Genomic DNA, 60747 nt, shown 5'->3' with positions numbered 1-60747 from the left:
AAAGAGCCTTAAAAGGTGATCAAGACTTTACAACCCAAATTAAAGCAGGATTTAGGATCAGAATCAGCATGTAGAAATAGCCAAGAGATGTTCATGGGGTGCATACCTTTCAAATACAGTATGTCCATCAACCTGGAAGAAATTCTACCTGATTAATCATTAAACTTACAGTGGGACACACCTAGTTCGAAGTTTCAACCATCTTTCAACTTTTATTTATCTATAAATACTTGTTTCTGATGTTATATGTAGGTTGTGAATAGGAGACATGTCAGAGGTAAAAAAATAAATTAAAAAAAAAAGGGTGAAAAACCTGCGATTAAACCGAAACTGGAGCCACAGTAGCTGCTGATAACTCTCCTCGTAAAGCTTTGCGATAACAAACTTTTTAGTTTCATTCATTTTTTTGTCAGAGTAAATCTTTGGTTATCTTAACTGTAGGTCAGACAGAACACCCTTGAAGATATCCCGTTCGTGGTTCGAGTTGGACAGGGAAAAAGAATCTGAAAGTTTGCGACTTTTCTGGCCACCAGAGGGCAGAAAAACACACTTTGACTAAACTTTTTACAAGTTCAGGCGACGCCAGAGCAGGACCAAAAGGCTGACATAAACACACACGCACACACTCTGTTTCAAAAAGAAAATATCCAACTAAAATGGTCCAGTTTGAAGCCTCTAACTGCAAATCACAGATTTACACTACGACAAATAAATACTTTACAATCTGAAGTATTATATACTTTCAGTAACTGAAGAAAAAGACGGCACAACAAAAGAAAACAGGAATGGATTGTGGAGTCGAGTTTGTTTTGTTTAAGCTATCTTTATTTCACATTTATTTGTACACAATAAATACAGTTAAACATCCACTGGTGTGTAAATCTGATACTCTGCAGCCTCTGCAGAGCGGATGGTGTAAAATGGGAATTTTGTCACTGAATTTTAGATTCGGACTCAATGTGTATTCAGGACCAGTAGCAGGTTAAGAACAACTTCTCTAATGGAAAAGAGACTTTTTTTCTTTTTTCTTTTAATACAACAGGGTAAATGCAAACTTCAAAAATAAGTTTGATGTCATTCAGATCTCAAGGAGATCAACGAGAACACAGCAACGTGGCTGACAGATATCTCTTTTCCTCTGAACAAATTCAACTATGCTTTTTATAGGCTTTTAATCCTAATTCTAAAAACAACAAAAAAAGAGGAAAAAAGGGTGTGCTATCTTCTTTTTTTTTTCATTTTTTTTTTTTCAAACAAGATATCCATCTCCAAGCTCTCTGTAAACTATCCGTGTTTCAAAAAACGGTACGATCAAACAGATCAGAATCTCAAAGACACTATGATGGCTATTTAAGGCTAAATAACACAAGAGCCGATAAAAGACAAGTTTTCATACCAATACAGCTGGTAAACAAACTTCAAACATCAACAATACTGGAAGGGAATAAGAAGAGATCAAAAAGTGCTTCACTATGACAGTATATATTTTTTTAAAAATGGACAGCTAGCAGCTCAGGATGGTTTCCTCCTTAAACATTAAGGTGTGTTTAAACTGCACATGACTTCAGTGTAAACCGCCACCGAACCAAAACTCTCACCAGCCACCTATACGGGCATCATTAATGTCATAAAAACTTCTAAAAATCTGCATGTTACATGAGAAAAACATCAAAAAGTTAGACGCTGTGTGTACGCACTACGTTTCTCCCTTAAACTTTACTTTTTAATAGCATTTGGATAAAAAAGAAAAAACTAACACGAGAAGGGTTTAAAAAAAAACAAAACACGAAGAGTAAACAATAAAAGATCCATTATTCCGATATTTTTTTTTACTGACAAAACAATCACAACTAGAATTGCCACTTTTCCCTTGTTTGTGTAACCGCGTCCAGTTACGTGTGTCGGCGGGGAGGACCAGCCTCACCTGTGCTGGCGTTTTTTTGATCAAGCGTGGAGACGACCAGACTTTTGGTTCGTGTCGGAGCAGCGCGTCGACGACGTGCTGCCGGGTGGAGCCCTGTTGCATAGAACTGATCTGAAAATGTGACGGCTCGCAGCGAGACCGCTGTGATTCATCCGTGTGATTAATAGCGATCCTTAAAAAAAAAAAAAATCAACGTGGATTGAAACGGGGGAAAACTGCCGCGATCGTGAAGTCCGTTAAATGATTAATTGGTACAGCTGTTAGAAATGATAAAGAGGGGGCAGTTAAAGGAACACTTTAATATTTTGGGGGGGAAAAAAGACGTGAATATGAAGCCGGGAGGTGATTAGGTGATCCACCAACGAAAGGTCGCTCCCTCTGATGTACACAAAACAAATGTAAACATGAGCATCGGCGGCTTCGCACCGATTAAATGTTAAAAAGATGACTTCGGGTTGCGTGGGGAGGGACATTTGCTAACCGCGCTCGACTCTTTGCGTCATTCAACGTCATATATGCATGTAATGTACGCAGTACACACTTCTCCACTGTAGAGGAGGATACATTCTGAGGTGCTTTAGGAAACGTCATCTGCAGGTTCGGACCTGAAACAGTGATTCTGAGCTCACTGGCATGTCTTATTGGTGAGGGAGGACTCAACGTCGTGGACCTGAGCACAGCTAAACGCGCCAATGGTTCTCGGAGCATCTCGACTGTTTAGTCTGCACATTTTTGGCTCTGATGACTACATGACGGAATTCCTTAATGCCTCATACGCCGTTGGGAATGTTGTAACTTCCGTCTTTCACTTTCTCGGCACTTTTCCCTACAGATCCTTTGGTAGCGAGTGAGCTCCATTCATTAAAGTGAAATTAACTGTTATGCTGTGACGCGTGGAGGTCAAATGCTGAATAAAAGTGGAGAATCAATGTGCCGAGTTAGTTTGTATTGACGCCCAGGGTTTTGAGTCTAACCACGCGAAATCCCACTGAAGCTACAACAATGCTGGATATGAAAAGCTGAACTGAACAGCGACCCGATTTGATTTGTCCACATCTTTAAATCCTTTCTGGATAATGTTGAAACTACCACTTCATTTTGCAATGCAGATAATGTTCTCCTGGACAGGCGTGGATTGTACGTCTTATTTGTAGTGAGTTCGAGTGCTGATTTATTTTTTTTTTCCCTTTGCTCAGATGCTGGTGATGAGAGGCGACCCAGCAGGGGAACCTCTGTCACCGGGTGGTTTGGTGTATTAGAGCCTCTGTTGGAGCAGTTCACACATACGAAATAGGAACACAGAAGTCAGAGTTTCCTTCATTTCAGACTCTTCTGGGTTGGCTCCGATGAAACCATGTTTTTGTAAAAGAAAAAAAAGAATTAAAACCTTCCATCTCTGGCGAATAAGACCCACAGGATCCGCATCTCCACCAGAGGACTGATGAAACTCCTGTGATTACACTGCAGTGGAATGATTTTGCAAATATTTCAACAGTTTGATATGCTGTCATGACAAAGTTTCTTCCTCTTTTTACAGCTTTTCACTGCACTCCATGCTAAACGAATCACCTCCGGCCAGTCAAAGTGGATTAAAGAGCGAATTTCCCAAAAATATCAAACCGCTGTGTTGATAGAATCCTTGTTACAGGATCATAATGTGTTCATAATGTCAGGTTATACCTTCTTTTTTTTTTTATGAAGACCTTTCTAGTCCATTTTCAGCAGTTTTGAGTGAATCAATAAAAATGATTCACATCCTGACAGAACTGTTCATATCTCTAACAGGGGACGCATTTTTGATGAGGGAGAGTTCGAGGTGAGAAATCAGAAATGTGAACAAGAAATGAAACGAGAAAGGCACAATATATCTCCACAACACACTGACCCTATGAGGTCTGAGTGTAGGTCCTCTCCTGCCTCCAGGCGTCCTCGGGGGGGGGGGTTTAAGTTTCCACGAGTTTCCTTTGGGAGTGCATCTTCAAGTCTCAGCTGGTTTGAGCCACGGCGCTACCTTCACACCAGCGTTATCTCCACCTCCTCCCTCCGCTTCACCTGTCCACGAGGATGCTGCTTTGGGGGTGGAGGAGCAGCCCGGACCTGCAAACATCCAGCAATCCATGGCTTCATAAAAATAAAAAAAAAATCAAACTGAAAAGTCTCAAAATCAAGCAAATGTTGCCCAAATACAAAGTGAGCTGGTTTGCTCACACTTCAGTCCAGACAGAGATAACTAAACCGTTTAAGGACTGATTCTTTTCTTCTCTTCTCTGCGGCCATCATCGGGTCAAATTTTTATCGGTACGTTACTCACAGGTCGGATGGTGCCAGGGCCGCTCTCTGGGTATTTGGGAGGTTGGGGTGATCCTTGTGCTGGACCTGAGAGGGACACAGAACATAGATTTCCAATCACTTTTCATACAAATTTAAAAAAGTTGTTACTTCTGCCACCTCGCTGCAGACAAACCAGCGCAGCTTACTCTTGTGTGGAGTAGGCGGCGGCCTGTGGTGTCCGTTGTGGTAGGAGGGCGGTCGGCCGATGGGAGAAGATGTGGAGCTGCAGGGACTCGATACGGGTGAGGACGCGGTGGGCGTCTGAAGGGGGCTGCTGTGGAGAGGCCCCGGCTGGAAGGGACTACAGGGGGAGCGAGTGCAGTGGGCCAAAGTGGAGGGAGAAGCCTTGAACACAAACGGCAACAGAGACGCAGCTTAAGGAACTCAGGAAATACAAAATCCTTCAGCCTTCAGTGTCTCTTTAGATTTTAAACACGACCCTTATCACACACTAAAATGCATCCGTTAGAAAACTTGTAGAAATGTAGATGAATTGAGCAGAAGCCTCATTTTCTATTCTCTTTACTGGACGCTCTGTGTGGTTGAGCTATTATCTATCAGATCGGGTATGTTTTTTGACCCTGTAAATAGGACAAGGACGCATGCATTCGGATATTTTGAGATGGGATACAGGCCTTCATATGTGGAAATTTATCAGATACGAATCGGATATGTGACAATGCGACCACCGTGTAAACAGGCAGATCGGATATTCTTACACATTGCGTTCCACACGTCAATAAATATGCGACGATTTAGATTTTTTGTCGCACGTGGTAAGCTAGTGAATGCGAGCACAGGATGCAATAATGGCCCTTTTCCTCCTTCTCTGCCTTAAAATCTTTTAAAAAAACTTGTCATTTACATCAACCCGCATAAACACGCCGTCAAGTGCCATAATAACTAAGCCAAACCTATTGGCGGCAGTGTAGGGAAAGGAATAAAGCCATGCAAGCCAATCAAAATCCTCAGAATCGAGGACTTTCCTCATGTGAAGGAGGAGAAAACGCGAGCAAATATCACAACAAAACTGAAGGCAATAAGAGGGAAATATAGACAGCCAGTGGATACTGGACGCAGGAGCGGCCACGGAAGAGTGGTGCTCCTCTATTTTGAACTGTGCGAGCAGGTTTGGGGTGGCAAATGCAATAAGGCCAGAATCGTTTGCACAAACGTAAAAATGAGTAGAACTTTAACATCATCCATGATAATCCTGATCAGTAGCCAAACAAACTGTAAACATAAGGCGCTCGCATGACGTTAAGCATTTTCTGGCGCATAATGTGACGTTTAAGAACCTAAAACGCCGTTTCTCCCAGTTGACACGGCGTTATCAGAAATCTCCACTTTGGCCGGAGGTTTTAGGAATAATCGTTTTCTGTGATAAAAACAGGGTTTTGGTGTAAATGAGAGGCCAACCTGACTCAGAGCGTACTTCAGAACCTTTTTTTCTGTATGTTGTGTCGCTGCTTCAAACTAGAGCGCCTGAAAACAGAGAAGTCACTCGATGTAACTTCTGTCAGTTATGTGGATACATCGCCAGCTAATAAATGTGGACAACATGTAGTCGCGTTAAAAGAAGACTGAAAAGGAGAAAAATGCACGGAATACTTGTAATCAATAATCAATCATTCGAATCGAAGCGGAATGTCAGAACTTCTACATATTCATGTCATAAAAAACACTTTATTTCTTATTCTTGATGTCTAAGCATAAGAGCATCAGCACACCTGTGCACTGCCGAGTCTTTGTCCTTCTCCGTTCTCGCCGACACCAGTGAGATCCTCCACCAGAACGGCAGGAAAGACACCAACGACGCCATTAAACTCGCCCTCCCAGAAACCGTCATCCTCGTGGGTCTCTCTGCTGAGGATGCGGATGATTGCACCTTCTGGAAATGACAGCTCATCCTCGGTTTGTCCTGCGTAGTCGTACAAGGCCTTTGCAAATGACACTGCAATAAAGAGGAGAAAAGAAAAAAAAAGAAAGTTGAAGAACTAAAACAAAACGACACAAAAATACTGGCTTACTCTAACGGAGGCGTCCCTCACCGCTGGAGTCTCCGTTAACGGAGCCGGTTGGGAGGTCAGTCTCGGGTTCGGTGGAGTTATTGGAGGAATGGGATCGGGCGTCCAGCGCAGCCAGAGACTGCAACATACTCAGTAGGCTGTTAGAGGAAGGCAGCTGCAGGTATTTCTCAGGGACGTAGCCCACCTGTCCACTGCGGTTTCTGGCCTGGAGATGAAGAAAATAAGAACAGAAGCTGACGACTGGCGGCGACATCCTGACAGGAAATGGTAGATGTTGAGGAAGTATTCAAAGTCATGGCTGCACGACCCTCCATCGCTACAAAGATCTCTTAATTTAATCATGCCAAGAAGCAGACAAATCAGTCCGAGATATTACAAGCATCTTCGCATAAATATGTCCACAGCATACGCTGACATGTTCTACTGTAACAAGTGCAGCAGCTGGTGTTAACAGACGAGGAACTGCAGCCCCAGTGTTGTTGTCGGTGTTAAGTCTGAACGTGTGAAAAGCATTTGCTCCAATAAAAAAATTAAAATCTGTTGAGGTTACACATTTCCATGGACTGAGGGTGTTTTTATTTGTGCCTTGGAATGCAACCACTGTGAAACAATCAGGGATCGCTTAGATCATTGCTTTCTTGCCCCTGACTGGAGCTCTCCCTCCTCATTCATTCTGCGGTTCGCCGTTTTTCAGCTGCACAAGTCTACTTAAATTTTTTAAAGTTTTAAAAGACGTCTATGAATATCTATATTAGCCATGTTCATACTGCAAGGCCAAAAGCTGGTAAAGGAGTTTGTGCCAGTGCCAATATAATTTCCACTGCCACTAAAGGGGATTAAGCGGTACTCTGTTGGGGTTTCCTCTGGGCTCGTGGCCACAGCTTTTGGTCTGGCGAACACCCGTGGGCCAGGCAGGGCTTCTCTGGTATGAGGTAGTATTTGCCTTTTGGCTAAGATGGGGAAACCCGGTGCCTCAGTACGAGAAAGTTCAGCACCTATTAATTTCTAAACCTCTTCAACAAACTTTCTGTCATTGCTTTCAGAGGTCTTCAGGAATAGTTCTCCAGGCTTCTTGAAGCTTTTCTTTGGATGTTGGCTGCCTTTTTGTTCCGTTCAATTATGACTGATAAGAGTTCAATTGTGCGTTTATTCTATCCAGATTGGCTTTAATGCATTGGCGATGTTTCTGGGATCATCATCATGTTAAAAATTGAAGCTCCTGCCAATCAAATACTTTCCTGGTGATATTGCTTGTTGCACTGATAATTCCATCAATTTCAAGGAGATTCCCAACACCAATGAGTCTTCGCTGCGTTTTACAGATGGTTGCAGACACCCTCTCCTGATGGGCTCCTTTGTCATTTGGCATACCTCAGCCTTTTCTACCCATTTCCCTTCCTTAAGAATGGTTTCTTGACAGCCAGCCTTCCGTGGAGAACATTTCTGATGAGGCCAGGTCAGGTACAAGAACTTGGACAGAAAAAAAAAGGTGAAAATGGCGCCAACGTCCAAAGTAACAGTTTAAAAGATCTTCAGAAAGCCTGAGGAACTATTGCTCCAGACCACTTTAAAAAGGTTACAAGAAAGCCTGAATCATTGGAAGCAAATTATAGACTTGAAGGGTGGCTCAAGACTTTTGCATCATTCAGTATGGAAGATTTGAAGTTAATATGATGACAGGCCGTCATGATGATGTGATGATTGGTCGTGTTGTTCTAAGCCTTGTAAACTACAGTCCATAACAACACTGTTACATGTGGCGAACAATTCAAAAGCACAGCTCAGCTGAGAGAAAAGGTGGAGTACTTTGACCCAGTCCTCCATGTCTCCATCATCGATGACCTCCAGGATCTCCTGCTCCTCAATGGTCAGTTCATCTGGCTGAGAGGCCTGCAAACAAGATTATTATGAAATTACTTTAAATGACACTTACGTCAAACAAGCACAGAGAAAGAAGAGAAAAAGTCCAACTGATTATACACTCGTCCAATGTCCAACTCGTCACCTATCGCTGTTCTATCAGTAGCTGCTTTGTTTAAAGGGATAGTTTGCCTCTTTTGACATGAAGCTGTATGACATCCCATATTAGCAACATCATTTCTGAACATCTTCTTACCCCCTGCTGCGTCCTGTGAGCAGAGTTCCGGCCTCGTTTTGGTGTTGATGAAGGTAGTCCGGCTAGTTGGCTGGGGTTTAAAAAATAAAGCGTTTTGCTTCTCATAACAATATGCGTACAAAAGAGTAATACATTTGCATCACAAAATCATTCTCCAGGAAAAAGTCAGACCTCACATCCCTTGGCGCTATTTTTGCCTCCCTTGACATCAATGCGTCCAATGTAAACTGTGCAGACCGAAGAGCAGACCGAGCAGTAAACACCATAACAGGTACGGCTGTCGCTAGGTGGCTGAACGCATTGATATCAAGGGAGGCAAAAATAGTGCCAAGCGAAGTGAGGTCTGACTTTTTCCATCGAGAACGATTTTGTGATGCAAATGTATTACTCTTTTGAACGCATATTGTTTTGAGAAGCAAAGCGCTTTATTTTTTAAGCCCCAGCCAACTAGCCGGACTAGCTTCGTGGACCCCAAAACTCAGCTGGAACTCCGCTCACAGGAAGCAGCAGGGGGTAAGTCAATGTTCATAAATGATGTTGCTAATATGGGATGTCATACAGCTTCATGTCAAAAGAGGTGAAATATCCCTTTAAATGAGCAGCCTGCTGTTACCTTGTAGGAGTACAGCACTTTGCAGGTGAGTGGGTAGTTTTTCAAGGTGCTTGAGGGGCTGGAGCTGCTGTCGTCCAACACTTCACCGCTGTCCTCCATCTCCTCTTCATCCTCTCGCTCCAAATCTGCCGTTCCCTACAGAAATATGACAAACCATTACACTTCATCTGTCTTACATTTATTATCTTGTGACTTAACAAAGGCTGCCGCAGACAGTAGGTGCGTTTCTTACAGAAAGTGAAGGATCATGAGTATTGAGGTTGTTCCAGCGTTCATTCTCCAGCTCCTCCATCACCTGGTTCATGGCACTCTTCAGCCACGTTTCAACTGCGACTCCTGCCAGCTTGAGCAGGTCAATGCGAGCCTCTGCTTTCACTTTGACTGTCTGCCATCCAAAAACAGAGATAAGAAACTGGATGTTATGCGTATCCTGCATTGGCACCAGCAACAGCCAATCACACCTCTTTATGGAGCAGAAACACTCAGTGGGGTCACATGGCACTGAAAGGATCGGATAATTGGCTAAATTACAATAAGACTGAGTTATTAAGTTCATGTAGACACCTTAATCAGACAAGGATTTGGATCGGATTGGATTACTCGCGATGGGATTAAGACCCCCGAGATAACTCGGTTGAAAGTCAAATTAAACGTGTTTGCAGACGGTAAAGCACGTGGTGAATTAGACTTTGCGTTCTGCGCATGCTCGAGATTTTTTTCCCGGGGTCGTGAACCGGAAGTCGGAAGAGACGATATTCCTGTTGTTGCCACCGTCAGAAAAAAACGAACAACGCGATGGAGAATGCTCCGTTGTGCATCGCGTTTGTGCAACAAGCAGCTCATCACAGACCAAATGTAGAGGGACGTAGCTTCATCTGGCTCTTCTTTCGCCATTTTCTTGAATGCCTGAGTTTGCTGTTGTTGTTGGTGGTGAAGAGATCAACCGGAAGTGGCTCTATTAGCAATAGTTGAAATGGGTACAGCGCCACCTATCGTACACGCTTTGTGCCAATGATTCGATTCATTCACCGCCATATATCTAAGGATGATTACCTTTGCTCAAATAAGGAGCATAACAAACTATAGCTATACAGTGGAAACCGCTTATAGTGATCACGTTGGTCCAGAGCCAATTTGAACACTATAAGCAGTTGATTACTAGAACAGAATTTGTATTACAGGTATTTCACTTATTTTTTTATGCAGAATATCATCTAAATGCCATTTGTATCGTTTTTCAATGAGAAAAATTAAATGCAACGGATAGCTTCAGCATTTACTGAATTTTATTATCATGCAAGTTTAATTACAGTACTACGCAGTCCGCCGTCGTTTTCTTTCTCCGTCGTTAGCATTCATGACTGTCTCTCGTCGCTTAATTAGACTACACAAGGTAGCCTGAGGAAGGCCAAGCTTCGCCGCGGCATCTCGTTGGCTCGTTTTTGGTCATTTGTCATACGCCTCGAGGAGACTACGTTTTTCATTCAGAGAAAATGACTTCCTTTTTCCAGCCATGATTCGCGCGCTTGCTGCCCGGTGTCAACTCGTTACGTTAGCTAGCGAGGCAGAAGCAGACGTCCAGAAAGGAATCAAGGGAGTAAAAAATAAAATAGCTACACGTAGTTTTAAAATTATTTTTGCACATGTTTACATTCATAAAATGGCCAAAAATGAACACTATAAGCGGATTTCTTGATCACTATAAACGAGTTATTTAAACAGCATTTGTATATAAATGATTCTGTCCCAAGCCTTTTGATCTATATAAGCGGTTGATTACTATATTCGTGACCACTATAAGCGGTTTCTACTGTAATCGAATTAATCTCATCATGTAGACCCGCTGACTGTGTAATCAGGTTCTGCGGAACAGCTGCTTACTACCCGCTCAACATTGTTGTTCTTGGAAGGTTTGGATGCTGTCCTGCAGGGTTTTGGCAATGGTGTTGAGGTCTAAAAGTCTAATAGGGTTCGACTCAGCCAGACTTTGTGTGAATTGGCTTTATGATTCTGCACATTGGAACTGGTAGATTTAACTCGAGTGTAAATATGTCTGATAGAATTTTAGAATGAGGGATATGTTGAAAACACTGTCATTTTTGCCAAATTAAGGTGACATTTATATCACTGATTGAAAGTTATCTTCGATAAACAACGAAAGCTTGGACCCTGCAAAGAGGCAATTATCTGAAAAATGTTTGGAAAACTAACTAGGCTGAAATATTCTTTAATAGTGTGAATTTAGTGTTCGTCTTTTACTGCAAAGGTACTTCTAACCAGCAGGTGGAGTACTGGAGCCACTTTCAGTAAGCCCCGGCTGGTTGTGTTTTAGTGTAAAAGGTGGACTTTAGACATTACCTCTGCCCTCCGAAGACTCTGCCTGGCCACCTCCATCTTGGTCTCCAGCTCACTGTTGTTCTGCTCCTCCGGTGTTCCGTACTCCTCCATGACCTGAAACCCAATCGCAAACAGCATTAACTTTCATCCCGAATGTATAGAAAAGGCCACGGGGAGTGAATGAGACATTTTTCATTGCTTAGTCATTTTTGTCTTCCGCAGAGTGGCACAACAGGGGGAACTTCATGACATCCAGGTTTATCATTATTATCAAACTGTCATACCTTGCGCCACGGTAAAAGGTCAAATTCCAGGTTAGCGGAAAAAATTCTCACACGTCAGACCTCACTTCCTATTTGGACGTGTACCTCAGATCCAGAAATATATAAATTCACTGGGCGTTCAATATCATCACCACGTGTCCACTGTGAATAAATACCAATTAAGTACCTAAAGATTTGACATTTTCATCAGTTTCAAAGTCACCCAGTGACACTCTATGAATCCATAGAGATAGGAAGCACCAATTCTGAATCTGGCACACATTTAATGGTGCCAATTTGCCAAAAGGCGACGAAGCCGACTAACATGGCAACGGTTTAATCAATAATTGTAAAATGAAATATTTCTAACTTGTTTTTTGTTTTTTTTTTAACTATCAATGTTTTCTTGACACTTAAGCCCAGAATGCCCCATCAATGTGAAAACTGGAAACATGATTGAAGCTGATGATTTCTTTTTCGTTATTCTTTGATAAATGTAAATTCGGGGTCTATGGCGTAGTGGGTAGAGCAGGCAGCCGATGTACAAGAGGCTACAGTCCTCGCTGCAGCTGGCCCCGGCCCTTTGCTGCGTGTTGTTCCCCCTCTCTCTGCCCCCTGCTTCCTGTCTCTCTACACTGTCCAATCTAATAAAAGGCAAAAAAAGACCCCAAAAATAATTAAAAACATAAATAAATCCCTTGTCATCTCTTGGTATTGGGTCGCATCGCAGGGTTAGTCTTTTTCTATGGGCTGAGATCTCATTTGGGTGAAATGTGGTCATCTTTTATTCCACTTCCACTGTTGACCGTCCTGCTCGGGGTACTTTCAGTTTCTAAAATGACGTAAAAAGGTTGGTAGCAACGTCTGTATGGAGATAACGTGCCCTTAATCGCTGATATTGTTTGCTCAAGTTAACTTGGCTCGACCTTTACTTAACCCGGCAAGCTGCTTTCGACATTGCAGATGGAAAAGATAGTGTCTAATAAATAACTTTAACTATGGTCCGACAACTTCCTCACACAATCAGAGGAAATTGTGACAAGTTATATTTTATTCCTCACTCACCATAAATGTCCTGATTGACCTGTACAATCTCGGCAGAGTTAGATTAAGTGTTTAACCATCATCAATATCATGCCTTTATTACAGCTCTGTGTGCTTTTAAGGGGACATCTTAACTTATCTTGTTGATATTGTGACATTTTTATAGAAACTACGAATGAGAAAGTTTATTTTGGCCAACTCTGGTGCGTTAAAAACATATCAGCTACAATCCTGATTTGTTGTGTGAGTCGGACCTCCTCGGCCCTGCAGATAGCAGCATGTGTGTTCGTCAGTTTGACCTGGTTCTCACCCTCTGTGTGTGTATGATGCTCTTGTACTCTCGGGCCACTCGGCTTGCCCACTTCCTCGCCTCCTTATCCAGACTGTGCTCCTCCGCCGTTCCACTCTCTTTCTGCAGCTGCATCACCTTCAAAAGGAAAAAAAAAACCACAGCAGATGATAAACGAGGGAGACGGTGTCGTTTTATTGGACATTGAAAGTAGTCCAAGTTTACATTTTGGTTTGCGTGTTTGGTTCAACCTCATTTGAGGAGTGATTTTCATTGCCACATTCGCATTCTTACCAAACATCACCCATTTAACTGCTCCAAACCGTGTCCGGGCTTACCGACAGCGGTTTCTCTGGGTGAAAAACAAACTGAACCAAACCAAGCTTTGTACACGATGACAACAATGTGGATGCCATCATCCTCTGCCACGGCCAGAAAAATGACTCCACAGACACGATCTAACACAGATGTGCAGACTGAACGACAAATTGTAAACCTCGAATAAGAATATTTTCTCCAGAGTCAGAATGTGTTAAGTTACCTGCTCCTCCTGTGTAGGCTGAATGAGGAGTTGAACATTTCATGCTTTATTTTAAGCCGAGACAGTTATCGGATGTCATTTCTGACTGTTTGAGGTGTGGCTTTCTCCTTTAAGGTTAAAATAAATGCCTAAAATGTGACTTAAGGTTTTAACATGAAATCAGAACTACGTGTGTTTGTGTGTGTATGGAGGAAACAGGCTCTGGGGTGGTGGGGGGCTGGGATCATTGCACTCTGATGAGGCCCACTCACAATGCCTCCTTTTCACAGATGGGCTGTTCACAGGGCCCAGCCTACCACCTGCCCCTCCCTTCCAGTTCTGCTCAATTCCTTTCCGGATCCCTCTGTCTGGTGCAAGTGGTATGGGAGGGAGGGAGGGCGTGAGGGAGGGAGGATCTCCACCACTAATGTTTCCTTTAGGAACAGGCTGCTGCTTGTTTGACTTCCAATCAAAACAACGCCAGCATTTGCACTTTGAACAAATTGTCCAGTGTTGTCCGGAGGAGCAGAGGGGCAGTGCAGGGGAGAGAAGGACCAGCAATGATGGCCGACTGACGAGTGAGGATAGCGCTCCCTTACATTACATCCATGCACCAAAGCCTTCATAAATCATTGGAAAATTTTCATCTTAAAAAGGCTAGTCGTAAAACATTTCTGGACCTAGGTTTGACATTTATGATGGTTTAAAAAAAGGACAAAATAATCTAATAAAAGTCCAGTTGGGTAATACAAACAACTAAAATAGATTCAAGGCAACAAGGACACACTGAGATCCATGAACAGGTGTGTAAAGGTGCAGCGCAGACCAGAATGCACCAGAATCATTTCTCAGTTGGATTTCCAAAGCTTTATAAGCTCTCGGATACGTATCTGTAGACAAATTTCTACCTTTTTAGGAGCTACTGGAAGAGTAGAATTTTTACATGTCACCAGAAGGAATTTCAGTCCCAAACCAGCTCAGAAACACAATACTGGAAACAAAGTTTAACATATCTATCCGCAATTTTTGAAAGTGCATGAGATGGAAAACTGCCAACTGACCGTGTGAAGGGAGAGATGATTTAGCAACTTTAGAAAGTCATCGGCCGTGCTGTAACCACCGTGAAGCAAACAGCAGTTTCTTCATTCATTAAACTCGTTCTATTTTATTTGCAGCGTGTCCAATGATGCTGAACTGAGCAACTTTTGTGCTGGACAACTGCACCATAAACACCATAAAGATGTTATGCTCTATCTATACGACCCACACCCAATGAATCAAACTTTATTAAAATCTACTAAATCATAATGCAGGGCAACATGTTGGTGCAGTGGTTCCTGGTTCCAATCTCAGCTGGGGCCTTTCCGTGTTGAGTTTGCATGTTCTTCCCGTGGAAGCGCAGGTTCTGTCAGAGCACTCTGGCTTCCTCCCACCATCCGAGACGTGCATGTTAGGTTCATTTGTCATTTTAAATGGACTGTAAGAGCGACTGAAGTGTGCATGATTGCTCGTCTTGTTTGTCTCCGTGTGGCCCTGTGACTGGCGGCCTGTGTGGGTGTAACCCGCCTCTCACCCGATCACAGCTGGGATAGGCTCCGGCCCCCCGAGCGACCCGAATCAGATAAAGTGGGTATAGAAAATGGATGGATGGAGATTATAATGCTAGGTTCACCGACGGGTCAGAGTGTCTGTGCTGCATTTTGCCATTCAATTATAAAGATGGGAGAAAAAAAAAAGATAAGGCACTGTTGTCATTACAAATAAAGATTAAAGGAAGAAAAATAAGCAAATAGAGCCAAGATAACACAATGGGATGAAGGGAGGAAGAAAAGATAACGTGTAAGCGCAAGTATTTTTAATCTATGGAACTAATCAAATATAGCCCGTGTGAAACAATGGCATTAGACAGTATTTTTGGAATATGCGTAGTTTCCCTACTGTAAATGCACGTCAGCTTACTGTAAGTGTAATCGGGTACTGAAACTGTTTTCTTCTCCAAAGCCCTTACAAATTCGAGGAAAAGTGCTTAGAAAATACATTTTCAACAGTTTGAACATATTCAAAGATTCCTGCCCTGCTGATACAAGGCCAGTTGACATGCAGGAGGCGGCAAATACGGGTCAAATCTGAGCTGACGACAGCTGCTAGCCTCCACGAAACAATGACCTAGATTTGGCCCAGCAGTCATGTTTCATTTCCACACTTCAGAGAACATGTGCAGCCAGAGTTGGCAGAGGTCAGAGGTTTGATAGCTGTCGTTGACGTCAGTGGTGTCACATGCAAAATATAAACAGCGCGGACAAGAGATATAAAACCAGCGCAACACCGAGCAGCAGCTCTGATAATCAGTGGTAATGCATGGAGCATTGATAACTGATCATTCTCCATTTATTGTGGGCCAGGATGAGAACCATAGCATTAATAAATACTGTAACAAAATCTGTTTAAAAGACTTAAACAGTCTTCCTTGTCAACCACTCCATCACTAACAGTCACTGATAGGCTAAATGCTCATGGTTCAACATTCATTCTAAAACAAATTCTGAGAAACTGGGACCGTAAAGCACTGCTCAGACATTCAATAATAAACAAACGGAAAAATAAAAAGTCTGGATTTACCGTATCAGAGTCGCTGGGCTGGTACAAGAAGTCCGGAGCTTGCTGAAACACAGAGTTCTTCTGTACAAACACCTGTTGGTGAAACTCCTGCAGAACCTGCAGATTTTTTTTTAAATGCAAAAGGCATATTTAGGTTCAGGCAAAAGATTAACATCGCTTAACAAAACCTGATATACATTATAAAGCATTTCTATGACACATCTGTGTGTCGACAAGCATGAAAGAAAAAAAGTACATTATACCCACACTACCCAAAAAAAAACAAACCTCAAACATAAAACTGGTGGTGACACATGCAAATCTAAGAAATGAAATGGTTCGGGTCAGCAACTGTCAACTGGCTGGCTTAGGAGTTTCAGTTAATACACATAACATGGCTTTTATACTTGTGTGTAATATTTTCACTTTTAAGCAGTTGATGGAAATGATTTCTTATCAAGCTCTTCGTCCAAACTCCAAACTGATCAAATCAAAAAGCAACTCATGTTGTGTTAGTCCATGGTTGTTTATGAGATTTTTCTAATATCAGAGTTTCCCCATCCTGTCCATAAACTCCTGGGGTAACAGGAAAGAGATGTTTATCATGAGTGTTCCAGCAGCTGCAGTCAGAGGTGGACAGAGCAGGCTGTGTATTTCTAACACACCCAGCTTACCGCCATAGCCACACGAAGGCTAAAGAACTGAAGAGTGCAAAAAAAAAAAAAAAAAAAAAAAAGGAACAGGATATTTGATCAAATCAAGTGTACACAGACACAACACTGTATCACACCAATTCATTTAAGGAAACAGTTTTCATTCATTGCTGTTAAAGCTCATCTTATTACAAATGAGCTGTTACTTTGTTGTTAATAAAACAGAATATTGAGGACTATTCTTAAACCACAGATCGCAAAATACAAAGAACAAACTTCCCTCTTTAATGATTTGCTTTGAGCAGAAACTAAATGCCTCTCTTGGTTCCAGAGAGACAAGACGATTCGAACAAACCAGAGTGGAGGCCAGCAGCAGCCCCAGGAGCGTGTAACCGAGCAGCGCTGGGTAACTAGAAGCGTTTCAATTAATCAGTAGTGGCTGAGGTAGCGGAGATCAGCTCACGTACAAAGAGTGAGATCCGAAGGTTTAAAAATGTTGAAAACGGATCGATACCGGTCAATTTTGAGCGAAAAACTCGTTGCCGTATTCTGCTGACCTCAGACACTCCGTGTCAAGATGGCAAACAATAAACCTCTGCCCTGAAGGATCAGTCGTGCTGATCACTCTCGAAGTAAACAAAGGAAAATGCCACAAATAAAATTCAAACGACTAATATTACAACTACGGGCGCTCGAAGGAGTTTCATAATGGTCCTGTGTATGTTCTTAACTAATCTGATCTCTGGAAGTCATCACACTGCAACTCGTAGCCTTCACTTGTTTGTGATAAACAAAGATTCTTTTTTTTCAAACTTTTGGCGATTGTATCGAGCCGTTTTACAGCTCATTAATAAACATGAAGTTACTGTCCGGGTCATGCTAGGGTCTGTGGAGTCAATGAGGTTCATGGTTTTTATAATGGCATTTAAAAAGGTGACAGTTTAGAGAATAAATAGACATTCTGCTTTGTACTTCTGCTGCTGGGCCAAACAAAAGTGACTCAAGTAGTTCCAGAGGAAGTACACACTACCTTCTTTATTCCAATGTACACATTTTAATATCAATTCTCATCCAACCAATCTAATTTGCAATAACAAAACAAAGTGCCTCTTGTGAATTTTGATAAGGGACGCTTTTCCAGAATTTGTGCTTACTTAGCTTGTAGCTCCAGACCAAATGTATTACAAGCTTTAGTTCGAGCATACAGTCAACTTTCAGACTGAGCTCAGTATTTCCGGTAAAGAATAAAGACCTGCCTGTGGCGGATACGCACACGTGTTTGAAGTACAAGATGTTTTTACAAGATGGGTTTTAAGACTCACCCCGTTTGAGCTGTTCAGAAGCTGGTTGAAGGTGTTGTGGACAGCCTGGTACGTTTCCAGCTCAGTCTGACAAAGTGATACCAGGTAATCTTTTACCTGTTCGTATATTCTGCCATCTAAAATCTGCAGACATGGGTAGAAGAGGGATTTTAGTCTTACAGCGCATTCACCTTCTTCCAACCAGCGCTCGCTGAGGTGTGCGGCCTCACCTTGATGCAGTCCATAAGGTCCGTGTTGTAGTAGCGCTGCTGGTGAGCGTTGGCGGCTGCTAGTGTGAGAAGGTAATCGTTTCGCGCGTGGGTGGCTTTGGAGTTGCACTCGCTTCTCTTGGCTTTCAGCTGGAATGAAAAGGTCACACAGCTCACTGACTGCAGCTCTGAAATGTGGAGCGTGGGGTCTCACACTGCAAATTATTTGGTTCTTACCAAGAAAAAAAACCTTACATTTAGAAGTGCTAGATATTTTTTCTTGTTTTAAGAATTAATTTCTTATTTTAAGTCTTCAACTTAACAGTATAATCTTATATCAAGCAAAACTTTACTTTTTTGTCTCAAACAGGCAGGAAATCATAAAATGAGACAATTAACACTTAAAATAAGATGTATTACATTTCTCCTCCAAAGTCTCATCAAAATAAATCTTGTTTTAAGATTCAATAACAAACTCAACATGCTTGATTCAAGAGTCACACAGATGTTTGTTCACAAAACTGCCTTTGTTAAATCTGGAAACAAGACTCCTACAATCTTAATTTAAGAAATCTTGCCAAGTCAAATTATCTTGCTGCATGGGCAGATTTTTTCACTTGTTTTGAGTACCTTTTCCCTTAGTTTTAGTGTTTTTTATCTTGTTTGAAGACCCCTATTTTTTGCAGTGCATGTGAGGATCATACCTTCACGCTGGCCCTCTGAAGACTGGACCTCGACTGGAAGAGGCTGAGCTTGGACCTGAAAAAAACAAATTCACAACACATTTGGTTGAATTTATTTGTAACATTTTTTTTTAATCTTAAATTTAATCAAGTAAGTCGTCTTCTTGAAAAATATGTCTCTTAGGTTTTTAAGTCATGCAAAACATTATAGATATACAACATTATAAAGTTTAAACATTAAAAATGACAAGGAGGCAAACTGACGCCAGCAGAAAGTCCACCACTGAATGTCCGAGTCACATATGTTAAAAACCAGAGCCACGGTACCACTGGGTACTGATCTGGAGCCTGTTAAAGCCTATCCAAAAATGTTCTCGAATCAGCTTCATGTCATATATCTGAAAGCCAGAGTATCCATCTGTGGGTGCGTGCACTCACATACGGGCCAAAAAGACGCAGCATTAGAATTCAAGCGGGTGCCAGTCCAGCTTAATCCTTTCTGACAGCAATTGTTCACTAAGTTGTGCTTCGGCTCCTCACAGGCTCTCTCTTGATGTGGAGAAGAATCTCTGCAATGTGGTGAGTCAAAGCGCCAGCGGTTCATGTCGTGCCAGGACCGAGCGTCGAGGAGCAACTTCCTTGAGTCTGCCAACAAGTCTGAGGGTATGTTGTTTTCACTGATCATCCGTTACCAAAAAAATGTTTGGCCTGTTCGTACCTTGCTTGAAAATGTAGCCGTCTTGGTCAACACCAAAGAGGGGGAGCTTCTCTCAGACTCATTCGCTGTGATGAGTCCAGTCCCATATCAGAGGGAAGTGACATCGTTTGTACTCAGTTTATGCCCCCCCCCCCCCCGAAGTGAATCAATAACCGCAGGCTCTGGACTCAGGTGCTGTATCATCGACAGCAGAAAATAAGTAGTTGGTCATCCAGTGTTCTGCACTTTTCCTTGGAAAGGGTTCCTCTTTACTCGCTGCTGACACCAGTGAAAGACAGCAGAGGACGCTGGCTTGAGGCCGACTTTGTGCTCCATTAGCTTTCACTGCGTTTCGTTTGTCAGAGCTCAGAAGGACGTCACACCAGAGTTGACCGCATTCCGTACAAGTTGTCCAGGTGAGCCAATACAAGTTGGTGCAAGTAATATGTTAAGCCTCATTCTAATACTGCAGGAACTGAGGTCTGTTTTATCCACGTCAATCCCAGCCAGGACAGAGCTCAGGCCTTATAAAACTAGATGTAATGCAAAAGAAATGATGGGAGTTGCATTTCTTGTTGTTGTATTTTCTTGGATTACACTTTGTGTATCCCACTAGACCAGAGATACTCAATGCGCGGCTCCTTAAGCTTTAATTGGTGGCTCGCACTCGCATAGTAGCTTATAACAATATGGTAACAATACATTTTTTCAAATACCATACAGCGAATACTGCACAGTATTAAGTATTTTTATTAAGTATTAATTAAGGCTTAATGGTGTTTACTAAAGGGGGCACACTGTTAAACCTGGCAACGCAGCCTGCATAAACCACCGTCAAACTTGACCGCAGAGCACGCTAGCTCCTTTAGCCAGCGCGAGATGCAGGCACAATGGATCGGTTTTTAATTAAAAAGGGCAAAAAGCAGCACAAAAACCAAACGAAAATCAGCATGAAGACGCCAGAGAGGGGACGGGCAGGCAAACGTCGGGTGTACCGCGAGATGCAGGCACAATGGATCGTTTTTCAATTAAAAAAAGCAAAAACCAGCACAAAAACCTTGCTCATCTTACTGTGATTACAACAACAAACTACAAATACAACATGAAGAAAGTCAAGGACATGCATGCCAGCTTTAATTGAAAATGTATTGGCTGTGTTTTCTTTTTTTGTGGGATGTTTTATACAGAGAAATGCATATTTGCAAAAGGGCACTTAGTATGTCGTTGTAAAAGTGGCTCTTCCCTTGATTTTGCTCTGCCAATGTGGCTCTTTTGAAAAAAATTGTGAGTATCACTGCACTAGACACATAGGAGAAAGCTACAAGTGTTAGGTCGAACATAAAGTTTGGTTTCACAGCTGATAACATAGTTGTGTGTCTTATTCTTATCTGTGAATGTTTCCCGTCGGGCTTCATCATTTCTTGGGATTTGCATGGCTCCGAATCGGCTTTGAAATGTGTGGGTGTACATTTTCATGTCTCTTTGGCTTTTTGGACAGATGAAGACCTCCAGTCGAAAGTCTGCTTTATGTGCACGTACTTTCACTCTTGAAAATAGATTTTTGGTGTGCAGGTTGTACTCAGAATACTCTGGCTGCTGTTGTCAGTTAGCTACAGCAGCTGAAAGGGTTTGTTCAAAGGTAGAGAGCTTTATGGTACATGTCAACAGATCAATAAACATGTGGCGCAAACACTAAATATAAAACGAAAGCCTCAGGCTCCTTTTTCCACAGACAATTCCAATAAAGTTTAATCAAAGAGGAATGATTTGAGCTCAGTGATGGCAAAGGGTGCACTGCTTAATGCAATTCTAAATCTGAAGTTTCTCTGCTGGCTTTCATAATTCATTTGAATTCATTTTGAAAATCTTCAAACAGCAATATGTACTGAAATGTTCATTTAATGTGCATTACACCTCCGATCTAATGTTGTTCCATTTACATACAATGTATTGATGGACTTATTCGGAGGAAGCAGTCGAGGCCTAGCTGATTTTGACGGAGCGCATTTTTGTTTCAGGCTGTAAAACTTTGGATAACACGACTTTAACCATAGAAAGATGGGAGAGTAATTTGGATCATACTTGGCATCGAGCTCGGCCTTCTCCCGGACAGCCTGCGCCATCGTCTCAGCCTCCTGATACTTCTTCCTGCTCTTGGTCAGCTCCTTCACTGAATCTTGCAGCTCAGCCTGGACCACCGTCAGCTGCTCAATAGACTGAGGATGATTGAAGTTGGAGAAAAGCAAGACTCAACTTTACATTTTATGCAAATGATTATTCCTGCCGTGCGTCATCTGAGAAAAATGCAAATGTCTCTAAAACCGCATCTAAAAAAAAAAAACATGGGTCGAGTAGCAACATGATGGTATGCGTTATGTACAGAAACTATGATGGCATCTCCGAAAGGCAGGCAGTAAACAAGAGCGGCATTGTAGGCTGCAGGCAGTGGAGCATGGCCAACAGAAACCATAGAGCAGTGCTGCTTATGTTTCTGAGCAATGAAGTTGAACCTGCACAAACACAAATATGTCCAAATGACACGCGAAGCTGACAGCACTTCAAATGATAAGAGCATTAAGAGCAGCTGCTGCGACTTCTGCCCTCAACTAGCAGATTATTCACAGCACGGTTTAGCTGCACTGTGCTTGTTAAAGCTCCAACTGGACAGTGACACTAAAGACAAAGAACATGCACGTACACTGTATCTGCCTCTACTTGCCATAACAGTTACTTTACCTTTTACCATTACGCTCCATTTAAAGGAGAATTCCGGCCATTTTACAAACATATCCCATCTGTTGGAGACCCAGGGACGTTTGCCAAAGGGAAAAACGCGAGAAATTTTCATGCCCGCTGTGCAAAGTTGTCCAATTGCGCTGATTTCCATGAAAGCGGGCTCTATCGGGCAAGCTTTTAACCTTTCCTGAGGCTCTTAACGTGTATCAAAATACTTTTTACCGAATTGACCGTGGTGTCAGTAGCAATACAATTCAACCCAGGGGCAAACCATACCATTAGCTAGCACAGACATGATACATTTTGATATTTCATAAACAAAACAGCGCACCTTGCTGCATCTTGTGCCAACAACTCTTCATCAGTGTATTCTGGTTCAAAAAGATAACCCCGACCATCATACTCGTCAAACTCTTCCACTCCAACATCAGAATCTGACGAACTATCCATCTCTAAATTGCTAACAATAAAATCCAGAGGGTTCTCATCTCCCGCAGCTGAATAATGGGCGAAGGTGCGCTCCTTTCAGCAGTCATGTGACACGTCATGACATCACGGCGAAAATGGGTGTTGAAACGAGTCAGCTGTTCGATAGGAAACAATAACAAACATGGCAATGTGTAGTTCGGTTCCCGAGGGACGTTTTTGGTGGACAAAAAGACAATTTTTGAATACTATAGTGTATGACTTCGGCGATCAATTTGTGCGCACGCCTGTGGAACACGGAAGCTGAGAGAGGTAGGTGCGCTGTTTTTGAAATCTCAAAATGTATCATGTCTGTGCTAGCTAATGGTATGGTTAGCCCCTGGGTTGAATTGTATTGCTACTGAAACCACGGCCAATTCGGTCAAAAGTATTTTGATACACGTTAAGAGCCTCAGGAAAGGTTAAACGCTTGCCCGAAAGAGCCCGCTTTCATGGAAATCAGCGCAATTGGACAACTTTGCGCAGCGGGCATGAAAATTTCTCGCGCTTTTCCCTTTGGCCAACTTTCCTGGGTCTCCAACAGATGGGATATGTTTGTAAAATGGCCGGAATTCTCCTTTAAGTCAGCATTGGTTATTTCGAAGCTGCTGACTTCCACAGTGACCACAAATCCATGAAAACGTCCGAGCTGCATTTAGCTGTGACTTTTAGCATAATTTACACCATTTAACCTTCCATCTCCACCATTTTACAGTTGGAGCTTGTGGTCGCAGCCAGAAGATAACATTCATTTCTGCTCATTCAAAGCCCATCCCAGTTGTAAGGATTAAACTGTACTTCTCTGGGGTTTTGTTGAGACAGTCTAGAAAATAAAGCAGCACTACATCTTGAGAATGACTTCTTGTTAACAAGTAGTACATGATGAGGTCACTACCTAGCTTGTTCAGTTCCTCCCATAAAAACAGACTGTAAATAAGAACTGCATCATGAATTTGTGGGTGTGTGCAAGCTGTGTGACCTTCTGTGTTAAAACAGTAAAAGCCACTTTGTTCCTGTTGCTGTGGGAGAAACAGGAAGGCGGCTGAGCTGTGTAATCTGTAACTTCTTCTTGCATCATTAAGGATGAGGTGTGCCTCGCTGACCTCTTACAACATCATCAGATGTATGCAAGACTACAAATGTGTATGAGAAGCACATGGATCCAATGTTCAACTCCAGCCAATAAACGCATCTCTGATTCGGATGTGAATGTCCTTCAGGGACACTTGGGAACTCGGTTTTGCCTTAGATGCAAGAGCTGTATCAGCGAATGGCCATAAAACTAAATCAATTTACATATTAAGTTGATGAGCGTTCAAAATAAGAAATGACACAATTCCAGTCCAAAAGTGTACATGTCACATTCACAGTAGAATGAAACGCTGTGGTTTCCTCAGTGGTGATGTGAACACATTTCTAAATACAGAAGTGACTGAAACCTGCGCAGGACTGCGGCGTTGGTCCGTATTACCTTCCTGAGCTGCTGCTCCTTCTGCAGTCGGGCCGTCTTGGCCGGATCTGCAACCTGGACTTTGTAGTTCTCACAGGCGCTGATTCTGAACTGAGCGGCCTGAACGGTGCCCTCCAAATACGCCCTCCATACACAGTACATGTTCCTGCAACAAGCAAACACAAACACACGGGCTGTGAAAGTGAAACGTTTCCTCTCTCATGGATGGTAACTGATTCGCTTTGAAGCTGTGGCTGCACAATTAAACTAAAAGATTATGATCTCCACTTATGTACATAAAGCTTTCATTTATGTCCCAGGAGGGGACAATTGAGGTTTTCCAAAAAACTTAAAAGCTGTACAATAAAACTTTTTTTTCCCCCTCAGTCTCTGAAGAAACATAATCTTCTGCTTTTATTCAAAATCATGGTCTTTGCCAAAGTTTTATATAATAAAAAAAAAAGGAGAAAATGCCAACCACACATGTACACCACATCAAGCTTAAAAAGGTAAAAGCATAAACATGTTGCATCAGTTCTGAAGTAGATGTGTCCAGTCTGCTGGGAGAAACTCCTGTGCTTCACCAATTCACCACCACGTTTCTTTTGTCTTTTATTTTACCTTTTTCTTTTAGAATCATCATCTATTATTCAGAAACATCCTACATGAGGTAAAATGCTTTCTAGTCAGAAATGAAGAAGCATTCTGGATGTTTTTTTTTTTGTTTTATTATCAACTAAATGAGTTACCTTTGTTTAGCACTTACACATGCTTGAATCTAAGGTGTCAAAAATAAAAAACAGTGAAAATGATCTATTATAATTGGCATCTGCAGGTGCTTCTTTCAAAATTTTGTGATGTTCCGTTTGGTGTTTTGAAAAGGAATAATTGACAAAGATTTGGCTCGGATCCCACCAGTGGCTGCTAGCATGAAGCAAATAAGAAAAGGTGGAAAATGAGGTACCATAAGAAGGATGAGAAGACCAGGCAAGGGTGAGAAGATTTATGGTAAAGCCAAACAACCCGTGATAGTTTGTTATTAGGGGTTATAATTTCATATTTCAGAAACCCCCCCCCACTACAGACATCTGCCTACATCAGACATCTTTGTTGAATCGATAGCTTCAACAATTCATCGTGACGTGAAAATCCTTAAATGCCGATGTCTGTGATGAGCAAATACATTCAACAATCCTCAGTCCTACACTTGAGAGTTGCCAGTTTAGTATTGTTCAACTAAAAATCATTAGCAAAGCAATTTTTTTTTTAAAGCCGTCAGTGGGTCAGAATCATGTTGTCTAGATTGCATGAGTGAAACATTTGCAGAAATGCCCCTTATTTGAGTAGGGGGATCATCTCATCTGCTCATTTGCCTTTAATGTTCACACAGGACAGAGGTTTGCATGTCACTGGATCGGACATAAATAAAGCAGCTTCTGTCAGTAACTTCGGTATGTTGGGACACTGCCAGGACTGTCTCCCAGTGATTCAGAGAATAAAACATGTTCCAAACTCACAGGGCAACATTTTCCAGAGTGTTCTGAAGACTAATAGAAGAGCATACAGATAAGATAACAGATCCATCTAGCATGCTGCGCGTCCTTGACCAGTAGCTGTGATTATTTATACTATCTCCATAAAGCCAACATGGACTACATTTAAAATGTAACTGTTGACAAATGTTTTTTCCTGAGAAAACTCTGATCTAAGCTGAGCAGGAAAAATGTGCATCTGTACTTGAAGCTGTGCAAGACGAAACATGACCAGAAACAGTCGGCTGAGAACAGCTGAGAACTTTACCTATGATCTTCTTCCTCTGTCACACTCTCTGGCCATTCCCTCTTCAGATACTGATTTGCCAACTTCTGTAGAGCCTGAAAAAGAAAAACCGAGAGACAAATGTGGGGATGAGCTCCCACCGGTTCACATTTCATATGACATTAGGCTGTGGCCCTAAGTGACCCGTTGTACAAGCCAACAGGCAGCATGAGCATCAACACATTAAGAACAAACAGGACTGTCAGAAAAACTCCACCAAGACTGTGTTAATCAAAGGCCAGCCATTCAACATAGCAATATGAGTCAGGGAACACCAATTCAATTTCCACACTATTTTAAAAAAGTATTTTCTGGTTACTCTGTGTAAGGATTTCAGTATGGCTCAACACTGCATGCCCTTGTTCACCTGTTAAGCACGGCTTCATTTGGAATGGATTTGAAATGAGCTTATTTTTAGAAGAAAAAAAAAAAAACTATAATTTATTTACACCACATTCAGCCCTGGAGATATATCAGGTTCTTCCACCTCAGCCAACAGCGTGTTTAATCGTCGAGGAGCCAAAATGGCAGAACAGAGAAAGAGCAGCAGAAGAAATGTGCGTGGTGGTATGTAAGAGAAATGTACTTCTGTTGCAAGTGAAGGAAAGAAGGTGTGAGCAGCCAATACCCAAAATAACTGGGTTAAAACTACAATTGTCCAATAGGGGGAATACAATAATAGGAGTATTGTATAGCTGTATTTAAAAAAAAAAAGGAAAGAAAGAATAAGAGTATGTCAACTAATTTTCTTCCTGCTTCTTAAAAATAAAAAAATAAAATTTGCCCATTGGGTAAATTCCGTTTACGCAATGCTTCTCTAAATAAATAAATAAAAATAAAAAACGTGTTTGCTCAAGTCAGGGAGAAAGGCAGGTAGTTAGTCGAGTAGCCATTTTGTCAGTGATCCGCTCTCTGCTGGTGCACCGATCGGCTCCGGCCGCTCACAGTAGAAGTCCGTAACATAACACCTCTCACACACATCACAACAGCACCAGTCATGGGATGGAATATATTAGGCAGCATCTGAACACTCGGTTTTTTATGTTCACACATGGGCGCAGGAAAATGTGAAAGGTTTCAATCTGAGAGACTTTGTCAAAGAAAAAAAATTTGAATGAAAACATGACTAGCAAATATCTCCAAAAAGGGCAGGCCTTGGGCGTAGCTCCTCATATGCACTATTTGGTGCCTACCAACAGATGTACAAGTGCAGAAGCATTGAGGCGTTCGTGTATTGATGGGGGTCGTGGGTATCCAAGGCTCACTGATGCATGTGGTGATTAAAGGTTGGCAAGTGTGGTCAAATCGCACAGACGGCTACAGTACCACAGACTGCAGTAAAGCTTTGATTCAGACACTGACAATGGTGATGGGGTTGCAGAGCTGGAGGCCGGTCAGAAAAGCCTATACTGAGCTCTGCCCACTGCCAAGTATGCCTATAACTGTCATGTGAGCATCAGAAATAGAAGATGTTGGCCTGGTCGTTTTCCATTTTACAACAAAAAAATGAATGGCTGGATGTGTATGTGCCTGAGGAAGAGATGCACGATACGAAGAAGGCGAGCTGTTACTGTACTCTGCCAGTCTGCAAAGACTGCTTAAGAATGGTTTGAGCAAGTGCTGAGTTGCCCTCACAATTACCAAAACAATTAAGCCATTGATATACACTCTTTTTGCCAGGACGAAACTTCTACAGCTGATTGGGGTGGGACGATATGCTTTGGTCACGATTCGATGATAATTGCGATTCTACAAGTATTGCGATTCGATATAACCAGTAATTGCAATTTTCTTTTCCTCCTTAAAAAAAACAAACAAGTTGAATCATACACTTCTAGAATGAATGTCGTTCCCATAAACGCTGCACATCAGTCTGTGTCAGTCAGTCCAGCAGCTGACATTTATTTCAACACAGACAAAAAGAGGCATTTTTTAAAGTTTACAGTTACAAAAGTAATTCAAATGTCCACGCAGCACAAATGTGGGCTAGTTTTAACATAACTTAATGTAATGAATTGATTAAGTTTTCTGGACACGGATATGATGTAATATAATCGATTCTGGGGAGGAAAATCAATTTTTAAAATCATCCCATTAAAAATCGCGATATGTACATGAATCGATTTTTTCGCCCACCCCTACAGCTGATGCATTTGAAGGTATTCTCTGCATCTGTTTGCACAGGAGCAGTGATGATGGGTTAAGTCCAGAAAGACAAATGCAGCTGAAAAAACCGGCAACTGCCCAAGATACTCACTGAATTATAAGAACTTTAAATCTATATTCCATTTAAATTAATAATTCTTTGAGAATCTGACTTCAACTGCAGTTAAAAGTTGCTGGTGTCAGAGGATTCACCTTACTGAATGATAAGGGCGCAGAGGAACGAGAGATGGGTTTAATTTAAAGCTTCATGGAAGATGGAAGGGGGGGGGGCAAGGTTTCCATTTCATGTCACCACTTAGTGTTGAGCAAGATTAAACCTTTTGTTTTTGCGTTTGGCCCTAAAACGTGCTCTTCAAGGAAATGAGTCCATCTTTCCTTCCTCTGTCCGAAGCAAAAAAGACAGCCCCTGTTATGTGGTCCTGAGGCAGGCTAAGCGGGGGTTCTGAACCTGCTGGTCTTGGTGATCTTTGTGCCAAACCTTCTAAGTTGCTACAGACACGGTCATTGTGGGCTTAAATAGAGAAAGAATCAGCAACTGAACTGGCCAAGTAGACACGCCTGAATAGTGTGATGGGAACAAGGGCAGGGAGGAGGGACGTGAGGACTGCAGAGGAAGAGCCACACAGAGGAGGACTTTTTATTGACACCATGTGATATGAATAGCAATCAAGCTGAAGGCCACAGCAGTCTGCAGGTGTAAAAGACCCGGGAAAAGATGCATCAAGAGAAGGAATCTGAAAAGGGGGTGTAACTAAAGCAAGCAAAGTGTTCCAGAGACCCTCTGACACACTTTGATTCAGCCACTTCATCCTCCGGTCTAATAAGGAACACAATTAAGACAGGGTCATTCTTTTCAGGACTACAACTCGTCAATATTTTCATTATCAATTAATTCGGGAATTCTTTTCTCCATTAATACATATATTGTATTGGTCTTAAAAATGTCAAGAAACTTCGAGAAAACACACTCAAGGTGCTCAAGGGGACATCTTAACAAACATCTGTTCTTTAAATGTTTTTGTTTAAAGTGAAACGTGCCTCAAACAATAATCCAAACATATGCTGTTTCATTTTCTGACAACTAACTGGATGAAATCTTTAATTTTTACACTGTTATTACAGCACTGACACCATGTCCCATTCCCCAACAAAGTAAACAGGCTGCCCATGATAATGACACGAGAAATAATAAATACGAAGGCTTCAACAGACAGTTTTCCCCATAATTCATTAGTTAAAAGTTTTTCCGTCTAAAATATTAGAAGGAAGTAAAAACTAAAGTTTCTCAAATGTTTAAAAGATACCTAATGAAACATCCTCACATGCTCCTGAGAGTTTTCAGCAGAGCTTTGAAAGATAGTATCTGAAGATTCACTGGAACAAATCATTTTACTTTGGGATTTAGAGGGGTTTGATATTTCCTGAACAGACCTTTTCAAAAGACCACATTTCAACCAACTTCTGTAGAAATTTCAGGATATTCATCACACATGTGAAAACAACATCAGACTACATATCCACATTCTGTATCCAACACATGTACAGGGATACAGAAGCTAGCCAGCAGGCAGATCTTGACCCTCTGCTAAATACTGACATGCCAAACATCCTCTCTGTCATCGCTGTGTATTCAGCCGGTACATTACAAAGTCTCAGACCTCACCTTAGTGCGCTTATAGACTGATGACAATGCTGACGATTCCTACAACAAACACACACTCACACATTTGAAATAGTCTGAATCTAGCTAAAAAAATGTGTGTACATCACCAAAACTCACTCAATAGTTTACTGATTTCTGAATTACAGATTTCCCTAGGTTCTAAAGTTTATTATACTTGTTCTACTTCTCTTTTGTTGTTCTGGGATTGTACGTCTCTTATGCAAAGTGACAAGGTAACGTGGATCCAGCAAAGTAACATAAATAAATAATGTGCCAACGGAGACCGCAGTAGTCAAAACAACACAGTTTTCCTCTTATAGTTTCTCTTATTTGCAACCTGGACTAAAAAAAAAAAGCTGCCCTCTACTAATAAAATGTTAAAGAACACACATGACATTTTATTCAAAATAATCCAATTTGATCACATATTTTCCTAAAGACCGCAACTGTATTCTCACCATGTCTTTCCTGATCGCTTTAACAGTTTTTAAGGTTTGCAAAACAAGAAAGAGCTCACAGGTGTTGCCAATTATAATAACATCATATTATTACATTTTAATTTGTGTAGTTGATCAATGACCCGAGATCTCACAAAAGTACGACACAAAACAGCTAGGGTTTTAAGAAAATATATCGATTTTCCAATTTGAATTGATTTCCATTGAAACAATCCAATATCAGTTCTTAAAATCCTTCAATCGACAAAGTCAAAGTCACTCCTGGGAGTCCTGCTGCATGTTTACTTTGAACAGCTGATGGCAGATGGCTCTGTTAGCATTCCTGATGTTTAACTGTGCAGCCATTTAACTGGACCTCTGTTCCTGTCCGACATGCATATGACATTAAGTATGTCCGACGCAGACGTGTCATGTGGCGACACGGCCTCTTTCAGCCGGTTGGTTTCTTCAGGTTGACCCATTTACACAACAAGCCAAAACACCCGACACCGTGGCAGGCAGCAAATCAGTACCATGTCAGTACCAGTGTCTTCTGTTATTACTGGGTCAAAGGTCGGGGACGGGAACTGTAGAGCATACACTAGAGTGCCACAGCCCTTTGAGTCTAGCTGAGGATATACATAGCAGAGTCATTCGATTCCCAGCTGCATTATCCGGGTGTGTTAGTGTGGCTATGAGGGATGGATTTGATATTTTTGTTCTGACTGACATGTTAACACGTAGGGCACCTTCTTCGGCTTGTTGTACATTTTAATTCATGTATTCAGGGGCTTAACCTTGTAACCCACAGTTGCAGATATGCAACAAGCTTTTTATTTATTTACATTATATTTTTATTTACATTACATTATTTGATTTTTTAAATTTACATACATTATTTACATTCATGTGTAATATCTTTTTAAATTACATTTTATGTGCCGACAGTCAGGGCGCCAAAAAGGGGGGTAAAAGGAGAAGGATTCTAGGGGCCCATGATTAAGAGGGGCCCAGAGAGGCCCTAATAAAATTAGAATACTTACAAAAAATAATATGACACTAAGTTATTAACTAACTTATAATCACAAATATATTTTATTTACAATTTACTGGTAACCATAACTTTCTTTGTTTTGGAAACATTACGTTTATGTTTTGTATTTTTCAGGTAGCCTAATTGAGAGTTTAGAATCAGAGTATCAGTGTTGCACCAAATAAATGAATTCCATTGGATTCCTTGTGCTCAGTGTTACCCACCTCAACTGTCATGTTTTTCTTTTTTCACAAATATGGGAACGATAGTCAGAAATACCATTAAAATGCATAGTTTTATGTAAAATAGCATCACAAATTTTCGCCGACCTCCTGGCCGGCTGTTTGGGGGCCCAGTAAAAATTATTTTCATGGGGCCCAAAATCCCTAGCGGCGCCCCTGCCGACAGTTGTCACAGCAATAATTTTCTTGGGTCAGTGAATTACACTCTGCTTTGCGGTGGTCTGTTCTAGTTCGTTCTGGTCTCGTTTGGTGTGGTCTGCTTTGTCCACCTTTCACTTATACCTTTTTTGCCAAACGATCTGCAGAGAATGACTTGGTATTGTGAACAAAATTAATCAGGAAAGCCCACAGTTGCAAATATGCAACATTGCCTAAAATGATCAAAAATAGCCCAAAAATTTCAAAAATATTGGTTTATTCCCACCCAAAAAGATGCAAGAAGAGCCAAAAGGATTTTTTTCAATGATTATTCATATGCTTGGGTGCTACAAAGTTAATGTGTATTCTTTTTGTGGAGTAGTCCAAAAACACATAACCAAGGTTACGAGCTCTGTCACTCTTACTCTCGGTGTGGTTTATAAAACACATCAACCCTGCCTGGCATGTGCGTGTCATTCTGCGCGCTCTTCACGATAAACTTCCAGAGCACCAGAAGCACATAAGCAAACGGACATGTAACGTTGCTCTTTACAGCAAACATGCCGGACTCTTTACAGTGCTGGAGGACATTCCTCACAGGGGTGCAAAACCAGAGCAGAGCCAACCGGGATGCAGGGGGATTTTCAGGCACTCAAATAATGTCTCCAGGAAGCTGCGGGCAAAAACAACACAGCGAGGAGGAAACGGGGCACTGGATCACTGGTGGATGCTGTTCCTCCCTCTGTTGTGGTGTTCTTTCTGTGCTTGCTTTTCATTCATGAACCATCTTTCGCATGAAAACTTTTTTTTTTTTTTTTTGGGCCACAACCTCAATCCCAACCCCACTGTCATATGGTATCTTTGGAGGACTGTATAGTAAAAAAAAATAAATACAGCTATTCTTAGCAAGACAAATGACAAGGCTGTGCAGAAAAGATGTTACCAAGCATCAGTAGTGGTGTAAAAAAAAAAAAAAAAAAAAAAACACGACAAAAGAGGGAAGATTTACTTACCTGGGCGTAGTCCCTTTCAACGGCTGCTCTCTTTTGGCTGAAAGTCCTGAGAAGGAAAAGAGGGAATGTGAGTGACAACATAGCAAAAGGATGGGACAAAAATTTGAAAGGAAAGGAGAAGATATAATTTTTTTTTAAAAATAAGAGACGGTTGAAGCCGACTGCTGCTTTTTTAGTTTGCGATGCATGTCACTCAAACCCGACTGATGCCGTGTATACAGATTTTATCATTGAGATTGATCGATAAAATGGTGTACTTTTTCCACTTAGTGTGTGGTGTGATCTCCAGCCATCTGCATGTACAGTTTATATGTCAGAACATACTTATTGCTAATTAAAAGAGAGGACTGTTACCGTTTGTTCTGAGCTTTATATGACACGGCACATGAAGGCTCAGCCAGAGATCCTCGACACTCTTTTCTACACAAAACCTGAGGCCAATCCAGTTAGTATATGTAATGAAATTCCCTGCAGGCACTCTTGACATATGTTTTCAAGAATGGAGTGGACATAGGGTCACGGGATGTTTGAATATAACAATTAGAGTCACCAGACCACTTTTTTAAAAATACTTAAATAAGGGTGAGATTTAAAGATGTCAGTCAATGGCTTGAAAGAAAGTTTTCCAGATTTCATTTCATCAAACTATTTCCATTTTGTTCTTACTATTTACTTTATAACTAACTCTCTTTTACTGCTGTATTATTAATTAACTCATACAAACTAAGTCTACAGAGATGTTGGCTGCTGGTGCTGCATTCATACACACGACCGATCAATATGCATTTAGGTCACTGCTGGTTATTCTGCTGGAGGGGTACTTACTTAGAAAACTAACTTCTGGGAACTAAAATCCCCTCCTGTTCCCCACGTCACAAATTATTATTATTTAAAAACAAACAAACAAAAAAAAACTGTAGCTGTTGATCAATTCAAGCCGACTGAATTTTTTCTCATTCCATTCTTTGTGAAATAAAACTGTATGTTCCCTAAACATTGAAGCATTCTTTTAAAGGTCAACTGCTTTGGCCTTGGTTTGGTTTCCTGCTGCCATTTCCACACATCGGAGCCAGTTTTATTCTGTAACTCATCTTTTTTTGCTTTAAAGCATTTCTAAACTTATTATTCGTATGCCTTCATTTCCTCTTCCAACACCACATCTTCTGCTCAGCTGGCTTCTTCTCCCTCTGATGCTCATTGTGGCTGTTTCTAATGACACAGTCGGGCAAAATGAAATCTTCACTGAACTGTCTGTGTCAGATTTGCTCAGGCTGCTTCAGTTTTATTTCCTTTTCTATGATCATTTTCCGTGAGATGCTCGTGGAAATCTTGGATTCCACTCGTGCAAAAGTTTCAGTGCAAATGTTTTCAACAGATGAACGTTCTCATCTGGTTTCATAAATACCCTAACGGATCAAAAATGTGCTGAGAAATGCGACATGTGACTTCACTTCAATCCTGGCTTTTAACCATTTCAGGTTCATTTGTAATAACAAGATAATGACAAGTCAACTGAGGTTTAAGCCAAAGTCTAAGAAAAGAAGAGAGGTCAGTGCCCTGGGAAAAATGTCTCTGTGGCAAAATCCTCATTAAGTCATTAAACATGTCAAGACTTGGCTGCCATGCTCCACCCTGACTCTAAACAATCTGGCGTACTTCCTGGGAGCTTCCCCCTCTTCCTTTTCTCGGCATTTCCAGACCTCCCACTCTTCCACCGACCCCCACTCTCACTTCCTGTCATTTTCCCAAACAGAGCTTTTGCTGAGCACTCAATGTAATTTCCAGTTTGCTGAATCATTTCTTGTCCCTGGTAAGAAAGGCCAGGTCGAGTTTAGCATTGTTTCTGGTGGACTGAAGTTACCGAGCGTCCCACACTGAACAATTGAAGGCAGTCAGAACATCTGGCAGCTCTCTATGACCTTAACTTCCAGCTGTTTGGAGGTCCAGAGCTCCGTCACCGACCACAGACAGGAAGTGGGGAGCCAGTAGGCTGTCAACTCAATCCAACACCGAGGTTTAAAACACAACCACAGCCTTTAGCTTTTAAACCTTTAAAGTTCCTACACACAGGAATACAGACCTAAAGCCGCTTGCGTGTCGCTGTGGACTGTGTTTACTTGGCCTGATCCTTAAATTTCAAAGTTATCATCTGCTTTGAGTTTCATACTTAAGAGGTAAATAGCTGAGCTTTAAATAGTGGAGAATGTCTGTCAGACAATGAAGAAGAAGTGTTTACTTCTCTACAACTATAAGAAATAACATGCTGCGTCGTGTCGTAGGTGGAAAGCACTGCTGGGTTTTAAATTAGATGTCAGAAACGGGTCTAAACTTGTAATTAACCATTATGGGATGTTTCAAAGTTACCGAGCGTTGAAAAATCAGAAAACCATTTGCTTTCACATGAACATATTCACCACAGTTGATGCTCACTCTGGATGTAGTGTTGTCAAACTAAGAGTTCAGATGTAACACCAGCTGGGACAAAAAGTGCCATCTTTGTTGGCTGTAATCTTAAAGGGACAATTTGGATATTTCGTTATCTGTGTTTTCGTTGGGGGTCTAAAGTAGAGGGTAGATCAGGCTAATTAGTCCTCTGACTTATGTTTGAGGGGCAGGTCTAAACCACAGTACAGAGACGAGGGCACTGCGTCTACAGAAAAAAAGAAGAAGAGGCAAGTGAGCAATGTGGCGCTTTCCTACGCAGGGTCGTGCTGACATGTGGCAGTTGTTATTTGTGCTTTGATACGTGGCCGCTGGGAAACAACCCTAAAGTCACACCTGCAATTTGCTGCTTCGCTGTTATGGTCACCACTGCGTCTCCACATTCATCATGGAACCTGCTGGCAACTGCAGCATTCAGCGGTGGTCTCTCCCCAAGCTACTGAAACAGGCATCTGATGTTGTGTGTTCAAACAATATTGATGGCTTAAAGGGGAACTGCGGTATTTTCAACATTAAGCCTCTTTTCTGAGTCGTCTGCAATGTTTTAGAACCCCCCTCACCGCTTTTTTGATGTTTACTGCTGTCTCCGGTATTTGCCTAATTTTGATTCTTCTCAACCTGCTTCAGAATGGCAAGTCATGTGCATGTCCCTAAAAGGTCCGTAAAAGCACCATAAACGTCCGTTTTCAAAATCATCAACTCACCGGAGTGGTTACTGGTGTGCACTGGTAATCCATATCAAATTTCGTTGCGAAAAGTTGCTTCTGTCGTGTTTTATTTGGCAGCTCGTTCATGCTCGCACTATTTTCTTAACCACCTCACAGCCGTGGATAAACTTCCGCTCAGCAGTTGAATCTGACTTTTCGTTTCGGTGAAGGAGTAATATCAACGAACATCCAGTCTTCAATAGAACTCAATGGGATTTACAAAATGTCAAATAAAACACGACAAAAGCAACTTTTCGCAACGAAATTTGATATGGATTACCAGTGCACACCAGTAACCACTCCGGTGAGTTGATGATTTTGAAAACGGACGTTTATTGTGCTTTTACGGACCTTTTTGGACATGCACATTACTTGCCATTCTGAAGCAGGTTGAGATGAATCAAAATTAGGCAAATACCGGAGACAGCAGTAAACATCAAAAAAGCGGTGAGGGGGGTTCTAAAACATTGCAGACGACTCAGAAAAGAGGCTTAATGTTGAAAATACCGCAGTTCCCCTTTAAGCTAACACTTCTACAAGCTGGTGTGGAGATAACTTCCTGAAGTCTTTCTGCCACAAAAGCCCCAACAGCCCTCTGCCTATGCACGAGTGAAAGAAAAAAAGACGTTTAAAAACATCTGAACTATTTTAGGACTGCATGAAAGGCTATAAACTGTCAATACCAATACAAATCTGCTTTATAATCAGCCTCAACATAGATGGGAGCAGACATGTCTGTACCATTCTTCTTCTGCTTCCATTTGCGCCTCGTGACGAGGCTTCAGCCCGATATCTGCAGGCCCGCCATGACAGCGCATCATCAGACAACACAAACTAATCGAATAGGTCCGTTTTCCTTCACAGCTCAGACAAAATGAGTGTTGGAATCAAGACAGTCGTGTAAAACTGTGGCAGGTTTTCACTCAACCATTCACATCAGAATTCACACAATTAAACACAACACAGCTAATACGGCAAATATGTTATCATCATTACTAATGAGAGGCCGTTTAACCTCTTAGAGCTTCAACTTGATCTTTCAGAACTTCTTCGTTGCACAAGCGGCAAAAGAAAACAAGAGCCTGACAGCGGAGGCATTATTTGACTTATAACATAACAACATTATGAGGTTTGTTTTCAGAGAAAAAGCTTATTCTATGGTGATTCCTAAGAGCCACTTTTAGAATGCTTCTGTAAAAAGTCACCTTGGCAAACATCAGTTGCACCTCATAGGCAGTTTAACCTCAGTTTGCTCACCTCAGGTCTTCCAGCAGGTCACATTCTGTCTGGTGCTTGATCTGTAATTGGCTCATCTGCTCGGCATGAGTGTGTTTCAGCTCCTGGGTGACCCGGACCTGAAAGGAAACAAAACAGGGCCGGTAAGTGTCAGCTGACCTATCGACTTGACGAGGGGGCACAAAAAGTGTGATGCCGCATGTTTTGTTCCCAAAGGAATGTGTCGATTCCGGCGAGGTGAAAATGAGATCCATCATTACAAAACAGCAGCTGTGGCCAGGTGACGATTGGGACCTGTGGCTTTTTAATTGGCCCTAAACTGCAGTGGTCACATCTCATTACAGAACATTTTCAGTACACATCATACACGACATGTTGTTTGGTCCATTATGATCCAAGGCTTCATTTTAAAAAGCCTTCTGGAACCTGAGGGTTTTCCGGAAAACGCTTGAATGTCTATTAAACTACAAACACGAGAGAGAAAAACGACTTCTTTTTAAACTGTTTTTACAATTTTAGAGTTAAAGTAAAGAAATAAAAATTATGAAAACAAATATTGGCCCTGGAAAGTCAAATATTTGGAAAATCAATCAGTGGGGAAAAAATAAATAATGCGATAACAACAGAGTGATACATAAGAGGTTTTGCTATTTAGTTTAAGGCGAGACACTACAGGTGAATAGGGTAATATTTTAAAATAATAGATATCACCATGAAACTTCTTCAGTTGATTACTTATACAAGTATGAAGAGAAAATGTATTACAAGTTTTAGAAATTTGTATGTTTAATTATGCAAATTAGGCATGATCTCATCAAATATGCACACATTTGCATATATTTCCGGAAGCTAGATCTGAACATATGATAAAGCCAGGTGAAAAATTCTTTGTTCATTTTGTTTACACACAAAATGAAAAGAAAATTACAGAGGGATTTCAGGATATCTGCTTTAATTTCCTAGGAAATCAAAATATACTGTTGTTAGCCTAAAAAACATTGATTTTCGCCATATTTTCTTTTATTATCATGTCACATAAATCAGGCCAGGAATGATTTATCAACAAATCCTTCTGTAAATATCTTCAGAATACTGCTAAGTGTATAACTGGAAAGTTTGGTGTTAGTAGGTGCTCCATAGGCTGAGATATTGATACTGGAAAAATTAAAAAAAAACTGATTTTGAGAAAACGGCATTTAAAGATTTAAATAGGGGAATTCATTTTGGTAAATTTGGGCAAAACGTACTGCCGCGATTAAACAAAATATGATGAAATAAAAGTTTTAATTTATGTTTTGAAAAAACACATATTGAAGGAGTAGACTGGCCCAAAGTCTAAAAATTGACCACTCCATGAAATCACTGTTTTTGCCCGCCGTGTCTCGCCTTAAAAGAAAAAAAACTTGATGTGCAGAAAGCTGCAACGATGAGACAATTTGGCCTTTTGGTTTTTCAACATGAAAACATTTCCAATAACCAAATATTCTGTTAGTCTTTGGTTCCTGCCATGGGAACAGAGAGGGGTCATGGAAAGAGTCCCAAGTCCTTCAAAAAGGTTTCTGCGATCAAAATCTGGCCGCAGGTAGGAAGTAAAAAAAAAGCCCCCGTACATGTGGTTCTGCAAACTTACCGTCCACCTCAGTTCCTGTGGTCGCACAAAAAGGAGGAGCTTCGTCCTCCCAACAATTTCAGGAACTACAATAAAGTTTCTGTGCTCTGAAAGCAGCCTGCGCATTTAAGAGAGCTTAAAATAATGTTGATTTAACTTCAGTAATCTTGTCTCTCCCGTGCTATTACTAGAAAAACGTGTACTTTATCACAAAAAGTGTCATAAAAAAAACAACAATTACTGACAATACAACAGAATACTTTACTTCATGTAAGAGTTAAGATGGTATTTTTAGATTTGGGCTGTTGTTCAAATAATGCATGAGACATGACAACATAATGCTTTTTAGAGAAGTAGTTTTCACCATTTTCAAATGCTTTAAAGCCCCATCTACAAACAGTTTGAAAAGAATTGATTGTTTCAAGCGACAATTTCCAACCAAGTGCAACCTTTACCCCCCTGGGAGAATACACTTTTTAATGCACGCAAGAAACTCAGGAAGAGAAAGCAGGACCTCATTACGAGTCTTGATTTATCTTGGGTTTGCACGTTATTCTGAGCCTGCACAGCCACCAATAAAGGACAGCACCAGAGTTAAATTGGTTTTGTAACAGCAGCAACTGAACAGATAACACAGGCTGAACTGCAAGCGCTGGCACGAGGTTCATCATCTCATTGTGTTAGCATTACCACACGTCTATCTGGAGCGGTTCTTTAAGCAATGCCAACAATTGCTTCTGAATTTAGGCGACAGAGAAAATCAACCATTGGAAATCAGCAGCACCCTTCAGGTGAGAGTCGATCTCTGATCAGCGGTGACATGAAGGGCAGCGAGGAGGCGTCATTACTGGAAGTGTTATCAACTGCGGTCTTACGGGCCATATTCCAGTTAAATATTTACAACGGAAAAAAATATCTGGAGATAAAAAACGCACTAAAGGACCTATGGAAAAAAACAATAGCAGAAAACACCAACTGTTTCTTTTTTTACGGAAGAGTATTAGGGCCAGGCATAAGAAAAAATAATAATATTTTGCCTGTCGAGATTAAAGTTGATCTTGACATCTCGACTCTATTCTCGACATGTCGACTTTATTCTCGACAGACAAAATATAAATATTTTTTCTTATGCCTGGCCCTAATACTTTTCCGTACTTTTAGATACATTTCAAAGAAAAAGCATTAAAAATATGGTTCTGTCAGAGAATGCTCACTGAAACCTAACAACGCCTCAAAGAACTGCATAGAAAACACACTCTATTACGACATGTTTCAGGATGTATTTAGTGCCCAGGCATGAGAACCAAGACAGATTGTTATAAAAACTTCTTTCAGTGGATGACTGGGAATCTCGTAACAGGTCTGTTATGTGAAAGCTGAACACATTCACACAGTCCGCTTAGCTTTCGATTCAACTTAAAAACAGTTCCAGACCTACAGCCATGTGGCTGCCACTTACAAAACGTACTGGGGTCGTGTTATTGAAATGTGAGCCCACATGAACATTTTTTTTTTTCCGAGCAGAAAGACTGACTTTGCAGAGATCCGTGGGTTATCTGGGGGGCTGTTAGTACCCGTTTTGACAACTTCTGCCCCTACGGAGAGGGTTAAAAACTGAAAACAACAAAAGAATATGTCGATAAACTTTCCCAATGGGGGGAAATATTAACAAAAAAAACACAATCATATCACATATTATGCCTTAACTTGACACTTTCTCGATGAAGTCAGATACACGGCAGCAGGTCCAGTGAGAGCCGAGGTGGTATTTTACTTTAACTTAAACCTTGTAGCACCCACAGTTGCAGATATGCAACAAGCTTTTTATTTATTTACATTATTTATTTACATTATATTTTTATTTACATTACATTATTTTGATTTTTAAATTTACATACATTATTTACATTCATGTGTAATATTTTTTTACATTACATTTTATGTAAAAATGGGTGGGAATAAACCAATATTTTTGGTTTATTGGCAGTTGCATATCTGCAACTGTGGGTGCTACAAGGATGATGTAACTTGACCATCTCAATAACAGTATTTCTTCATAGTTGTTTCTGAACTGTATGCATTTAAAAGTTACAGGAAAAACAATTATCATTGTAACATTTTGTATGTCTAAAACACTGTTTCGCCATTCGAGAGGGAACAGGGGAACGTTAACGTGCTTATTCCCACCCCCCACCCCCCAAAAAAAGAAGAAAAACTTCCAGCACATGGAATGTTTTCCAGCAACTTTTTTTTTCTCCCTTTGAAGCTATTTAAAGAAGCAGCAAAAAAAGCATTTTCGACCTGAGAGAAACAAAGCAGAGGCATGCGTGTGGACTCAAACTGGAAGTTCATCGTTTAAAATCAAGACGACAAGCAACAAAGCGTACTTTTCCAACCATTAAATATGCACCAACTTCGTCGAAGTAACGTTAGCTTCGGAGGCTACAACGGATACAAAAACTCACCTTTCTCGGTGGGGGTTGCATCCTTGTTTCTTGACATAAAAAGTACACAAGCGGGCAAAAGATTTATTTGGAAAAAAGTTTGCAAATTCAAAAACAAACGATAACGGTGGGAAGGATATTTCAGTTTGAGTCAAGCGGCCATAGCGAGTCACATAAGTAGTAAGTTGAGTCCCGTTGAAAACACTGTGGCCCCAGGGAACGTAAAACACAGCCGTTAAGCTCCGCAACGGTCAAACGTCACACATCCGGCAAGGCTTTCAGAATAAAATACAAGTCTTAAAATACTACTTCCTGACATATTCTTCAAAGTAAAAGGATGCCCTATTTGATCTACTGTTCACCCCCTTCTTCGAAAATACATACTTTACTGTCAAGTGGAAAAACTATTTAATGGAATGGTATTCCTTATGGTTCACTGATTGATTAATTAGTCAACAACAGGACAACAATTAGTCAACAGGAACAAGTGCTGCCCCCCTGAGAAATGCCCTGTCCATCCAAAGAAAACTGGCCAGAAAAAAGGCTACGATTTATTATCTCTATTTGTGTCTTGTATTGATAGAATAAATGCAGGTGGTGATTTTAAAAAAGCATATATCTGCAAAGTTTATAGCTTTATTTATTTTTTTTGTTATCGTGTTTCCCCCCCTCTGTTTTCACATTTTCACATTTTCACATTTTTGGATGTTTTTGTTGTATATAATGATCTGAAATGTAGACTTAATGAAGGTAATAAAAAGCTGGGGTTGGCTGGATGTCTTGCCCCAAGTATCTACTTGAATTTAAACCCTCAATGGAGAATGTGGAGCATGTTAAACAAAAGCTATTGCATCCTAAAGTCCTCTCAGCTTTATTTCTTCTCTTTAGCAGTTACTTTGTGAACACATTTCTTGTGACCCTGATGGCGTTGTAATGGTGCGTTTGTATGCATCATACAAGTTCTACATTTCTTTACAAATATATATATATATATATATATGATATTTTCATTCCCGAATTGAATTATTATTATTATTATTATTATTATTATTATTATTATTATTATGCTTGAGGTTGTAGTAGTGGTTTTCCACCAATTTTTTGGATGAGCTAACTGCCCACCCACACATGCCATTCTGGTCACACCTCTGATTAATCCTCTGTTTTTTGTTCCATATAATAATAATAATTATAGTAATAATAATGATGAGGTCATGCCAACACAATATGTATATCATTAATGCCATAGTTAAAAAAAATGGACATTAATATGTACTAAACAGTGTTTTTTTTCTTATCCTATTTTTACAAATAATAAAATAATTTAAATAAAAACTACAATTTTCCATAAATACCTCGAAAGGAAGTCTAGTGTAAACATCTATAGGATAATTACCAGTGTGGGTAAACGAACATCTGAGGATTGTATTTAGTTTGTTTATATGGCTAAATCTGTGGTAATATTTTTTTCTGTTACCATTCAAACACATTTAGATACTCACTCATTTATTTCGTGGCCTGTTTATTTTAATAAAGCAAATAAAATACCACAAAGTATGCCGGGGATGCAGATCGTGGGTTGTTCCTTTTTCTCCATTGGTCCCGCGTGGTCACGTGATAAGCCACTGCCTCTTTTTCCAGTCAAGTCAAGCTAACAGTAACATCTGCAATTTCCTGGAATCTTAAAAAATTGAGTTATCATTAATTTGACTTATTCTTTTCAAAAGGACCTTGGACAGCAAACATAAAGAGAAGTGAAACGAATACTGTATTGAAAAATTGGGTTGCAATGAGATTACATTTCCATGGAAAGACGATCATTTGGTTGATTTAACTTGGTTTGAAAACAGTTTTATTGCATTCTTATTATTGTCGTTTGTGTTTCTTTTATAATGAAATTGTGTGGGGTGAGGGTTGAAAGGTCGTTGCATACGACGCTGAAGTTGGCATCCGATTCGCGAATTAAAGGGGGTGGGCATAAAGGGCCATTTCACTGCTTTTTTTGCATTTTGATCGACCAAAACAAGGTCCTGTATGGAAACTACAAAAGTTACACTGCTCACATCTGGATGGAATTATTCTAAAGAGGTTGTAGATTCATTAAGACCTTGTTTGGGATTTGTGAAACATTTTTCTGATTTGTGAAAATGCAGAACAGGGCCATTTCACTGCATTTTTGGTATTCTGATCACCCTGAACTGGGTCCTATATGGAAACTACATTTCTTAGACTGCTCAAATCTGGATGGAATTATTCTAAAGAGGCTATAGATTAATTAAAACTTTGTTTGGGATTTGTGAAACCTTTTTTCTGATTTGTGAAAATGCAGAACAGGGCCATTTAAAAAAAATAAAAAAAGCCCAAATATGTGCTTTTATTCTGAAGGAAAACACCGTTTAACCGGTTCTGTTGGGGGTATTTTTGATTTACGTTCCCTCAGCTTTTTGTTGACCTCTCTTTCAGATTACAGAAGACGTTGAGCACAGGTGGTTAAACAAAAACAAGATATGAGAGCTTGTTCAAATCGGACTTTGGTTTGCACCGCGGTCGCTCAACGCTAGCTGACTAGCATACTTAGCTTAGCATACTTAGCTTGCTAACAGCTAACAGCGGCAATGTCGGCGTGGAGGCGGCTGCACGTGAAGATGCGGGCGACCCGTGGTCTCCTCGCGACAACTGGGCTGACACAGCTGCGCTCGTGCCGGTGTGGGCATTTAAACTTCTGTCGGAGCTTGAGCACGGGTGGACCTCTCCGGAATGATTTCTTTAAAGGTGTGAACATTGAAATGAGAAACTGTGACTGACATAAAACGAACTAGCGAAATTTACTTTCAGATTTATTAAAATAAGTAATTATTTTTTATAATAGTGCTTTTATGCTCCAGCTAAAACTTTCTCCTAAACTATTAAAAAAAACAAGTTCTTATTCGGCATGCATTTCATCTTCCCTATTGTGTTTGTTGCAGCTGTTCCGTAGAATAGTTGTTTACAGCAAGATCCGATGCTGACCTAAATGCCATCCCAGGTGGATCTTAAAAAATCTAATATTTCTATGAGTTCATATGCCGAATTGGAGATTGGTATTTTAGTATTTGGTAAATGCCATCACTTTTATTCAAGGTAAGAGAGAAAGTCAGTATTTGCTGAATAATTACTGTATAATATCAGTTTTATTCTAAAGAAGCTTCAAATCAACGGTAGTTAAACTAAAAAGCTTTACGAATTTAAACAAAGAGCAATAAAATGATATGAAATAAGAAGTTTTCTTTGTTCTGTTAAAAGTCAAGCTGCTGCAGGTGACGAGGAGATGCCCGATCTGCTTTCACATAGAAGGAATTATAAAAGTAAAGGCCGAGAGGATGTGAAGGCCTAAATGCTTTTTTTCGAAACATGAGAGAGGGAGCCAGGGCTTTACTTGTGCTTAAGGTCACGACTAAAGAAATATTTTCGTGGCAATAGAGCTAACTATTGCCACTTCCCACAAAGAGCATTAAACATCTGCAGCTCATCCAGAACGCTGCTGCTGGAGTTTTAACCCGGACTAAGAGATCTGAACACATCACAGCAGCTTTAAAATCTTTACTCTGGCTTCCAGTCAGTTACAGAATAGATTTTAAAAGCCTGCTGATGGTTTATAATCTGTGATCTGTTCAGAGAATATAAAGCCAGCAGAGCTCTTAGATCCAAAGACTCAGGTCAGCTGGTCCAGTCCAGAGTCCAGACTAAACATGGAGAAGCAGCATTTAGCTGTTATGCTGCCAACAAGTGGAACAAACTGCCAGTGGAGATTAAACTTTCACCAAATGGAGACATTTTTAAATCCAGGTTAAAACCATTTCTGTTCTCATGTGTCTATGCATGAAATCTGCACGATATCTTTGAACTTATCTAGATTGTTGCTTGTTTTTAAATTAATTTAAATGATTTTATTTGTTTCTCTTTATATTCTTTTATGTATTTTTAATGCTTCTTCCACTCCCTGCTGCAATGCTTTTATTTTATGTGAAGCACTTTGAATTGTTTTGTACATGAAATGTGCTATACAAATAAATTTGATTTGATTTGATATGATAGAGATAACTATGCTCATCCAAATAAGACTGATCTTAAGCGAGTTTACTTTAATCCATGCGAGCCAATAAAAACTGCTACAAATCATTATTTTTTTAAATCTACTGGAAGACAGATTTGTATATCTGCAAAGCAATGGAAGTGAATCTTGAATCTATGAAAAAAATGGACCCCAAAGATGTGTTAATACAACCAGAACCGGACTTTTAGAATGCATTTAAACATGACCCAAATGCTACAAAATGGAGCTTCTCAAAGCTCGATTAACGCATTAAGATAATACAGTGGGGGTCTGAATCACTCTTACATGTATACGCTCAGCTAGACTTAAATGTGCTCCACACATGCTCCAAAAATCCTTTTTGTAAAATTCTGCTTTTCTAATTGGATCATCTGATAGAATCACAATGCAAGTAACTTTAAGACGATGTCCGTGTGGTGAATCCAACAACACTTGCACGTGCAATGATCTCCCACAGAGAAAGTTTGAAATAGCAGCAGCAGCATGTCTTGAATGTGTTTTTTCACACAGTCGCCACATCAGACACACTTAACAGCTCGATTCCCCTTCTGTGCATGCATACTTGGATAAGGTCAGTGATTCAAATGACTGGTCAGATTTAGCTGTAACCTTATCTTTACTCAACCGTGCAATTGTGTCTCAATTTGTGATGGGGCCCAGGATGGAGCCTTGAGGAGCTCCTCGTGTAAGCAGGGCTGCAGCCAAAAAATGTTCCTCTTTGTGGACTGGAAAAAATGTCAGATATGACCAAGACCTCTTTGATGATCTAAATGGATTAGAGGACTCCATGATACGCCGTGTCGAAGGCAGCGGTCGGGTCGAAAAGCACCAGAATGGCAGAGATCTCTGAATCAACAGTGAAAAGAAGGTCCTATCAGTCTGATAGGATTATTTGAAACCAGGCTGAAGATTTTCATAGGTGCCATTTTTATCTAGAAAACGCTGAATCGCACCACCAGTTGGCTTCAAAACTTTATAGAAGAAAAGGGCAACTGAAAAACTGGCCTGAGCGGTAATTTTGCTTGTGAAACATTTAAGAAAGTTTTAACCGAGTGCAAACATTGCCATTGCACCAGGTTTATTAGTGGGATTCACATATTGTTGAGAATATAAAGGGAATCCGTGCTCTTGCAAGAAAGCTTCGTTTAAAGGGTTAAGGCTGTGTTGGAGAATAAAGGTGGTCATATTAAGGCGGTTATTTATGCTTTTTTCAGTAAATAACTGCACATATTTCCCGTTTTCTTCATGTGAATGAATGTGGAGTGGCTAAAGACTTGCACGATACTATAAAAAGTAATATAAGTGGTATGTTTTCTGGTATTTTTTTTTCTTTGCTTAGAGCTGGAGGCCAATTTGGCAGCAATGAGAAAGAAGGCAGCAGACGCTCTACCAGGTAGCAGCTGGAGTCCTTTGGAGGTCAACCGCAACCTTCCTCCAGAGAGGGCAGACATTGTGATTATTGGAGGCGGTGTGGTGGGCTGGTCCATCGCCTACTGGTTAAAACAGAAGGAGAGGGTGCGAGAAGGGGTGCGAGTCATCGTTGTTGAGAAGGACCCAACGGTGAGTGACCAACTGTTTGTTTTCATGCTGAATTTGTACGATTAAATCGGTTCAGAGTGTCTTAAAATTGTCAAAGGAAAGGCAATTGTGTTAAAAGCCTGTCAGTCTATGCAGTAAACCATGACCACTCAGGGTCCCACGGGCCCACTTAGCATCACCGGAAAGTGTCGGGGACGAGGACTCACGCTGTCAAAATAGCAACACAAAGAAATGTAATGAAAGAAAGATGAAAACTGCGAACAAAGAGACAAAAGCAAACCAAAGAAGAGAAAGCGATCCGAAAAAGGCACACCATGAAAATGGAAATATGGACTGACATCAAAACACATGTAATGAGCACAGGAAATAAAACATTTACAGGGAGAAAAATTTCTACTAGAATATTAAAAATAGCTACAAAACGCAAGGCAAAACAAAGGAAAGGAGGCACAACGCAACTGAGTAAAAGTAAAGCAAAGTGAACAAAATGACAAAGGTGGGGAAAGGTCAGTGACAGCTAAACAAAGACACAAACAACTGCAAAGAGACACACTACTGCAGAAAGATGACACGGAAGTACAATAGATTTTGGTCTGTCTGTGTAGCTTTGTTGGAGATATGTGGGTTTTTTTGTCTCATGCACAATATGTGCAGCAGCTCAAATGTTTTCTTTACATATTCAGATCCAGGCCATTCTCTGCTGTACACATTTACTAACTTATCAAATCAAATCAAATTTATGTATATAGCACATTTCATGTGCAAACAGTTCAAAGTGCTTTAAAGCATTGCAGCAGGGAGTGGAAGAAGCATTAAATACATAAAAGAATATAAAGAGAAACAAATAAAATCATTTAAATGAATTTAAAAACAAGCAACAGTCTAGATAAGTTCAGAGATATCTTGCAGATTTCATGCATAGACACATGAGAACAGAAATGTCTTTAACCTGGATTTAAAAATGTCTCCATTTGGTGAAAGTTTAATCTCCACTGGCAGTTTGTTCCACTTGTTTACCCCCCAACCCAACCATGTGGTTGTCTGCAGTACTCTCAGGCGTCGACGGTGCTGTCAGCAGGGGGAATCCGGCAGCAGTTCTCCCTGCCCGAGAACATCCACCTCTCCCTGGCCTCTGCAGACTTCATGAGGAACATCAATGTAGGTCACACTGAAGCGCTGCTGCGGCTTCATGCTGGGAATGAATGACAAGACTTTAAATCATTAAAAGTGTCAAAACACGTGTTAAGATGTGAAAATGAGTATAATTTGATTAGTGAAATCTTTCTTCCAGGGCCTTAACCCATTGGCCCCTAAAGCACCTGCAAAAAAGGCTGCTCAATGCCTAAGCCAGTTTTTTGAAAAGGTCCCCAATGCCTGAGGTTTTTTTTTTTAACTAAAAACAATTAATTGAAAACACCTAAGAAAAATTAAATTTTTTTTCGCTGGCTGGATTGTATTACTTTTTTTTTTATCAATGTTGGACATTTGGTTCATGTAGTTTTGCTTTATGATTCAGGATAATACCCAATGCTGCTATTTATTATACTACTATTACTATACTATAACTAATCATCATTATTATTATTATTATTAGTAGTAGTAGTAGTAGTAGTTGTAGGCACCACTTCAGCTACATTACTGGCCATGATAGAGACGTCATTGCAAAATAATAATATCAGCAATAATAATGAATGATTAAAAAAAACCTGCAATATATCTTGCACTGTGCAGTTATACTGTAAACTTCAGTGACACGACTTCTAAAACATCATAGTTGTCATACTGCAGTAATTTGCACCGGGCTCTCTTTTTTTTTTACATAAGGCCAACGCCACTCAAATAAGAATGAGAAGTCGTCAAATGCAGCGCAAGAATAAATAATTACATCATGTCGAAACGATCTTGTGCCATCACTCGGGCGACATTTGTCTGATACAGCCACTTGCTCTGCCTCCAGTAATCCCGGCGAGTTGGTAGTTTGATTATTCCAAAAGTTAGGCAGAGACCGATGAAAGATTTCATCTCCTGCTTTGACACGGGGCTCCACTTCGAGTTGGATGGTGTGTGGCCGCGCGCCTGATCCGCATATAAGTTTGTCTGTGTCACCAACATATCCCAAACTTCATCAGTGAAAATATGCGAGAACACTAAAGGACTTGCATCTTCAGATATTGGCACCTTCAGCCCCGGTGTACGAGTAAACTTTTGTTGACGTCGGGTGCGAAATCCAGCGGACTGCCTCTCTTCCTCTAATAAATTCTGTTGATCATTCCCTTCCAACTCCACATCACTTCCATCGCTGTCACAGTATGTCTCGTTAACCGCAGCCATTGTAACCGAGCTGTCAAATTAGCTACAAACGCACTATTGCAGAACAGGCTAATCGAAAACACGCACCTCATGTGTATTTGAACCAATTATTGTGCATTACATGCTGCATGCGTCTTGAAAATAATGATAAATGAACAATGTTGCGCTACGCAACATCCGGCATCAATGGGTTAAGGCAAAAAAATATATATATTCAGTTCCTCACACATCATTAGGGCATCAAAATTGATGTTTCCAACGGGATAACTCCTAAAGCCAGCGCCTGGAAAGCTTATTATGTCATAGAGAAGGAAAATAGGGGAAGCAGAGTAGTGTAAGATCCTAAAGCTCACTAATGAACGCGTTCTAAAATATATTAAAGCGCTCTGGCTACTTTTTCACCCTCTGGTCTCCACCTGAGGACAAACTCAGTGCTGCATCGTGCTTTCTAACTGTGGGCACGTTGTCAGCGCAGAGGCGTTAACCCCGCTGTGTTCTGTCAGGAGCATCTCAGAGTGGTGAATGAAGACCCCGTGGACCTGCAATTCAACCACTCAGGATACCTCTTCCTGGCCAACGAGGAGGTGGCTCACATCATGGAGAAGAACTACAACACCCAGAGGTATCGCTCACCGGCGGTGTTATCCAATACTTTTGTTGTCGTTCTTTTTATCTAATTTCTGTGTTATTTCAGGTCTGCAGGAGCCAAAGTGTCTCTTTTATCTCCGACACAAGTGAAGGAGAAATTTCCCTGGATAAACACAGAGGATGTGGCACTCGCTTCATACGGTGAGTGCAAAACAGACATCAACTTTTGTTGAGTTTTTGCACCTGAATTTACTGCAGGCAGGCATATAAGAGCAGCCACGATGTATATGTGCGTGTGTGTGTGTGTGTTTGTGTGTGTATTCAGATGCCAATTAAGTATTAATAAGCTCCTAAGTGACTTCACAGTTTTACAGCCTGTACTGATTGGCAAAATTATGTTCATTGAATCCTTTTTATGAGCTCCTGGGCCTTGTAAACCAGCCACAACCTCCCTTGTTATGTTCGGTTTATTTCTGAAATTCAGAGACTTGAAGTTTTTCCAAACTTGCTCCGAACTGTTTGACACTACTTCACTCAAATGAGTAACAAATGTCTTCATTCAGTTTTTAAGCGAAATCTGAAGCAGATCTTTGTTATGTCACTAAAAACAAACCTTGCTTGTTAGCGTTAAATGTTGAGATGGAATTGATTTTTTTTTTTTTTTTTAAATCCAGATTTGGATCATATTCTAGCTATGGTTGTTACATAGAACACATGCAATAAATGTTCCTTTATACTTGTTCATTAGACAATGTTCAAAAACTTGCATTAAAAAAAACAGGCTGGCTCTGTGCACGGGACAGCTCCGGAGCACCTGATTGTAAAAGCAAGAATACTGCACAACTTAATGAACGTAAAGAACAACACTGATCACCATATAAATAACATCCTGTTAAAACAACAGTGTGATCAATATGAGGCTTCTGCAGCTACACTGTTACACAGAGAGATAAATGAGGATCCTTAACAATACATAACAAAAGCTTCCAATGATTGTCTGGAAAAGTAAAAATAAAACAACTGCAACAATAGAATTTCCATTTGGGATGAAAAAAAGTACTTTTTTTTAGTAGTGTTTCCATGCCACTTAATCCCTGGTTTCTGCCGGAATACTTAAAGTGTTAGTTCGCCATTTTGCACATTAAGCCCTGTTTTTAGGTAGTCTGGGGTGAATTAGAGATGTTCTGATCACAATTTGGACATTTGGTGCTGAACGGAGCATTTAGGTATCCACTGCTGCAGCCCCCCCACCTTTGCATTGAGTCAATGACCACTCAAGCAAACAATCATAAAACGGCATTAAACTTTCGTTTGCAGAGACATGAAACTCACCGTGTGGTCTGTGGTGGACAGCGATACGTTGGCTCGAAAATCACCGCGAAATACGCTTCCAGAGAAGTTATATTACCATTATTGTCCGTCTTCATGTCTGGATGTCTTGCTGCTGCTATTCAACGGTGTCCGGAAAAATAGGTCCACCAAATGCTAAAACAACTATTAGAAGGCACATTTCGCTGCGATTTTCGGGTCAATTTATCGCTGTCCACCACTGACCACACGGTGAGTTCCATGTCTTTTCAAACGAAAGTTTAATGCCGTTTTATGATTGTTTGCTTGAGTGGTCATTGACTCAATGCAAAGGTGGGGGGGCTGCAGCAGTGGATACCTAAATGCTCCGTTCAGCACTAAATGTCCAAATTGTGATCAGAACATCTATAATTCACCCCAGACTACCTAAAAACAGGGCTTAATGTGCAAAATGGCGAACTAACCCTTTAAGGTTGCATGAGCAGATTTCTGAAAGCAGAATAAGGCGTTTTACTTCTTAAAGAATTGTTTGTGTGGAAGCTTTTGCTGGATTTATCATGATATTCATTTGAAGTGCTTTTTGGATGGGAGAGCATAGACTCACATGTTAAAAAAGAAAAAGGATTTCTGAGGCACTCTCTTTTATGAGATCATTTAAAATGCCTTTATTTTCATCGGGACTTAAAAAAACAAAACCCGCATTTTTCGCTAACCAGCCTTCCTTCAGGGGGTCAAACAGATTAATGGAGTCCAAGGAATTCCTCTAAAAGGATTTCTCCACCTGTAATGGAATTTTCCATCTGGCGTTCTCTTCCCACAGGAAACTTGAAAAAAAATGGATACATTAATACAACAGTAGATGGCATCATTTGGACCAATTACAATAAAATGTATCAAGAAAAGAACCCAGTATGATACCAAATCAATATGATAACTGTTTACAATAAATCTGTGAGATCCAATGACTCATTCAGACTTGTTTCTTTTTTACATGCATTTGTTTCCATGTGCCAAAAAACATGACCTGACCTGACTAGTTTCTCCTGCCGTTACAGGGCTGGAGAACGAGGGCTGGTTTGATCCCTGGACTCTGCTGAATGCCTTCAGGAGGAAGGCCATCTCTATGGGAGTCACTCAGTGCTGTGGGGAAGTCACGGGTGTGTTATGGCCTCTTGACACAGCGTCACACAGAGTAGTAAGGATGAGCAAATGAGTTATTTCCACCCAAGGATGACACGAATTCTGTAAATTGAATGTCATGTTTATCGGGTGACTTTTTGTGCAAACTCCCCCTCCTTCAGCAGCTATAAGTGTTAAATAAAACAGGATAAGTTTCATATTCTAATGGGAGCAAAACAATAGAACACTGGCTGACATGTAAATAAGAATAAGGGTAAGCAGACGAGGAGATTCTGAGATGAGAACAGACAGTGAAGATGGATGGAAAGTGACTACAGATTCATGTAGAATTAAACGCATGATTAGATAATCATACATAACTTTATATAACCGACTTACGGTATTAAAAAAAAAAAAAGATTGTATTATAAATGTGGTTAATGGTTGACACAGTGAAGAGTGGTCACTGGTTTTGAGTATAGAAAAAGTCTTTATTTAGCATTGTCTATATCAACTTTATGTGCAATAACGGGTGTGTCCTCTACAGATTTTAAACATGTAACGAATGTAATGATGACGGCTGACGGGGAACGTATGGAGATGAAGAGGATCAAATTTGTCAAAGTAAGTTGAACAATGAGTGGAACGCGTGTGTGACTGTAGTAAACCTTTGGAATATGCCTCAGACGGAGCCTCCATTACAAAAAAAAAAGCTCAAAGGGCTTTAAAGCTGTGTGAACAACAGCCCGTGTTATAAGGTCCTCAATGCATAAATTTCTCTTTTATTTATCTGTTATTTGATTCGATCCCCAACGTTCCCAGTCTGCATGTTGAAGTGTCTTTGAGCAGGGTGGCCCATATCACCCCCCACCCCCCCATACCCTCCAATGTGCTCTTTTTTAGTTTCTTTGGATGAAATGATCTGTTAAATGAAAGTAATTATTTCATGTTCTTTGCTTGCAACATGCTCATGTCACCTGGAACGTCATCAACATTAAGCCCTCCTCATTTAAAGTTCCCTTCACTGCTCGATTATTGGACCTGAGTGGTTCAAATATTTTACTCAAAGCTCATTTGATTTCCTGTTTACACCAGCAATAAATAGGTAAATAGAGGCCATAAAACAATATGAGCTAAAAAAAAATATCCACATCTTCTCAAATGAGGCCAAATTAACACCAGTAGGTTAAATTAAAGACGCTGAAACAAGAGAGTATACGCTACTTTTTTGTTGGATATTTACCTTTAAAATTGAATTTGATTCATAAAACTCCAGCTCTGATATGGATCCTTTGAGGCTTTCAATAACCCGATGTTAGTTCATTTTATAGAATCAGATTTAAAAGTTTACATGTTTGTGTGAACCTTTGTCTCGGTGCTGATACGTTGACGCATGACGATGACAGTAAATACAGTCAAATAGATTAAGAATGCATACATGATGCCTTGTGTGATTTATTATTTTTTTTTTCCTTTTTATTATGATTTTTTTTTTGTCTCTTAATTACAGCAATATATGCAGGGATGTGAGAGACGTTCTGGGATGAAAGGCCTATTAAGAGACAGAATGTGAGCTGTGCGCATGACTTCTAGCCTAGAAATGTAAAACACAAGTGTCGAGACTTGCTGTTAAATAGGTCGTATTATGCTAATTGCCTTTCGTTTGGGGTGTTACATAACATGTATTCGTTTTAAAGCACGGAGCGGTGCGGCCTTGTTGCTGAGGCCAACAACAGGCAGGAAGAAGCTGTGCGTGGAGTGAAGTTTGGTTCTGATGGACCCCAGCATTCTGCAACTTTTGTTTACATTTTCACAAAGGAAAAAGTACATTTGATTAAAAGCACACTTGAAAACTCCAGCTACCGATATCCGTCCATCACAGAGCCAACACAGAGAGAGATGAACAATCATGCAAACCAGTGGATACATGTATTGAGCTTCTTCTATATTCAAAGTTTGACGAGGGTTTTTTTTTTTTTTTATTATCCATGGGGTTCATCTGCTCCTCCTTTGCTGCAGCGTGACACCACCACATGAGCAGCTTGGTGTTGTACGTGTTCTGATGGCGGCTTGTGTCGAGCAGGTGCAGATGCCGAACAGCCTGGAGTACCAGCCGGTGGAATGCGCCATTGTGGTGAATGCAGCGGGAGCTTTGTCGGGTAAACTGGCGGAGATGATGGGGATTGGCCTCGGCCCCAAAAACTCCATCTCTGGAATTCCGGTGCCTGTTGAGCCTCGGAAGAGGTAGGTCAACGAGTCCGGCCTCTTATTATTTTCCTTTTAAATGAAAAACAACCAAAGTTCTGTCCAGTTCATTTGTATCCTGACACTTTTATTCACACTGAGTGCTTCATTGGGCCTCTAGCATCTGTGGCCTTGACGGCCTCGTTGTGTTTGTGTATGTAGCTGTAAGAGCACGTGATTTTATTGTATTCACTGTTATTCCTCAAACCTGCAGCCCAGTGCTTCAAGTATCAAGAGAAACTGAGAGTGATACCGTAGAGGATTTATTTCACGCAGTGACCTGTGTAAAAACCTTGTTTAACCCAGCTTCCGTGGATTTAACATTCACAGACAGCACTGCATCGTCACATCACGCTACACTTTGTTTGTATACGCCGCCTCTGTAGCAACGCTTTATTCGGTTGATAATAAAAAATCATTTTGATCCCATATACAATGGGATTTGATGCTTTTATGAATCCACCTGAACCCAAAGAACCTCAGTTATAACACACCGTTTCATCAGTATTCATTTAAAGCTAGCTGGATCTTTTAAAGTGTTGGAAAATAGATCAATGGAGAAGCCAAAAGATACTTACTTAATTGGATTTTTAAGTTTCTTTCGACTTGTCAACCTCTAGTTGATTGATGCTATTTTGTCGACATCTGTGCGCTGGGACAATGTTGTCGCAACACCTTTGCTGACCAGCAGGTGGCAGTAATGTGCCATCAAAGGAAGGATACAGGAAAGCGAGATTGTAAAGGCAAGCAGTGTAGATTTAAGGCTCCGACCATAAGTTTAATTTCATAACACTAAAACCATTACTCTAAAACTGAGTAATGTCCCCAGTTATGTGTCTGTGTTGTTGATATTTTGATCATATTAGATGTCTTTTTTTTTAACCGTTGCATAACTTTTATTTCCTCATCATCCGTTCACATGTTGCTGTTTACAGCATGTTTGCCTGACTGGGCACGTTCATTGTGCAGCTAAGCAACAGATCAACTAGATATAAAAACATGTACTTGTTTTTTTTTCTGATAAGCACTAAACCATGCTGTATTTCTCTCTAAAAGGTTGCTATTTGTTCTTTATTTCTTTATCTCAGTTGCCAAACCAACTCAGAAACACGTTATTTGTGGGTCTGACATGGAGAGTTTTGAGCTTTTGTGATGATCTTTTACAGAAGCTTCTCTGCCTAGAGATGTGAAAGTCTGATTTTTGTGCCTAAAACTCCACATCAAAAACAAAGTGGGTGTAATCTCGGCGTGAATCATCTGTTTTTCAGGTATGTGTACGTGGTGCACTGTCCCGATGGTCCAGGTCTAGATACTCCCTTCCTGATCGATTACTCCGGAGTTTACTTCAGAAGAGAGGGGCTAGGAGGGAACTACATTGCCGGGGTGTCGCCAGAGGAGGTTGGTTTAGCCTCTGTGCTGTGTCTCCCTTTGCTTTTTATCAATTTAACAGATAAGTGTGCCTTCCGTTTGTGTGTCCTCAGTTTGAGGAGCCAGAGACCAGTAATCTAGAAGTGGACCATCAGTTTTTTGAGGACAAGGTTTGGCCCAGATTGGCCTTGCGAGTTCCTGCTTTTGAAAAACTCAAGGTAAGGTACTGATGAGGATAGAGGGAGCTACAGAATTCGGGATTTTTCCTAAACAGCCTATTTAATATTCTACTTCCAGAATCCCATGACAGTTCAAGCTAATATGACTAAAAAAAAGTTGCCGACGGCAGCTTTAAAGTTCTACTAATTTTTACGTTTGTGCAAACGATTCTGGCCTTATTGCATTTGCCACCCCAGACCTGCTCGCACAGTTCAAAATAGAGGAGCACCACTCTTCCGTGGCCGCTCCTGCGTCCAGTATGCACTGACTGTCTATATTTCCCTCTTATAATAAGATAATTGTTTATAATTATTTATAATTGTTTATAAGATAATTGATTATAATAATAAATTGCCTTCAGTTTTGTTGTGATATTTGCTCGCGTTATCTCCTCCTTCACATCAGGAAAGTCCTCGATTCTGAGGACTTTTATTGGCTTGCATGGCTTTATTCCTTTCCCTACACTGCCGCCAATAGGTTTGGCAGAGTTATTATGGCGCTTGACGGCGTATTTATGCGGGTTGATGTAAATGACAAGTTTTTTGAAAACGATGTTGTGTGCACGATGTTATTATTGAAAACGGAGGGGGGGAAATATTCGTTTCTCTCTCTGTGTAAATGTGGCCTCAATCCAAACACGATCATTTATAAAATAATTTTTTTTTCTACATCCTTCCTTATGTACAGGAAGAGCCGTTAATTTTTTATTTTTTTTTTTTACAATAAAACAGCATCGGCGTGTTGGCGCAGACTTTTTTTCTAATGTTCCCTCGTTCTTCCCGTCAGGTGACCAGTGCGTGGGCCGGTTTCTACGACTACAACACCTTCGACCAGAACGGCATCATCGGTATGCACCCTCTGGTGAACAACATGTACTTTGCCACCGGCTTCAGCGGCCACGGCCTGCAGCACTCGCCCGCGGTGGGTCGGGCCGTGGCAGAACTAATCCTGGACGGGAACTTTAAAACGCTGGACCTGAGCAACTTCAGTTTCAGGCGGATTCTGACTCAGGAGCCCATGTTAGAGAGGAACATCGTGTAGCAGAGCGGACGTTGAATGATTACTACAGCCAAGTCCCAAGATAGTGGGGAAACAGAGTCAGTCATTTGGTAAAACTCCCAAATATAATGTGTGGAAAGATAACATTGACTGATAAGCCTAATAGATCTTAATGGACCGTGAATACCTTTTACCTCTGAAAAATGTTAAAAACACAAAATATTTTCACAATTTGAAAAATCTTCCATGTTTATCATGTAACTTGAACTGCAGAGGCCATCATCAGTTACTGTTTCAACTTGTTTTTTCATATATTTCCAACCATCAGCAAAGGAGACATTGATCCAGTGCCACACTGTGCTGTTTTTTCTGGAGTTTCCACTCAAAAAAAAAGTGAATTAATGGAAGTCTGCACAGTTTCTGCTGTTGGGGAAAGGACAACGCACTTGTGTGTGAAGACAGATTACCAAAGACTCGCGGCTGTGTTCCTACCACAGAAGGTTGTCACCATAAAAGAATCTAAAACTCGATTCTGACACCAAGGAAAAAAGTTTTTTTAAAAGTTCTAAACCTTTCAAAATATAGGAACTGCTTACATAGACTTTAATGCGAGACTTTCATTTGATTTGTTTGTTTTTTTAGTTTTAGATACTTTACTTTTAGATACTACTTTGTGCGCCGTCTGACCTCCTCTGAGTGACGCGACCGCGTTTCCAGATCTCAGCTGAGTGCAGATCCGAGGCGGGTTTTTATCACCAACTTTCAGGGAAAATGTTTTAGCCGTTTGTAAAGTAGAACACGATGCCAGGATTCATTCTGATCTTCAGCAGTAGTGAAGTTAATTCAATTAAAAAATATTGAATTGTGTCATCACGTTTTATTTTATTTTATATACATATATATATATATATATATATAATATATATATATATACATATAAAAGATTGTTGTAGACCTTATGTATATATATCAGAGATGGGGAGTTAAGTCGCACAAACAAAGACTTGAGACTTGACTTGGACTCGAGGTTTGGGACTCGTAAGCAATCTTCATTTTGTGAAATTATTGTTTCTGATCTTTATTTAATTTATTCCGATGTATGACGAGGCTGATGGCAGACTGAGCGCAACATAGCCTCACGCATGCGTGTAGCCACTACTTCAAAACTACTGTAACCATGGCAGCGTCAAGCTCACCTGGAACTGTGCCACATGTAGCCACATTTGGTTATAAAGCGTTCACGCACACAGACTACATCCAACTTCATCAGGCACCAAAAAACGCACAAGGATAGGTCAGCATCTTTGTGAAGTGAAAGGGAAACTAATCAAACTAAACAGTGTTGTCAACTACATGCAGATTATAACTTCATTGTTCACTCCACGGCGTTGGCATTCCAGGTTGACACTGTCAAAAAAACTGAAAAATGCACTGAAATTGCACTGAAAACTGTTATGCATGAGAAGTTCAGGCTACACAGCCACTTATTAATATGTGTGTTAATGTATCCTGTGGTGCAGAGCGAGCGCACATATTTCCAAATACATTTCTATACTTCAAACAAGCTTTCATGGCGTTTCTTCACATTGAATTGAAATCTTAAGTGACCATGCGCCGATCAATTTTGATCCTGCAGTATATAATGATGTTACATATATTGATAATACAGTACATGCTTTCATGCCATAACATTCTGCAATGCAGTCTGATCTATACCAAATGGCATGTGTCTAATGATAGTTCATTTCAGTCATTTGAGACTTGAGACTTGGAAAAAATGCCTTGTGAACATTTGATATATGTATAAAAGAGGAAATCATATGTTAATACCAGAGTTGTACATTTAGTTTTATGTATGAACCCATGTCAAAGTAGATGTAACTGTAACCACAGCGGTTACACCGATGCAAATCTAATCTGCGTTTGTGAAGGTGATCAAATATTTAGTGTATTCAGCCATGCTGAGGTGTTTCCAACAGAAGTTTTGCGTTTGATTTTCTTCACTGCGTCTGCCCGTCGGTAGCACTGCACCAAATGCCAGAAGAAGAGTTTGATGGTATCCAAAAGGAGGTTGGGGAACAACAACAGCAAGGTGGGTGTAACAAGGAAGTCTTGGTTTGTCTTGGATGATTCTTTTTGAGCAAGAGTAAAAGTAAAGTGATTATAATGTGTTGTAATAGTTGAGGCTCCATGAGTTTTTTTTTTTAAACACATTTTATTGTTATACAAAAAACAAAACCCCCCAGACAGCACATACAATGCAGTTATATACTTATATATACAGAAAAAAAGGTAATAGTGACTAATACAGTGATAATGACTCCTATCAACAAAAGTCCAAAAAGAGATATACATATACAAATATAAAATAATAATAGTAATGATAATAAAAAATAAATAAAGAATAAAATAAAAAGACACCAGTCATCCACAGCCCACTATCTCCATATCTCACACTTTAAGGGTTACAGGGGGAAGCCTTCTTCCATTCAGAAAACTGTCTGCCCATCAATAACAGATTTTTCAGATCCACAGGTAAATAATCTAAGAAGGGAGTCCAAACTTTTAAAAATAATTCGTCCTTACCCTTCAGAACGGCTTGTAACCTTTCATGAGGGAGGATATTAACCATCCTTTAGTTTTAAAGCAACATAAGAGAAGTATGTGAACCCCTAAAACTATATCCCTCTAAGTACACCACCCTGACATGCACATTCCTGGGCCTGAAACTGCCCCGGGGTGCCCATAAGGCTGATATACCACAGTTCATCAGAAAAACCCACTGTTACCATTACAAATAAAGTGTAAAAAAAAGAAAAAAGGGAACATTTCTGTGGCAGAAGCATTTAAAGAGCCCGAGACAACGCTATGAGAGGCTGGAGAGAGCTCAGAGAAAAACAGGATGACAGACAGATGCAGAGCTGGATGGATTGTTGCTGTCGCTAAGCGAGAATTGACTCACTTTGTGGTGTTTGCTTTGCTTGGCTCTGTCGAGATTCATGAAAAAAAGGCGATCCTGATCATTTGTAGACTAAATCAGGGGAGACTGAAGCTGCGGTTGATTCCTATGATACAACCGATGAAACATGTTTCCTTCCTCCAGACATTTACTTTGCTGCTCTGCATCGTGACTAAGTGGAAACGCTCAACATGGAGTTCATCAGTGTTATGTTGTTACAACCCAAATCATCATCATCATCATCTCTGTCTCACAGGTGGAGCCTCAGTTTAGCCGCATCTGTTCCACAGCAGACTAACTTCTCATGTTTGGTCAGCAAATTTCCCAATAAAATGTGTTTATGAGTTTTTAAAAGCATTCAAAATGTTCTCTGCCACCCTGCAGTTCATGGCACTCTGTGATGTAAAGAATGGGCGTTATGCGGCTCAGTCTTTATTTCTATGTTTTGTTTTTCTGTGAGAATGTTTGTTCATCACATTCATCATAGTAAAAAAAAAAAAAAATCTACAGTCTTGTGACTGTTTTGGTGTTTTCATCAGGTCAATTGGCTTTAAAGCCAATTTCACACATGCACTGCTGCCGTGACAGTTTTAAAGCATCTTTTCCAGGGGACACTTAATTTTACGCTGTTGGCTCTAACATTGGGTTCTGAAGATGGCAAGTGTGTGTGTGTGTGTGTGTGTGTGTGTGTGTGTGTGTGTGTGTGTGTGTGTGCGCGCGCGTGCCCTAATAAACGCTTGTCATTTCATACCTTTTCTGCGTCTTTTTTGATGTTGCAATTATGTTCAACTAAA

The 60747-nt window shown here is 40.6% G+C and overlaps 2 protein-coding genes across 2 annotated transcripts; one reads left to right on the top strand and one right to left on the bottom strand.

Annotated features, from left to right (window-relative positions):
• Positions 1-766: 766 nt before the first annotated feature.
• LOC142402014 (F-BAR and double SH3 domains protein 2-like) lies at positions 767-41444 on the bottom strand. The gene is made up of 20 exons (XM_075487456.1): positions 41229-41444; positions 37176-37273; positions 32770-32815; positions 26060-26133; positions 24281-24425; positions 21691-21824; positions 18933-18987; positions 18250-18378; positions 18041-18163; positions 16087-16182; positions 12969-13085; positions 11373-11465; positions 9247-9399; positions 9015-9149; positions 8092-8175; positions 6307-6490; positions 5986-6209; positions 4402-4600; positions 4236-4300; positions 767-4021 (listed from the first exon to the last, which is right to left on the bottom strand). Exons 1-20 carry the CDS (start codon positions 41247-41249, stop codon positions 3938-3940), a joined length of 2259 nt encoding a protein of 752 aa, XP_075343571.1. The 5' UTR covers positions 41250-41444; the 3' UTR covers positions 767-3937.
• Positions 41445-43640: 2196 nt separating this feature from the next.
• Positions 43641-57864, top strand: foxred1 (FAD-dependent oxidoreductase domain containing 1). The gene is made up of 11 exons (XM_075487455.1): positions 43641-43979; positions 46640-46860; positions 47887-47997; positions 49653-49771; positions 49844-49938; positions 52101-52202; positions 52712-52788; positions 54248-54408; positions 55677-55806; positions 55890-55994; positions 56782-57864. The coding sequence occupies exons 1-11, from the start codon at positions 43823-43825 to the stop codon at positions 57034-57036; spliced, it is 1533 nt and encodes a 510-aa protein (XP_075343570.1). The 5' UTR covers positions 43641-43822; the 3' UTR covers positions 57037-57864.
• Positions 57865-60747: the final 2883 nt, after the last annotated feature.

The sequence above is a fragment of the Odontesthes bonariensis genome, chromosome 16 (genome assembly GCF_027942865.1).
Source record: "Odontesthes bonariensis isolate fOdoBon6 chromosome 16, fOdoBon6.hap1, whole genome shotgun sequence".
NCBI lineage: Eukaryota > Metazoa > Chordata > Actinopteri > Atheriniformes > Atherinopsidae > Odontesthes > Odontesthes bonariensis.
The sequence above is the reverse complement of the archived record's forward strand: the minus strand, read 5'-3'. Positions and strand labels throughout refer to the sequence as shown.

What these genes read in the sequence shown, in the direction of transcription:
- LOC142402014 (XM_075487456.1), bottom strand. Translation starts at nt 41,249, where the DNA reads ATGCAACCCCCACCGAGAAAG. An exon ending in TTGAAAGGGACTACGCCCAG is followed by an intron (nt 26,134 to 32,769) that starts GTAAGTAAATCT and finishes TTTCTTTTTCAG; the next exon opens with GCTCTACAGAAGTTGGCAAA. An exon ending in AGCCCAGCGACTCTGATACG is followed by an intron (nt 13,086 to 16,086) that starts GTAAATCCAGAC and finishes TTCCTTTTGAAG; the next exon opens with GTGATGCAGCTGCAGAAAGA.
- foxred1 (XM_075487455.1), top strand. Translation starts at nt 43,823, where the DNA reads ATGTCGGCGTGGAGGCGGCTGCACGTGAAGATGCGGGCGACCCGTGGT. An exon ending in GTGCTGTGGGGAAGTCACGG is followed by an intron (nt 52,203 to 52,711) that starts GTGTGTTATGGC and finishes TGTCCTCTACAG; the next exon opens with ATTTTAAACATGTAACGAAT. An exon ending in AGAGGATCAAATTTGTCAAA is followed by an intron (nt 52,789 to 54,247) that starts GTAAGTTGAACA and finishes TGTGTCGAGCAG; the next exon opens with GTGCAGATGCCGAACAGCCT.